General features: G+C 44.5%; 2 protein-coding genes across 2 annotated transcripts; both read left to right on the top strand.

Annotated features, from left to right (window-relative positions):
- The first annotated feature begins 1,245 nt into the window (after nucleotides 1–1,245).
- LOC119373795 (cleavage and polyadenylation specificity factor subunit 6) lies at nucleotides 1,246–15,997 on the top strand. Its single transcript, XM_037643852.1, has 5 exons — nucleotides 1,246–1,323; nucleotides 5,756–5,968; nucleotides 7,713–7,895; nucleotides 11,145–11,324; nucleotides 14,687–15,997. The coding sequence occupies exons 1-5, from the start codon at nucleotides 1,272–1,274 to the stop codon at nucleotides 15,361–15,363; spliced, it is 1,305 nt and encodes a 434-aa protein (XP_037499780.1). The 5' UTR covers nucleotides 1,246–1,271; the 3' UTR covers nucleotides 15,364–15,997.
- Nucleotides 15,998–35,072: 19,075 nt separating this feature from the next.
- On the top strand, nucleotides 35,073–51,073 carry LOC119375073 (papilin-like). The gene is made up of 5 exons (XM_049411149.1): nucleotides 35,073–35,160; nucleotides 35,955–36,167; nucleotides 42,302–42,493; nucleotides 45,924–46,103; nucleotides 50,547–51,073. Exons 1-5 carry the CDS (start codon nucleotides 35,094–35,096, stop codon nucleotides 51,071–51,073), a joined length of 1,179 nt encoding a protein of 392 aa, XP_049267106.1. The 5' UTR covers nucleotides 35,073–35,093.
- Nucleotides 51,074–72,089: the final 21,016 nt, after the last annotated feature.

The following is a 72,089-nucleotide window of genomic DNA, read 5'->3' as shown; positions in this document are numbered from 1 at the left end:
GTTCTTCAGAGGCCACTACACCATCTTTGATTTACCTAAATAGCTGCTACTGAAAAATTCTAATTGATAAAGCGCGAGCGACGCGAGTTGATCGCTCGAAAACAATTTATTCATTGTATGCTACTGCCGTCTGCGCTATGCGCAACACATGTCTGTCCACCTGTGCAGACTTCTGTGTTGTTCTCTTAGCTGCATCCATGTGCTTTCAGTTGTCGATTGTATAGTTGTAGTGCTGCATGTTATTAGCCTACTGGTCAGTTGAACTAGTAGAGCATCCGTCCCAGAAAGGCTATCTTGTTCGAACGCCAAGTCAGGAAGAATTTTTCGGCAACTAGGAATCTTTTTTTTTTTTTTTGAGAAATCTGTATGAAGTTTATTTTAGTGATGTGTTACAGACAGGTGTATCATCTTCTAGCAAACTGCGCAGCAGACGGGACAAAGAAGGAACGAAAGGGACAGACGAGTGCAGACTGACAACTGATTTTAATTTAAACGTTGTCTACCTAAATAGTGTGCCTGTTAGAAATTCTTTTGTGTGGATGTTTTGGTGTGGGTGTTGCGGTACGCTGATAAACTGACTGTGACACGCTGTCTTTTGCTGGACGTTATTTAGGTCGACTACGTTTACAATAAAATCAGTTGTGAGTCTGCACTCTTCTGTCCCTTTCGTTCCTTCTTTGTGTTGCGTCTGCTGCGCAGTTCGCTAGAAGATGAGACCTTACCAACTCGCCCAGCTTTCAACGCCTGTGAGACAGGTGTATGTCAATTTTTCCTTCGTCACCTTTGAGAGATTCCGCAGAACTGATTTCTCATAAGCGAGCAGATATGAAAATTATCCGACTCACCTTTCAATCTTTCAGAAATGTCCTGATGCAAATTTAGTCATGACATTGCAAGGGCAAACGCGTTCTTTTTATAGTTAGAACAGAGCACTTGGAACAGAGCGACTTCTACAATGAAGCGGCAAATAAGATGACATTCCAAGGTTGTTAAAGTACAAAAGAAGACTGCTTTTGAATGGCGCTTTCGAAAATATCTGCTTGCCGCTGCACCACCACCCTTATCAATAATGTCGCGACAGTACCTTTTTCAAACTGCATGCGTCATTGTTTCCTCACGTAAACACTCTTTTTAAGCGGAAGCAACGCTGGGAGGTCATCATGCACAACAATATTCACAAAGCGCTGTCATTTTGAATGCTACAAACAATATTAAAATACTTTAGAAACGACTGAGCTCCCGGGCACAGTCAGACCCGTTCACGGATAGCAATGACGCCCCTCTACAGCTTTGTTCTCATCGTCCTGATCTCCTTTGTCAATGGTAGGTCATCGCTCTTGTAATAATAAGATACTGGCCTTAACTACCATCTTATTGCGCCATTTATTTTTTAAGAAAGTGCTTTTTTACAATCTAAACCAATTTACTTTATTTCTAACAAAATTACTCGATTTCTACGCCTTGAACGAATGTGCCTGGAAGGCATATCGCATTTGACATAGTGGTGGTGTCGGATGATTTCTCGGAACTGGGGAACAATTTGAAAGCTCCCAAGTGTGCACGTGCACAATGAGAGGTAAAGAAATGCGCCTACTTTAAAACGCCGACCAAGGTTGCTACTAAACCTACTGGAGGCTGTCGGAATAACAACGGAGTTGGTGAAGAATGTCGCTGCGAGTAACAAAAACTTGGAGGACGCTTTATATTCGCCTTCAAGAGTAGAACGCGATAGCGTAATCGAACCCCGTGCACATCACCTTCTCAAATGCCAGCTTAGCTTCGGTTCGCGGTGCATGCCTCCACCGTGCCGTAAGGAAACCAACGACTATGCTCGTAACATTGGCCGTTTAAAACTATCCTAGAATGCCTACCGTAAGTACAATTGTTAAGTGCCCACTACGCGATAATTCGTCATTTTGCGAATTAGCGAAGGGCCCACTACGCGTCTGTGAAGCAACACGCGAAGATACGCAGCTACTCAGTTTCTGAATGCTTTTGCAGCTGATGATGCTTAAATATGTCTGAGCGCTGGTGCTTTGTAATGGATGGGCCTTTAAAACACCCACTCTTATCGCAATTCACATGTTTTGATGCCTGACGCGATTCTACGCTTCTACCACGCAATATTACACTCGTTAAGGAGACTCCTTTCACTATATGATAATAATAATATAGTTTTTTTTTCTCCAAGCGGTTTCAGGCTACAGCGTAGCTCTGTGGTAGAACACCTGCTTGCCACGCAGACGACCTGGGTTTGATCGTCACTGGAAACGAATATTTTTATTTATTATATTTGCATTTTATCTACGGGACATTCAGAGTGTTTTTTTTTAGCAGTTTCAAGCAATGGCGTGCTCGGTGGTAGAACACGTGCTTGCCACGCAGACGGCCTGCGTTCAATTCTCGCTAGGATAAAAGATTTTTTATTATTTATTTTATTTGCATGTTTCTCGATTTTTGGTCATGGAAAAGACAGTGATTTTTCGCTCACAAGCAACGACGGCGAAAGCGACGCCTACACCGGCAGTGCTGCGAAACGAGCTCTTTAACGCTGTCGCGTTAAAATGATGAGCGAAGGCGGAACGCGCGTTCAGGAAGTAATTTTCTAATGAAGGCAATGGAATGGTCTTTCTGCTCCTCGGAAGCGATGGTGTCGAGGCTTATGGAAGAAACAGCAAGCTGGGATATCAATAATATCTGGGATTTTAAGGGCCATAACCACGATTTCATTATGAGGCACGCCGTAGTGGAGGACTTCGGACATTTCGTCCACCGGTGTTTCATCAAAGTAAGCTGTAATAGAGAGCATACATTGTCTTTAGTCAAGGGGTGGTGGTTTGTGGAGAAGAGGAGAGGTCATCAGCTCCAGAATCTAATGTTCGCGTGCGCCGCGGTACAGCAGACGGATATCGCAGACGGCAAGTTGCCCAGAGAGATCTTTCAAAAATTAAAGCCAACGGAATGGATAGTAGTCCGTGACAACAAACTAGTGGCAATAGAAATAACGCCCGAATTGACTAAATATCCAGACATTAGCCACGTTGTTTGTTGTTTGAGTCATGGTGCAATTGGTCCCATAATTCGTAAGCGCGTAACTTGCATAAACCATGATATGATCTAGAAGCATTTGCGCTGCGTAATCAGTGTGCCGAGCCCAACACAGCTGGCACTCATGCGCACTTGTTTAGAGGCTGTCGGGTCGACATGGCGGAAAATTAGAGTGTACGTCTTCAACTACATAGATTCATAAACACCTGGTTGCATTCGGAAGACTACCACAGCCTTCGCAGCCAAGCAGCATCGCGCGGAAAGATATGGGGGTTGCTTAATTAGGAATGAAGCGTGCAATTAAGAACGCATATCAATAAAACTATGTAGTTCATTGATGTTGCTTTAGAGAATTTAGCGAATTGGCCCATAGATAATTCAACACCAAACAACCTCCTTGATCTATCTAGGCCCTCCGCCTCATTCTGCCACTGACCAGTCATCGTAGCACACAGAAATTGTTGAGGATTGTGGTATGAAATACTTTACTCCCGGTTCAGCCGATGTCAAATTGAGGCCACGTTGGCCACTTCGAAGATGGGAGGAAGTTGGCGTAAGCATCATTTTCCTACTCTGCCTTTCTCATTGGTGTATAACTATCACAATCATCCCTAATCTTCGCGCGTGTGTCTGCACAGTACCTGCGCAATAAACGGTTCCGCTAGTATTGTCTGTTCTAGCCGACAAATAGTTTTCCTCTAAAGTCGCACCAAATTAGCGATCAAAACGGCAAAGATAAGCGAAGAATGGGCCAAGAGCATTCCGTTAGGGCTAGCCTCACGCATACAGGTGGTTTTATTTTATTGCGATATCAATGTATGGACACTCAGCGGATTTTTGCCGTAGCCATTGCCGTCATGTCCCGGATATGTATATGCATGTACATATATGAAAAAGGGAAAAAGAAAAATAAAGCAGAAGAAAAAAACCACAGCTTATCCACGGAGTGAATGATGATCAGTGGGCGAAGCTGCGGAGGTTCATCGGTAAACCGTGAATCTTCCGTGAATTCTGCCCAGTACATCGTCACCGACGTGAGATCGGGCGCGTTTATACTACAGGTTCGATGAGTTATGACGACTTGCAGCTCACTTTAATTTTACATGTACGCTGTGAATTTTCATTGTTTAGAAAACCATTGCTTTAGAAAAATCTGGCGTCTTTCTTAAGCAGCTGGCGTCTTTTCGTTTTGCTTTAGAAACATCTGGCGTTCTTTCGTTTTGCTTTTACAAAACATCTGGCGTCTTTCTTTGGTTATTTCATCAATCAACGGCGTTTGAACAAAATTTTTATTGTTTAATCACGCACAGGAGAAATCTCACCAGGCACTACCTTGGAGGTAAACAATGGCTGCTAATGGGAATGAGAGACAGAAGAAGTCGGCTTTTAGCTAACACTTACACTTCTACTTCTACTAACGTTTCCTACTGGAACATGCCAATGGCTGCTAATGGGGAATGAGAGACAGAAGAATTCGGCTTTTTAGTTAACGCGCACGCTGCGAATTTTTTATTGTTCAACAACGCACAGGAAAAATCTCCCACCGGCACCACCTTGGAGATCAAAGCGTAAGACTTGTTACGGACTACGACTACTACGACGACGACGACGACTACGAGGGACGAACGGGTGCCGCCTTAAGGAGCTTCGCCCCTAAAAAATCTGTAGTACCCAACCGGGGACTCGAAGCAGCGACTCCTCGCACCCCATAGCGCTGCGTTACACAACTCAATCACGCGCCATGCATGCGCCTGCGTAATAACGGTGACCTATTTATACACATCATTTACTGGCGGTACGCTGTTGGTACGCAGATCTCGGAGGAGCTTGGGCGTGTTTTCTGTCACGCAACGCTCCTACATATTCTTTCAATTTGAAGACTTCTCTCGAGACGCGCACGAAAAAGTGGCCTCTTTCTGTACCCACTCGTTATGTGGAACGACAAGAAAAAGAACACCGGGCGTACCTTGCGCAGACGCCCCCTTGTGGCAGGAGACGCAGAGGGGTCACCCCACGCGCGGCAGTTTAAAGGAAGAAAAAATATCTAAGAGCCTATGATTCTCTATTGTCGACACTTGCGGCGCGTTGCTCAAGCACAAAGACGTAACAACTGTGGCAGTTGTTCACGCTTGTCCTGTGTATACCAATGCGTTCTTATCGGGCGTCTTTTTTGTGATTCAGCGGCGCGCTGCAAGTATCGAGCTGCTTGTCGCTCTTTGTGCGACATTCCAATGTCTTGCTATCGCATTAATTGCTTTCCCGTTTCGGCGAAACTGACTTTTTTGTTGTCAGGTAACTAGCGCATATAATAAATAAATATTTATTTGGTTGCATATATGGAGGATCTCGGGGGTCTACAACATCGCATTTTCTACGCATAAATTTGTGGCGCGAAAGAACCAGAAATCTGCGAAGCGAGCGTGCACTGCTTTTGTGCGCGCGAAATCTCGTAACATCCTCGGCTACATTCGAGAGGCTTCATGCAACCCAATCCGCGGCTTCTTCTGCTGCGCGATAACATGTAGAAGTTTTAACTGGTAAGACCTCGAAAATAAGGAAGAAAATCGTTGGGATTAGACGTGTTAGCAAATTTAACGAAACACTCAAGGTCTTTTCATGTTTTGAAATATATTTCAATGTACTCAGAAGCTTTGAAATAGTGTGTCATCTTGTACTATACATGTATCTATGTATTGACTGTTCACAGGTTTTCCGAAATGGGGTATATCATCAAAAAAGCCGCCACCTTATCGACCTTCGTTCTGCGTGACCCCACCATTCAGTCCAACTTGTATACCACTAACATCACATTGGTACTACGACTCCACAGTCAAAGCCTGCATGCCGATGGGTGCTGGATACTGCACCAACAACTTCAACACATTCGTTTCCCAAAAAAAGTGCTTGGAAATGTGTGATCGTGAGTTCTTATGTAATCCGTCCTTTTATTAATCCAACATCGTTCTACTAAAAATTTGATGTTTATACAGATTTTGCAACAATAGACAGTAAACAATATCACAACAGCAAATCTTTACTAACAGCAAGATTTTGCAACGCCATAGCATTCCTCTCACATGCTGAAAATACCAAGCAACGCATTTTTGAATCCGTCGTGGTTTTCTTCATACCTGCAATATTTTCGAGAGCATCACCAAGATTATGACATGAATACTACACCATTCTTTAAATCAATAAACTGCAGTTATGAATTATCTCGTTTCGTATTCCAAACGAGAATGTTTACATCAAGAAACGACCGATGTGTTTTCGTGAACATTCAACATCAGGTCCAACGCAGATTAGGTACCGTGCCACAATATTTGAATTCTACTCTGACTTTTGCCGCCCCTAATACTTGCCCTATTCAGCAGAAGAAAGCTGCCCTAGACATCATTATGTAGTACCTAGTATCTGTATTTACGCTGCCTCTTAACAACCGTGCGCAAAAGATTTCGTTTCGGACAAGAATATCAATTGAAATGTACCGATTTAGATGTGAAAGTTTCTTTTCAATTAGGGACGGAATATCTTATTCGACAGCAATGTTGTCTGATAGTTCTCATTATTGTTGTGTCGACAGCAATATGCAAGAAAATAAATGGCCCTATGCCAACCACGTTCCTCCAGGCAAGGTCTCTTTCTATGCGCTTGCGCCACGTCATAAGTTACGTTGTCGCCGCTACATCATGCATGCTATTTAAGGAATTCTTTTGGAAGGTCGTCTATGCAAAAAAATGACACTCATCCACTAAATAGAAAATCCCGCTCAGTGCTGGCCTATTCTCGGTGTCGCCGTTATTATATTCAGCATTGCTCACTTAAACTCAAGATTACATAGTTCTCATGATGATGATGGTGATGATGATGATGACAATAACAATAGCGATGTGGCATACAATGATGTAAAAGCAGGGAACGGCTATAATGCACCAAGTGAGATGTGCGTCTGGACCTGCACATGCCTGAATGTGTCTGCTCATGAACCTCGTGAGTATTATATATGCGAAGGATTGCAAAGAAATAAACAGCCGAGATGTTTCTTTTTTTGTACAAGTGATGTGACATAGAGAGAGGTGTTCAAGCGGGGACGTACTGCTGTGAGACATGTTTTCCAATGTGGTCAGCAAAAGATGGCACTCCCACCACGTTTCCCTTCTGAGAAGAATGCCGAATAAAATTTCTATGTCCTTGGTTTTTACCCCTGAAGGCAAAAAATTTATAACAACAGTGCATTTCGTTTTATTGTTTTACGTGCCAAAACTAGGATATTATCATAAGGAACGCCGTAGGGGTGGAATATGGATTGTTTCAACAGTTTTGGGTCTTTAACGTGCACCTCTAGCCTAACTACACGAAAGGAGAGAAATTTCTGCATGAAAATCTCTTATATACAAGGAACTTCCCCTTAGAAGGACGAGAGGCATCATGGTGCATGTCTTCTTTATTCTACGAGGGAAAGAGAGAACAAGGCAAAGGAATTCACTAGAAGAAATCTCGAGGAATATCATGCATTTTTACAACACCTCCAAACATCAATCCCTGCTTCCGCTGTCTTTAACACCCAACTTAGCGCTGTAATATTATTCAGTGGCGTATATTCCAATCATCATTACGCATTTTATACGCGAGAATGATAGTAATAAGCATTTGCATATTTGCAGCACGCGCGAAGGTCATGTTGCAGCAGTGCCTGAAACCACCCACCATCACTCCCTGTGGTGCTCCACAATATGCCTGGTACTATGATGATAGCACAAAATCCTGTAAAATGTTCACTCACCAGTCGTGCAAGAGCAACGGCAATTATTTTGCGAGTGAACTGAAGTGCCAGTCGGTGTGCCTACGTGAGTACAAATCTAACGATAATTTTACGTAACAAAAAATGTTTTTGAAAGATTTCTTATTTCTAGTGTACGCCGGACCACTTATCTCCTTTAAAAAACTTTCAATTTAGCAAAATGGGTCATATTGTAGCGCATTACGCGCTATAAAAAACGGCGTCCGAACATATCGTCACGAAGAAAACGTACTCCTCGGGATTGCTTATAATGGCTCAAAAATAATTTCAATATTGAAATTTTTATGAAATGTGCATCATCACTGAATCTTTAGCTATTGTCAAATTGAACATCATTAAACTTGAGATATCCTTTTAGGCGTAATCATTTTATTTTCATCGCGATGGTTCTACAAGCCAAATGGAATTGCACGTAGCAGTTTTACGTTTGGTATAAATTGAAAGGCAAGGGCAGATATTACACCGCCAACACGTTCTATCAGTTGTTCTAGGCTACAGTATTTTGTATGCAAGGAAAGGACATGATGGATGAACTGGCAATAGAAAATGCCTGATGTTATAGAAATGCCGAAATTTTAAAAACGTTGGCAAATATTTATGGTTGCTAAAAATGCAAGAATAATCAAGTTATCGCGTGAAACGCGGGTGCAAGTAAAATGAGCAGCAGGAGGCAAACAAGGTGGAACAAATGAAGAGTCCCACAGTAGCACAACCTGTACCTCCGCTTACTCTACAAAAGGCAGAGCCAAACCGTGAGTCATGAATACGTGGTGGTACTTGTTTAAATACCTGTTTTTTACGCTTCATTTTTTTCTAGCTATTTAAGCGCCGACAAATGGAAGTGGCACTGCTACAAATATAATATGGCACGTTCAAATCATGAGACACAATTTTGAATTACACACCGCGATCTTAGGTGTGAATGAAAATTCGAAGGTGGTTGTAACGCTTGATCATTGTAACCATGGGAGATACTCGACAAAAATTGGAATATGTTCCCATAAAGTAATGATAATGCAGTGGTTAATAGCCGACATTACTAACCAATGTGCTGGAAAATAAAGAAAGAAAAAAATTTAATGTTTGCATTGAGTCACGCAAACCTCCAAACACCAAAGCACGGGCCCGTCACCGCTCTTACTCCTGGACACGTCTACCTTCAAGATACGCGGCTTCATTGACGGGAGTACGCACTTTCTTAGAACGCCTTATGAATGCCTGGACACAATCAGGCGCCTCCTTAAGAATTTTGTAGCGTGAGCTACACTTGCCTAGCAGGAGCCGATTTCGCGTGGAGGGTCACAAGCCGTGCTGCACATGCGCGAGGATCAATGATGTCACACAGCTGGCTGACCGGAGCCGGCATCTCACGCGCTCTCCGCCACCGCCGCGCGCGACTCGCCGCTGCTGGTTTGCGCATTCGAGAGGAGTGACGTCCTAGCTATTCGCCTTCGCTGTGCAGTCGCCGTCTGACACTGCGCTGGAGCCGCTTGATAGGGCCTCTGACTGGCGTTTGCAGGTGGGTAACGCCATGGAGAAGGAGAGCGCAAATGCTGCTCAACTGCGCAGAAGAGCCGAGAAGCTTATCTCATTGGATCCCGAAGTAGCTGCCCAGCAATTAGCGGTTCAGCGTACGAAAAATGTACAGAAGAAGGCTAATAATCCTAGACAATCTGTAAAGCTGAGAATAATCAGCTGAACCTTGGCTAACGCTACGTATATCCTGGCATAGCCGAGCTAAGCCACTGCAAATTTTTTTTCGTCAAGGAGTTATCTCTTTATCTTTGCTTCTATATTTTCTCTCTCTCTCTACTTCTTTCTCTCTCTTTCCGTGATGTTTTCTGTCTGCCTTTCTTTTTCATGCTGCATTTATTTCTCTCTTTCTCCTTCTTTCTGTGCTACGCTTTACACTCTCCCCTCCTGCTTTCCCTCCTCCTCACCATCGTATCTCTCCTCCTCACTTCTCTTTCCCACCCCAGTGCTACGCTATAATATACTCGGCTATGCTATGCTCTGCTAGCGTGTCTGGATAGCCGAGTGGTTTGCACGCTCGCCTTCGGATCAAGGGTACGCGGGATCGAATCCCGCCTCGTGAAGAATTTTTTTTGGCAAACGTTTTTCTTGCTGTTTTTCTATCTTTCTTTCCGTTTCTCTGTTTGTTTCTCTCTCTCTTTCTCTATCTCCTTACTCGTTTTCTCACCCATCAGGCTTCTTACAGACCACGCCATAGCGGTGAGTAATAGGAATTGCCCAAATTCTGTGGCTCATACCGATCCTCGTTGATGATAGTTTTGCGGCAGGCCCAACATTTCACGGCCGGCTCTAATAGCTGCGTTGTTAAAAACGGCCTATGAGAATTTGAAACGCGCTCCATGCTGGAAAAAAAATGGCATTATAATGTCACAAAAAATGCACTAGAAACTTGCGAAAGACAACAACACAAACCCAAGATTATTTCATTGTCATTTTGTAGTGTGATTAGGCCACGTTTCAGGCGACCTAGAAAAACGTACTTCGAATGAGACGGCAGTGACAGGGAACGCTTTTAAGCTTTACTTTTCAGCAGTCAAGGCACGAACTTTAAAACTTCTCTTAGCAGTCTTCCGCAACAACTATGTCCGAGCAAATTCCAGTGAGTCCTGTTGTTGGACCTGCTAATAATCAAACCAACCGGCCGATACCAATGAGCCCTAAAGAAACAGAAGCCCAAAGAATTCGGCATCCACGACACCCTGACTGCAACACTCAGGAAAAAAAAACGTCTTCGCGCGGAGAGGTGTTATGGTTACAGATCACCAAATATCGGCTACATTTTCGGTCTATATCGTTAAGAGAGGTACAAGAGGTATGCACGTACTGTAAAACTGAAAAAAAGTAATTAATGAAAGGGCAGGAAGATGCACCGTTAATGAAAACACTCAAATGTGCGCGTCTCGTATTGCTGGCGCCCAAACTTCAATGGCATCTGCGAACCACAAATTTTCTGATGCAAAAGTATGTGAATGCGCTGTTTCGAGAGAGCAATATACGGACATGCCCTTCACACAAGCTTTCCCTTTAAAATCCGAGCCTTCGACACCTTAGCTCAGGACCGAGGTATTCAACTTCGGATTTTTGTAAATTAAGTTTGACATGCATTCCAAAAATTTGTTGTCTGGCGCAATTTCACGCATACTCGTAGTGCGACGTGTCTCACATTTTTCAGTAAATTGACATCTGCTCAGCACGTATTAAACCTTCCAGCATTCAAGGTGTGTGGTCTCAGTGTATAACCCCAAATTTTTATTATTTGCAGCGAAAATGACTCCGAAACCTCTCTGCAGCGCGGATCCCATTCGAGATATGTGTCTTGTCAAAAGGAAACATTTTTATTTTAATTTCAAACTTAACAAATGTATGGCGTTCTTGAAGAACGGCTGCGGGAAAGGAGTGAACAGTTTCGCCTTCTTGACTCTGTGCATGGACACATGTAGTTGTAAGTGTTTATGCTTTCTGAATATACATTATACATCACTAGCTAGGTACGCAACACGATACTACGTATACGGCGCGTCCACATTGTTGTTGTGATCCATATAAAACGGGACGCAGAAGTTGAGGGGAATACGTAGGCTTCAAGTAATACAAAGTCAACAAACAAAGAATGTTGCTGGAGCTAACGTTGAAAACAGGCTAGTCTCAGTTAGAGTAGCCGCTGCGAGTCCGCTATTTTCGTTAAGCGATTTCTCATCACTTTGTTGTCGTGGTAGCTCGACAACCACATCGTGCTTATGGCCAAAGTGTTCTCATAATAATATAATAATAATAATAATATAATATATAATAATATAATAATAATAATAATAATAAGTAATAACAATAATAATAATAATAATAATAATATAATAATAATAATAATACTAATAAAATAATAATAATATCTGGGGTTAACGTCCCAAAACCACGATATGATTATGAGAGAGACGCGTAGTGGAGGGCTCCGGAAATTTTCACCACCTGGGTTCTTTAAACGTGCCACCTAAATCTAAGTACCGACCTCAAACATTTTCGCCTCCATCGAAGAAGACCAAAATATTCTGCTAACTATTGCTAATGCAGTTACATTATCGAATAAATTTGCAGATTAACCTATTGTTTGTTTTACATTGCTGCAACAAACTTTCTTACTTCCTAAACTCTGCTATTCGACAGGAACCCAATAGTTTGAAGTGGGGAGACATTACACGTGGTTGGGTAATATGAGCAGCGTCTGCAAAGGGCGCCATCACAATCGCAGCTGCTCTCTCAGTTCCACCAATTATTTAGTGCACAATGATAATACCATTTATACTCAACAAAAATTTTGCGAATGCTATTATGACCATGAAACCGACCCTGCTTGTGTATATATATATATATATATATATATATATATATGTGTATATATATCGTTTATGTGACCAAAGACTGTCACCTGGCACTTGCAGTTACTAAGTAATTTATGACAAACTATAGCAGCAAAAAGTTGACTTCTCATTGTGTCTGACAAACATAGCCTTTTTTATATGAAATATTACTGCAGGTAAAAGTTTATATTTTATCTACAGTACCTAGGTCTGGGACCTCATTGTCTTGGTGTCTCCACACCCAGAACCATTGGTTTCGCTATATGATTCAATCAACTCAATCCCACGCAACTAAGTTTCTGAACTGCTAAAAAAAATTGCAGTTGCAGAAAGCAGTGGTGCACTACTGGTGTTCACATAGAGCATCGGGGTGCACTGTAATCTCTATTATACATGAATATATCATGAACGCTCGAATGTCGAAGCTGTTCTATGCAGCCAAATAATAAAAAGTAACATTACGAATTATATGTGCTTGCCAAAGTCACTCAAAGACAAATCAAAAGCTTTTATAAACATTGCTTCTTTCTGTCGATTAAATTTTGGCGTTTCTTTCGCATATCCCTATTGGAAAACCCAGTGGCACTGTCCCAGTGCCATAAATGATTATTGGACTAGTGTGGTGCTGGGTACTAGGAAGCTGGAACGCTGCACGAGGCACGCTTGACACTGGCGCGCTGCACACTGGGACAACCGTTACGGGCCGAAATCGGGTTTTAAATTGTTTTTAAAAATTGTGGTTATGCCCAGATCGTAATTAGGGCTGAAACACGAGCACTGAGACAAAACAAACACCTAAAAAACTGAGCGAGCGGAAGTCGAACCCACCACCTTGACGCACCGTGCATCCTGAGTCTGACACGTTACCGCTACGCCACACCTGGAAGACGAGAGTCAGGCTCTTTTTCCTTCATGCTTTAGCTACTTCCGGCAGCCAGTATTTTCATTTTTCTCGTTTAGAAACGAGAAACAGTTAAGTTGTTTGTTATGTGCTGCCTAGAATCAGAACGTCTATCTGGCACGTTTTGCCGTAAAAAATATTAGCGTAACCGCAGATGTGTTGCGGCGATCGCACTGACTCACTAAGCGGTTAGTCATACCTATGTAGAAAACAATGTTTATCTGAACTGCACACTGAACACTTTAGTTTTCGTCACCCATTTGAACATACTTTCCGTTCTGTTTGTTTACGTTCCGCGTAATATAAAGCCGCAGTAGTTCACCCTAGCCGAACCGACCGTTAGTCTTAGAGCTGTACTCCGTGCGCCGCGATTGCTGTGAAGAACGTGGATACTCAATTACGAAGAATTGAATAATCGTTAAAATGTAGTTTTGATCATACCTGACTGAAGCGAGACCATATTTGCACCTTCGACAACAGAAATAAGAAGCTAAAAACGCCGAGATTGAGAGTGACATTGGCTCACTGTTGCCGGTGACGTGCGGCCATGGTGCGGCTTTCAGCGGAACGAGCCCATATGGAAGGACTGATTGCTAGAGCATGTTGATGTTATTATCAGACTAATACTAATGTCATATTGTGTTGCGAATGATAAGTTCTTTCGATGCAGTTACATGAACTACATTCACGATGCTCGATCATACACTTCGGAGAAAGCGCGCGCGCTTGACAGATGATTGCTTTAGCGTATACGTACGTCTGTCGCTTAACTAAAGCTAAAGATAGATATGTGTAGGACACAGAATATAATAGTATTTTGAAAACATTCGATAAGTTTTTCTTTCGACTTCTCGCGACCCAATACCAAATTTTATATGAATTTCACCCAGCGCGCCCAGTTTTTTTCTTTCCATTGTGCTGCCAGTGTTCCCAGTGCGCGGGCAGGCACTGTACAGCGTGGTCAGTGCCTCCCAGTGCGCTGTAATACACTGGGCCACACTGTTCAGTATTCCCAGCATCTGTCAGCGCACTGGGCGGCACTGGCCACGCTGTACAGTCTGTCCCAGTGCCTCCCAGTGCCTCCCAGTGCACTGTAGTACACTGGGACACACTGTACAGCGTTTCCTGTGCCACCCAGTGCGCTGAAAGGCACTGGGAAGCACTGGAAACCCCGTTTTTTCCCATAGGGATTACATGTTCAAACTATTTTATATGGAGAGGAAAACAATTAAAGACGTTTCAACAAATTAAAAAGCGAATGTGGCTCGATGGGATGTCCAGTGAAGTAGAACTGTTTTGTAACAGTTTAATAGTATTTTGAATGTCTATTGTTACAAGAGAGCAATGCTGCATGATGCAGAAGACTATGAAGTAACTTCCGGAATTTAAGATGATTATACATAATATTCTGGAAGGTAATTTAAAAATTAACTGATGATTTTACTGTTATGTGGCTTGTTTTATATTGTGTACAAATGTATTAGCCCAGTAACTAATCACCACTATTATCCTCTTGCTTATAATATAAGTATTATGTACTTTCGTTTTCAGACAACAAGTCTACGGTGGCCTGTCCTAACTGTGCACAGAAGCATCCAAATGAGCTGCCTCCTCAGGGAAAGCCCACAGTGCCAAACGTCGTAGGACCGATCAGTCCTCTCAGTCCATTAGGCCCGTCCACAATGCTGAACCCACCAGTCAACCAGGGCACAACAGGACCAGCTATACCAGCTGGTAAACCAGCCCTGCCTAGTACACCGACACTACAGGGGAAGCCGAGCTCAGCTAACCCTAGTAGTCCAGTGCTACCCACCTTGCCCATGCAACCAATCCAACCTGGAAAACCACTCGTACCTAGTACACCTACCTCACAGGCCAAACCCAGCTCATCTATCCCTGGTACTGCTAGTACGGTAATACCAAACCAGTCCATGCACCCCAGCCAACCATTTCCACCTGGAAAACCAGTCCCATCGAGTACACCTACCCAACAGGGCAGACCCAGCTCAACTTTCTCTGGTATTCCAGCACCACCAACTCCCATGCTACCCAACAAACCTGTCGGACCTACCTCGCCTTTGCATCCTGGAAATAATCCAATCAGCCCAGCTGCTCCACCACTCCTGCCTACTACACCCACGCCAACTGGCCCAGCTCTTCCCGCCGGCAGAGCCAATCAACCAAAAAGAGCAGCCTTACCGTTAAGGGCAGGTTTTCACAGAAAATAATATTACAAACTGGGCTATACGACATGCCTTGTTCATCTAAATCACGCTGCACTCACAGAAATAAGGACTAAAGAACAGCAGCAACAAGATGTAGTTAGCGTTATTCCTATTCGTTCCTTTTCCTTAATCGTCGTTTCTGCCAGGACAACACGATTTCCAAGATGGATAAATGAGGGCGTTGCCTCATCCTGCTTTGCCTACCAAGGTCGGTATACAAAGCCCACCCAGCTTGACACAACCACGCACAACCGGCTTCTCGTAATATTCCCATTGCAGACGCCAATGTCATACAGAACACTGTACGCCGCAACCCCTACAACATTAACCAATCTCTCTATGCTGGCAAGCATCACACAGCCGACCTTGCCTAACAAAATTGTTGAACATCTCCCAGCGCCCCTGCGCCATTCACTGCACGAGCCAAACATGGGAATTTTCGCCTGGTTCGACGTTAGCGCACTGAAGAACATGCTATACTTCCACTTAAAAAAAAAACAATATTTGCGAGAAATACTGCAAAATTTATTCCCCGCTTCTCCTGTAAATGGTTTTGACAAACATAAATGATTTGTGCATGCCCTCCTGTACTACAGCGGCTTTGTCAGAAAATAAACTGCCGCATTGTGTTATTTGACTTTCATTCGAATATTTTCTTTGTGTACGTCTGCGTTGCACTAAACTAAACCCAGCCTAGATGTGCAATCAAGAAAAGCTTAAATTAATGAAGAGTAGCAGTGCACCATATTCCTTCATGGTTTATTAATGTTCATAACAAGCACGATTTGCAACAGACGATTAAGCCTACATGATCGATTCATATTTAGGCACTTGACGAAGCCCACGATATTTTCAACCTTGACTGCGAAGCACGTTCAGATACAGGGTGTTTCAAGAAATGTGTCCAACCTTCTCAAAAAATCAGGAAAATGCGATATCTGCTCGGGGCTTTGAGAATTGCTTTTTATGCAGTGGCAGGAATCTTAAGGTAGTTAAATACCTCATTTAGGACAGTAATTAAGAAAATTGCATTAATTAACTTTTTTAATTAATTGAGTTAGGTGATTGTGTCAAATGGGAGAATTGAAGTTCTTCATGCGAGGAACCCATGCGAGCTTGAGATTTCGAAAAAGCGTCCTCTGGTAATTGATGTTGCGTAATGAAATTCAACGAAATGCAACGGCTTTCAACAGCGAAAGCCATCGAATTCGGTTGAATTTCATTACTTCATAATTATTACTGGAGACGGTTTTTAGAAATCTCAAGGTTGGGATGAGTTTCTGGCACAAAGAACTCCAATTCCCCAATTTGGCACAGTCACCTAACTCCACTAATTAAAAAGTTAATTTAACTTTCTTAATTACTGTCTCAAGTGATGTCTCTAACCACCTTAAGATAGCTAGCGCTACAGAAAAAGCCATTCACTCATTTTGGACGTCTCAGAAGAATATGGCAGTTGCGTTCTTCCATGTTTAGGTTTCGCCATTGAATTTGGTTGAATTTCATTACTTCGTAATTATTACTAGATGCCCCTTTTTCGAAATCTCAGAGTTGTGTTGGGTTTCTGGCATGAAGAACTTCAATTCTCCCATTCGACACAACCACCTAACTCCACTAATTAAAAAGTTAATTATATTAAATTTTTTAATTACAGTCCCATATAATTTCTTTAACCGTCTTAAAATCCCTGCCACTAAAGAAAAACCAATTGTGAAGGCACCAATTAAATATCGCATTTTCCTGATTTTTTGAGAAGGTTGGACACATTTCTTGAAACACCCTGTATATACATTGTTAGTATGTGATTGTGAGCATCGTAAACTTTCCAAATATCAAGAAAGCGCTACTTATATGCGCCTCTTACTAAGGATGATATTAAATTAAGTGTAAATTGTTTCCAGATATGTATAAAAAAGCACAAAAGACGGCTTCAATAATTCAGCCTCAAAAAAACAGTTTTCAACCTCAGGTGGCTTCTTATGAACAACGAGTAATACGGTATCACATTTCAGTTTGAGAAAAATTCGGCAGATCACACGCACTGTGAGTCTATGTCATGCGAAGCAGCCAGCAAAGAGCTGGCTGCTTGATTGTCTTTGAGGCAAAAGAAGTCATTCATGTCATGACATCTAGTTCACAACATATCGCATATGTCTCATGCATGCATGTACAATCTGGCATATATCACGCTAACGAAACGTATATTCTGGTATGTACAACGCATGACCTGTCATTTACGTTCGTCATGCACTCATGACATGCCATACCAATTTTGGTAGATATCCAGTCAACAAAACGGCCGAAAGCGCACCAAGGCATTGTCATGTAAAGCGTATTGCACATGACATGCATATTATGATTTTCATGTTAGGACCTGCCATTTACGTTAATAATACAGTCGCGTCGCGCAACACCAATTTTGGTGCATATGAAGCTAGCGAAACGGCTGCGACCACACCATGAGCGTGACATGTATGTTATTCCATACATGACATGCTTATCATTATTTTAATGTTCCCACCTGTCATTTATGTTTGTCATACAGAAATGTCTCGTCATACCAACTTTGGTATATATTCATTCCATTAAACGGCCGCGAGCGCCCAGAGACCATGTTATGTAAATCATGCTGTGCATGACATGCGTGTCACGATTTGCAAGTTAGGACGTGCCATTTATGTACGTCATGCAGTCTTTTCACGCCATAACAATGTCGGTATATATCGAGTTGACGAAACGGCAGGAAGAGCACCAAGACCGTAGCATGTAAATCATACCGTTCATGACATGCGTGTGATGATTTTATTCTTATGACCTGGCCTTCATGTTCGTCATACCGTCATGTTATGCCAAACTAATTTCGCTATACACCACATTAACTAAACGGTCAGGAGAGCGCAAAGTCGTAGGCGGATAGATAGATAGATAGATAGATAGATAGATAGATAGATAGATAGATAGATAGATAGATAGATAGATAGATAGATAGATAGATAGATAGATAGATAGATAGATAGATAGATAGATAGATAGATAGATAGATAGATAGATAGATAGATAGATAGATAGATAGATAGATAGATAGATAGATAGATAGATAGATAGATAGATAGATAGATAGATAGAAACGCCCAAAGTGCTTGAGGTTCGCTAAGAAATTCTTCTCATTTAAAAACGCCTGCTAGACAATTCGGCGCTGCGCTGTAGGCGTGGTATAAGACAACTCCTCAGAGCTGTACTAGGCGTGCATGAGCCAAACCACCCGGTGTGCCAATGATGGAAACGTGAGTGATGCATTCTTCAGTAGTGAGATGGGCCATTCTTCAAGTTTGCCATTTCACTGTGGCCCGTGTGGCTGTGTGCCGCAATTTGAGCGCGTAAGCATTCTGCGAAGAAGTCGTTACACGATAGCACGAGAGTTCATTGAAGCGCTTTCTATAAGAATCAAGGGTGACCTGTGCATCAGTGTGCCTTCCGTTTCTCCTTACAAGAGTGAGCTGCCACTGTTCGAGCTGGTAATACCTATTGTATGATGGGCGACTTATTGGGTTTTAACAGCGAACTGCTTAATAGCCGTAATTTGTGCGGCCTATCAGAAAACTATCACTATCATGAACGTCTTAGTCTTACAGAAATTAGGCAAGTCCCACTACTGACTACTGCTTCAATACGAAAGAGAGAGGGAGAGAGAAAGCTATACAAAGGAAGAGAGAGAAAAATTGAGAGAAATAATAGAAATTGTAGCGAAGCCTGGGAACTTAGTAATGCGTTGCGCTCCCCAGCGCCTTCCAATGGGTCGTCCTTTTTGGTTTATTCTGAAAGCAGAAACCAAAGAGGACGCTTACTCCGAAAGGTGACGACGCCACTTTCTGGGATGTCTCTCCGTACCGCCAGCTCCCAGAGTATTCCTCCTACAGCAGTATGCACTGCTCGTGTCGTCATTCAGTACGTTCTATACGACGTCGACTTCATCACAATTGCTGCATGGCCTCATGACGTAATCCTGGGTTGGGATTTTCTCTCCCGCCACGACGCCGTAGTTCATTGCGCACCAGCCGAACTCAAACTCTCACCGTTCTCACATTTGACCCCGGCCGACAGTCCATCGGCATTGAGCAAGATCCTCGCCAAAGACGATAGCAAAGTGCCTCCAAACTCGTCAACGGCTGTGCCAGTCTACTGCGCCAGTCTCTCCAACACCATTGTACTCCTTTCGCCATCTGACCGCGTTTGCACTAGGAAAAGGTTGCTGGTACCTTTTGCGAACGTGCAAGTCACTGAGGGCAGCACCGCTACTTCTGTTACCAACCCAGCCCCAAATATTCTTACATTGGTTCGAGGGGAATGTCTCTGCAGAGTGGAACCCCTCGAAGACGCACAAGTTCTTGACGCACCCGATGACTCGCGCTGTACCAGTTCCCGTACTATCAGTGCTGTTTCCATGCCTCATTCATCACCCACTGATGTATTCGGTCCCTCCATTGCTGACAACCTTACGTCGTTAAGCGTTCCCAGATTCTGTGCCTATTCGAAGAAGTTCGTCCTTCTTTCGATGTCAGGCAAACTGACCTCGGCCGCACCTCCACTGTTATGCATCGCATCGATACTGGCGCCCAACTACCCCTGCGGCAACGTCCATAATGCGTGTCTCCCGCAAAACGTCGGGTATTTAATGAGCAAGTCGAGGATGTGCTTCGACGCGATGTTATTTGGCCTTCGGACAGCCCATGTGCGTCTCCTGTTGTGCTCGTTGCAGAAAACGACGCTTCTGTGCGGTTCTGTGTGGACTACCGAAGGCTCAACAAGATCACTCGCAAGGATGTTTATCCATTGCCGCGAATCGACGACGCGATTAAGAGCCTCCAAGGAACAGAATTCTATTCATGTCTCGTTTGCCGCTCGGGGTTTTGGAAAGTACCCATGGCAGATGACGCTCGACCGAAGACAGCCTTTGTCACGTCCGGCGGCTTGCACGAGTTCAACGTCATGCTGTTTGATCTGTGTAATGCGCCCGTGACCTTCGAGTGCATGATGGACCCCATTCTGCGCAACTTGAAATTGCACACGTGCTTGTGCTACCTCGACGACGTCGTCGTTTTCGCCCCGGACTTCTCCACGCATCTCTAACGTCTGCGGCATGTTTTGAAGCGCTTGAGCAACGCCGGCATCCAACGGAATCGTAAGAAGTGCCGATTTGCAGCACGGCAGCTGACAATCCTAGGCTACGTCGTGCCCAAGGACAGAATCCTTCCCGATCCGGCCAAGATCGGGGCGTGGCCAAATTTCTGAATCCTACGTCCGTCAAAGAACTGCGCAGTTTCGTACGGCTGTGTTCATATTTTCGACACCTCAAACGAAACTTTGCCACCATTATATCGCCGCTGACGAAGCTTCTTGGAAGTAACGGGCCCCTATGTTCGTGGTCGTCCGAATGCGACGACGCGTTCGCAAAGCCCCGCCGTTTGTTGACGTCTCCTGCCATGCTACGCCACTACGACCCCACGGCCCCAACGGAGGTACACACGGACGCCAGTGGAAGGCACCCGTCGGAAGGCACCCGTCGCACACCCTCGGCATGATACTTCCATACAAGCCGGATCCATCTGACTGTGCGCCTATTTCTGACACAGCTAGGCTTGCTGAAGAGTGTCGCGAGCTTGCCAAGACCTTTAGAACACATGAACAAGAGCGGCACAAGAGCAAAAGAGCGGCAGTAGAACTGGGGGCACCACTAGTTCTGAACCCACGTTCCTCCCCGGAGCGCTCGTATGGCTATCGGTCCCTACCACTGCAACTGGCCAATCTTCAAAACTATTGCCGAAATACGAAGGCCCCCCACCATGTCGTCGAGCACACATCCCCGGTCAACTAGATGATCGAAACCATCGAACCATCATCGGACAACACCGTCGAGGGCGCAACATGACCCGTTCATAGTGACAAGCTGTTGTTGCTGGGCGACTCCCTTTTTCTACCCAGGGTAATTGTAGAGAAGCCTTGGATTTTAGTAATGGGTTGCGCTCTCCAGTGCCTTATAGTGGGTCTTCCTCTTTGGTTTCTTCTGACAGGAAGCTGCTCGCGCTCAGAGTCCCTGTTTTGCCGTGACTGTCGCCATTGCGTATTGTCGCTGAGTGCCGTCAAAGAAACACCTTAAAAGAAATAAAGTCATAAAAAGATGGAAAGCTAGAGAAAGATTTAGAAAGAGAAAGACAGAGAAACACAGAAAGAGAGAGAAAGAAGCAGAGAGAGAAAGAGATAGAAAAAATAGAAAGATCAAGAGAGAAATAAAGAGAAAGGAGAGAGAAAAAAAAATCTGCGATAAAGAAAGGGAACGAAGAGAGTTGAAGATAAAAAGAGCGACATAGAGAAATAAATAGAAAGAAAAAGGATACAAAATAGAGATGCAGGAAACAAAGAGAAAAAATGAGAATAAAGAAAAAGATATTGAGAAAAAAGGAAGGTGGTAGCTGCGCTCTTCCTTCTTGCTTGGAACGAGTAGTGCGAAGCTGCGAGAAGAGCTCGAAGCGATGGAAGCCCTACGCCAACGACGACGTGCCCGTAGATCTATTAGAGGGGCGAATGCTTGGTACTGGAGTTTCGGCATCCGTGTCGTTACTAACCTAGCCAGAGGCTAGCAACAACCTGGAAGCAACCAGATTAGAATTCACAATCGTCCAGATTGGCTGTTTGAAGCTTCTACAATTTCTTTTTTATTCATATTCATAAGTCAGGGAATGTATACATAATTTTTGGCATGGTGATTGAAGAATCGGAAGTCCCAAAGTAAGAACTGTCAGGGGGACCTCCTAACAAAAAATAAGCAGTGGATCAGTTCATCGGTCAGCAAACAGTGGCGAATCAGCAGTAAAATAAGCGAAAAATGTGCATAAAAATTAAGGCAACGTAAGAAATATTGACAGGTTGGTTGCAACAGAGAATTAAAAAGAACACATCAGAGTGACAAATCATTTAACAAATGAATTTAATACGACTACAAAATGAGTGAATTGTACGTCGTTTTAAATCAAAAGGTAGCATGTTCCAAAGCGCTATGCACAAAAATGTTCCCGTCATTCGGTCATATAACCGTGGAACAAAAACTCTATATTTCAATCCGCGTCCACATTTCGCTCGTTGTGTACATCGGTATCGATGTTTCTCGAATCCTGACTCCAAATACCCTTCAGAAATGACCTATATAGGAGATATGGGAAAGGCTTCCTTTCAAATGCCAACGTCATTTTATTCAAACTCTCTCTGACCCCACCATCTTCACTGTCGCGGCCCTTGGAGCTAAATTTCGCGACTGCGGGCCGCTGGCTATAAGCTGAGTTTGAGAACCCTGGTGTATACATAGATGACGTAAAACTGCAATGAATTTCCATGTTCTATATACTGCTGGCGTAAGGGATTCTTAGTTGATATGCTCACTAACGTGCAATCTTTTAGCAATTTTTCTTCAACGAGAGAGCATGTGCAACACAGAAATGTCTCAGACGTATTGTATAGTTGCACAAAGCGTCGCAGGACACCGCCGCGATGGGCGCTATTGCCGCTTTTAGCTCACATTACGTAGCGATTAGTAATACGAAAAATATTTAAGAAGGCCTAAAAGAGGAAAACAAATATAATTTAAATAGAGAGGTGGTTGTGTATCAAACATTCACACTGAATGAGCACAGAAACACGATACAGCCGGCGCCCTTAGTAGCTATGAGCATGAAGTATCGTCAACTTACCTGTTGAGACAATAGAAAATTCAGTGCCTATGGAGAATTGCCTGAAATGGCTCATTGGGACGCTCATGAGTAAAACGGAGCATTCAGTAAAACAATGTTTCTCGAATACCCTTCCTAACATCTTTAAGATGGCTCCTAATGATTTTCATTATTATAATTCAAACTCAATTTCGCTATTTTCATACGCGGTAAGCAGAATGTTTTGTACTGTATACTCAAGGCACGCCCACAAAATAATATATTTGTTTTCAAAATCGCCTTGGCAACGCGTAAATGTGGAAACAGTTGAAATAAAGCAGACAGTTAGAAGAATAAAGCAGCAATCTTATTTTGGGAGTGCGTTACAAACGACATACTGCAGTGACCAGACCGGAAAAACAGTGCAGAGACCTAGGTTATGTATGTGATGCAAAATGACAGCTAAGAAAGCACTTGAGCAAATAATGAAATTATGGCTTCATAAATTCTTTGAATAAATGTAGATGGAAGTGAAAAATACGGTAAGCCAAGATATTTTCTGTTGGGTAAACGCTTGCTCTATTAGATCTAGCATCAGGCAGTGGTACAAAAGTTGTTAGAATCTTCTTTGCATATAAGTTATTTCATTGCATGCAGGTCAAACTTACATCCACGAGACCCTTCAAATCTCTGATATGTAAACTCCACGCGACGCAAAGCAACCCCATTCTTGCACGCATCACATTTCGTTACGGAGCAAGACGCAAGAGAATCTTCAATAACGACACTACTGTAACAACATCGGAATTTGGGCGACAGACGCCGCACGCAGTGGAGTACGCGGCGCAGGACAGTGGCTAAGAGCAAGTGTCCCTGCATTGGCGCAACTAAACAGAAAAGAAATCGAGAAAACAAAAGGTACGTGGGCCGGGCGTAGACGTCCGCGTGCTTGTCTTCCTGGTGTTCTACCGTCACTGGATGACTCTGGCGTAAAAATAAAATAACGTCACTGCCCTTAGACGTATTCAGATGGCTTAGTGGCATCAATACCAGCTTGAGAAGCGGAGCTTGGCCAACGATTATTGTTTCGCGCGGTTGTGTTGCGATAGAAGCATCTTGTATCTTAAGATACACGATACATTATCGAATGTATCGGAAATACAGATACTCGTATTTCAAGACGTATCGCGATACAGATACAAGATACCCATAGAGTATCTAAGATACTATCTAAGATACATGTATCTTCGATACTGCCCAGCACTGGTTGTAGGAATATGCCAGGGCAAATCGAGGCCTAGTCTGAAAGCAAATTTTGAAGCGATTTCTCAGAAAAGAAGTGCTTTCATTCGTGCATATCCAGTGCCTATTGCGAAACGGAGCTCCCGCCTTCTTTTACGTGAAGATTTGTTTTCGTTGCGAATTCATTTAAAACGAAACACTCATGTCAGATGTGTGTACAGTAACGGTGTGTCGAACAAAGGGTGATTTTAATACAAATATACAGTGTGTGTGTGGGGGGGGGGGGGGGGGGGGGGTTGGTTATTCCCTGAATCCTGGAGATCGCTTCTCCGCCTCTTCACTCCAGCTGACAGCGACACTCGTGGCAAGGAAGGTGCCGCTATGGTCTGGCGCCTCACCACTCGTGATGGAAAAATCAACAGCGGCATACGCCCTGTCAACGAGGCAGTCGAGCGTCACAGCTCTCGTCGACACCGGAGCAGATCACACTGTCATAAGTGGACCGTTCGCGACAAGGTTGAAGAAAATCGCGATCGAAACTAGTCGAGCTGCACACATTTTCAAACTTCTTCATCTCAGAATTTATGAGCCTTTCCACTCTATGCACACAGATGACCAGGAAAGCTTTGTGATACGCGGCACAGAGGTGACACAGAATTTCAGTGAAACGTACAAAAAAGCACATAATTTTCGACAAAGACATACAAGGTCCTTTTTGCAGTTACCGTGTGCTTGTGAGAGCATCGTGCGTCTTTTTGCCGCAACATTCGTTGTCGTTTGTGGCTTGTCGCATGCACTTGGCGTTTCGTGCACAATAATCAGGAGCCATTGAGCAGCGTAGGTCTTTTTGCCGCATTCTCCATTTCCCGACAATTTCGTGAACCAGAGTTGAGTAGTGGTGTTCGCCCAATTTCTGTAGCACACGCCTGCCCCAGGGGCTTTCTGTTCTCAGAGGTGCTGCTCGGGGAGTTACGGCAGGAGTTACGGCAGGCCTAGATATGTGGACCTTCGCTGTAAAACAAATTTTGCCACTGGTGTTCTAAATATCCGCATGCCCACACACCAAGAGCTATTCTTGGGACTATAATTGGCGAAGCATGCACTAAGCCGGGCAAGCCTTGAAGCAGCGAAACTGGACGATTCTGAAGACTAATCTGGTTGCTTCTAGGTTGTTTCTAGGCTTTAGCTAGGACATGAGGATTTTTTCTAGGCTGCTTCTAGGTCGTTGCTAGGCTTTAGCTTGGTGATGCTAGGTATTTTTTACGTTGCTTCTCAGTGCAGAGAAGTTGCCCCGCACTTCAGGAGGCTATCCTAAGGTGGGCTGAAGTGGTAGAGGAGGCCTACCGCGAGTAGAATCCCTCACTTTCTCGCAGCCCCATTCCCTTAAGCTCGGATATATAAAGTTATTTCTCTCTTGCTCTCGATTAAACCACACACAGTCACAGACAAGACCCGGGTGTCCAAACTCCACAGCCAGAATCTCGCACTGAAACCAAGCGTTCGCACCTAGGGCACGTCGTCGTTGGCGAAGGCCTTCCATCGCTTCGGGCTCTCCTTGCAGCCGCCGTTGCCCCCTTCCCGTTCCCTAGTGTTGGGCTAACTATTGCCTTCTTTTTTATTGAACTAGTGGTGAGTAGTGGGGTTTGCCCACTTTCCGTGGCACATATCAATTTATGATGATGATAGTTTTCTAATAGGCCGCACAAAATTCTGTGGCACATACCCGTTTGTTTCGCTAACTTTTGTATACTTCATTTTTAGGGGCGTAGCTCCCCTTAGTCTAACCTTGTCACGTCTCCGTTGTCCGGCGTATTTCCCGGCAGCCGGCAGTAAACGGCAGTATCTGCAAGGTCAATCTAAATAGGTCGCGAAAGTCGAAACGACAAGTGGTCGGAAACCTATTGCGACAAACATCAACACCCGCGTGACGATTAAAGCGCTACTAGGTGAGGGGGGGACAAATAATGAAAACAAAAAATTAATTAAACGTTTATTTTCATTAGTTTTAATTTTATTTGTCACGAATTAAATTAGTAGATTACTTTAATCAAACTTTAGTATTGGGTATGTGGTTGTGTGGCCAATTTGTTTCATTTATTTTCAGAAACAGCGGGCACATGCAGGCAGTCTGGTAACATGGGCCAACGGTTTTGCACATTTTCAGATGCAAATGGCGTCGCTCGTTTTTGCGCAGTAGGTTTGTGCCTGTCGTCCGTAGGTGATTTCCTCGCAGCGTTGTTTTCGAAGCGTTTCGAAGCGTTGTTTTCTAGTCGTGGTACTTGGCAGAAGGTAATATAGCCCATCGCAGCCATCGGGAACCGTTTCAGTGACTGTGTTTTGCCAGCGCACGGCCGGCGTGCTGTCGCCCTTCGGGACGATGAGTCCGCCACGCTACGCGAAGAAACGCTGCGCTGTCTACGGATGCAAGAGCAACACGTGTGCAAGGTTTGTGTGCACGTTGAATTGTTATGCTACTTCTGATTTCTGTGTTATATATTTTGGGGTAATATCCTGTTCAACTGCAATATTTCGCCAATCAAATATACCTTATCTATCAAATCTGTCTTTTTCGTCTTCCCGTTATCTTGCAGGCTTCCATTATGGAGCCGTCATAGTGATAAGAAAAAGAACGTGCAGCTATAAAAAAAAAGTAAGAAGCGGCGCCCTGTCATAAAATTTCATAATTTCGCGCCCATCGCGTTAAAACGTGACGTCATTTCCGCTTCCGGCTGTGACGTGATCTTTTTCTTTCTTTTTAATTCTGTTTGTCCCCTCCTCACATAGATGGCGACTGTTGCAACAACTAGCTACCAGCTTGACACGTGGGCTTCTACGGAAGTTACGCTACCAGTTTACATATACCTTGGTATCTGTCCGGTGGTGGTGGTGGTGGTGTGCGGCGTGACCATCCTTACTGCGCATGCGCATACCCTCTCCACACACCGCCTCTCCACTCCCCCTCACCATTCCACCATGTCCTCTACCCCTCTCCCCTTTCCCTCTCCACTCACCATCTCCCCTTTCCCTCTGCCATACCCCTCTCCACTTCCCCTCTCCCATAACCAGTCTTAAAAACGGAAGGGGCGTGCACACATGAAGGCTCCCTAAAGACAATGCGCTGCGACAGTACGTGATATGTATCGCCCTCTCCTCTCCTACGCTTCCCCCTCTTTCTCCTCTCCTACGGTCCCCCCCCCCCCCTATCTTGCCTCGCGGCGCAGCGGCGCCGACGCAGGCAGCGTCGTGAGGCAGCGTCGCGGCAGCGTCTTGATTGAAAAAACCGAGTGCTCGCGCTGCACAACTGTTCACTGACCACCCCGTATATATAGGCACTGGATCTTGACCTACAAGGTAGTGCGTGTGTGCGATTTCTCCTGTGCGGGATTAAACAATGAAAATTCACAGCGTACATGTAAAATTAAAGTGAGCTGCAAGTCGTACGTCATAACTCCAATCGAACCTTTAGTATAAACGCGACCGATCTCACGTCGGTGATGATGTACTGGGCAGAATTCACGGAAGATTCGCGGTTTACCGATGAGCCTCCGCAGCTTTGTCCACTAATCATCATTCACTCCGTGGATATGCTGTGATTTTTTTTGTGAACCAGTGGTGAGTTGTGAGAATTACCCAATTTTTATGGCACATACGTTTTTAGTTTTCGAGATAGGGTCGGACGCAATACGGCTAGAAGTAACAGCTTCGCTGTTTAACAAATTAGATGACACTTGAGCTTCGCCGTTTAGATCTCGATAGCGCAATCGCGCTCCGTGCACGTCACCTTAAACCATGCCGCAAGGAAGCGGACGTTTGTGAGCGTAACATTGGCCGCTTCAAACGATCCCAGAATGTCTACTTGACGTAGAGTTGCCAAGTCCCCATTATGCCCTAATTATTAAAGACGATAGTCTTTCTTGGGGAACTTAAACGCAGAAAGTTTGGTCTGTCTTTCTGTCTGTCTGTCTTTCTGTTTGTCGGCACGTCCCTCGATTCAGCCACTCGGCCAAAGTTGAACCACTTGCCCAAGGGCCAGCTGTCTTGAACTGGTACGGCTGTTCATACTTGTGAACGTTGTCGATCAAAAAGTAAATATCATGCATATCTGAGGTGCAACATCACTAGTTAAGTATTAGGTGCCGTGTTCCTTTAATAGAAAATGCATACATACGTAATTTTAAGGACCCTAGTTTCTTAAGCTGCGCTGAAAATGCATAAGAATGGAAGCTTGAGCGAGTTGGTATGCGTTCATCTTTGTTGAAACAGCGCTCACTAGACAACGACGAAGTAAAAGAAGGCACAGGACAGGCGCTGCCTGTCCTGTGCCTTCTTTTACTTTGTCGTCGTCTAGTGAGCGCTGTTTCAACAAAGCTGAAAATGCGACTGCGCTGAAATTTGCCTTCCCCCGTGCCCTTCGCACGAGCTCATTGTTGTGTTTCGGTTTCGGTTCTGTATTGCACTGTACGAATGTCATGGGTTGGTGTTGAAAAACTTTAGTTTTGAGAAGGCCAAGAAGGTGAAAAAAATATTTAAAAAATGAAAAAGCAGCGTTGTGGGCGGCCTTCAGGCTGCCGGTTGTGGGCGCGGCTCTGGCGTTCCTGTTTTACCCAGGCGACGTGTAAATAAAAGAGTGTGTGGAGAGTACTCGTTGAGTGCGGACGTTTCTCTGCTTCAGCGCTTCGCGCCAAACCGCGTTTTCGGGCTGGCTGGCGTCCCCGCCGGTCGCGTTGGTCACCGCCGGTCTTCGCCTGCTGCTGCGCCGGGACTACCAGCACGCAACACAGCACTCATGTTTCCCGACGTATTGCCAGATGGCGTCCATATCTCACGCAGCGCCTCTTCTATCGTCTTTAGACGACATTTGCAGCGAAGCACGCAGATACGCGGCCAATTTTTTCTTTTGAAAATGGGTGATGTAACCACTACACGCCCCTAAGGTGCCATGCCCACCTGCGGAACTGCATACTTTGTTGGATGGGCAGCTTTAAACCATACACTCCTTGCACAACTCAGTTGTTTCGATGCCTGTAGCGATTCTACGATGCTGGCATGCAATATTACATTTGTAAAAGAAACTGCGTCCACTACATGCCATCCCTATAGCTTTTCTTTCTTTTTCTCTTGTTTTTTTGCGAAGTACTTTCAAGCACTGGCATGGTTCTGTGGTAGAACAACTGCTTGCCACGGAGAAGGCATGGGTTCGGTGCTTACTCGGGTCGAAGATTTTTCATTTATTTACTTGCATCTGTCTCCAATTTTCGCTGACGGAAACCGCTGATTATTCGCTCGCAACCAACGATGCCGACGCCGACATCGGAATTTCTGCGAAACGGGCTTTTTATCGCAATAGCGTTGAAAGCGTTTTGAAGAAATATCAAGTATTTATGCAAAGGAAGGACCGCAACGAATCGGGCCGTACGTGTTTGCCATAGAATACACTGGTTAAAAAAATGCGAGGTGACCTTTGGAACGAAAAGAGAAGCAGAGAACAAAAATACTGCGCTACAATATTGTGTTAGATGATGGTTTGTTTTTTTTTTGTTAATATTTTGAGAAACTCACGTAACAATTCAACAACGACAGCCTGGACATTCTTGCACCATTTAAACTCTATTCTTCCTGCGTTCATGAACGCCCGTGGAACTTCTTGTAATGATACTGCCCTTCCGTTTTATTTGTTTGTTTAAAACTGTTCTGCCACGTTCTAGCGATAATTTCGTATGGTCTGGCCTGGTGGTCGAGTCGTGGGAGTGGCCCGCTGCGTGCTAGGACGCGTCGCGCAGGACCTCAATAAAGTTTTTTCAGTCAATCAACCCCAGTTCATTTTTATCGCGGCATCGTTGCTAACTATAATCACTACATAATGACAAGAGGAAACAATGAAAATGGTATCTTCAGGTGGCAAAACGTTTGCTTGAGTATTCTTTTCGCTGGATGAGCACTTCAATGCAATAAAAAAACAAAAGAAAAGATCAAAACAAGAAATCACTCGAAGAAAGTAATCTAAATAAAAGCCGAAATATCTTACAATATTTTCTAAAAGCGATTGCCGTTTAGCCTTACCTCGGCTGTTGTCGTTCACCGTTGGCAGGTTCCGGATGTAGGGCAAACCGTTACAGAATATGGCGTTGAGAGAGTGGCCCACGAAGCAATACAGAATGCGTACATTTTATTTACTGTCATTAAACTGCGTTCAGTCTTCATGGCTCCTGCAGTTGTTTTGCTCAAACTTGCCATTGACCTAATTTAAATAAAATTTTCAAATTAACCCAACACGTACAAGCATATCAGCAAACTCAGCTGACCTGCAAGGCTAGGCCTTGTCACTACTCAATTAAAACTGGTTGAACTGCTTGATCGTGCGTATTTCATTCTGTCCTCAGGAGGATATGTTCTATCTGACTTTTCATAGCGCTTTGGTTTATTCACTGTGGATAACCTCGTTGTTCGAATGTTCTCTGGCTTTCAAGCATTGCAGTGATGCAACCGGCCTCGGCGAGCGAGCTACTAAAATTGGCGACGCCTGTACAACCGCTGGCTTTCTAAGAAAAAGGTGATGTGAGGCTGTCGCGCCACGGGAAAATTTGCCGGCATGTTCGAGCCCAATCAATTTGGTGCCCGTTGGAAGGCGACAAAAACTTGGAGGACGCTTGAGCTTCGCCTTCAAGAGTAGAACACGATAGCGTAATCGAGCCCCGTGCGCATCGCAGTGTCAATCGTTAGCCTAGCTTTGGTTCTCGGTGTTGCCTCAACCATGTCGTAAGGAAACGGACGACTGTGCGTGTAACATTGGCCGTTTCAAATGATCCTGGAATGCACACTGCAAGTACAGTTGTTAATAGCCCACTACGCTGTAATTGTTCCTGTTGCAAATAAGCGAAGGGCCGACTATATACGCGTCCGTGAGGCAACACGCGAACCTTCACCGCTACTTACTTTGTTGATGCTTTTGCTGATGATGATGATTAAATATGTCTGAGCGCTTTGTAATGGGTGAGCCCTTAAAACACCCGCTCATTGCGCAATTTACATGTTTTGACGTCTGTCGTTATTCTACGCTTCTGCCGTGCAATATTACGTGTGTGTGAAGGTGACAACTCCAACTACATGAGATTTATGTTGTGTTTTTTCCGAAGCAGTTTCAATAAATAGCGTGCCTATGTGGTAGAACAGCTGCTTGCCACGCAGAGGGCCTGCGTGCGATTCTCACTCGAACCCGAAGACTTCTATTATTTATTAGGTACGCAGCACTTTAGGTGGCCGGGCTGTCGTATGCTGTCATCGTATGCTATCGTAGCTTTGTGTAACGCACGCAAAACCACGAATATCACAGCCATCTGTAGCATGTTGGGCGCGCGCTCGCACCAAGCAGAAGTCTTCTTCCTCTTGTTCTTCGAGCGCCCTGATGATGATTGGTGTGGAGCACTTTAGGGGCCCGGCAAAAACTACGCATAAAATTACAAATAAAGAGCAAGCAAGCGAGAAATAGAAATGGAGAAAATGAAAGGGAAAAGATAGGAAGGAATATAGAAAGAGCATGAAAGAGAAATAAATAGATAAAGACAGAGGAAGAAATAAATAGAAACAGAGAAAAAAGGACAGAAAAAACGGAAAAAGAGAAAAAGAAAAAGAGGAGGAAAGAAAGAGAAAACCGTAACGAAACAAAGAAGGATGCTCAGCTCTGCACTTCTTTCAGACTTGGCACCCCTAGTACGAAGCTGCCCTATTTTTTTTTTTAATTACGTCTTTCTTCATTATTCATAAGTTTATATTTTTCACGCAATTTCAAGAAATAGTGTGGCTCTGTGGTAGAACGCTTGCTTGCCACGCAGGCGGCCTGGGTTCGATTCTTACATGCACCCGAAGATTTTTATTATTTGCAATCTTTCTCGATTTTTTGGTCATGTACAAGATGATTTATCGCTCGCAACCAACGACACCGACGCCGACACCGGAATTTCTGCAAAACGAGCTCTTTAACGCTATCGCGTTAGTATCTAGTGGCGTTGCGGAGGACCGATCCTTGCGTCACGTGTGAACGACCTGCAATAGGTGGATAGCAAAACGGCGCGTCGTCTGCTACAGCACTTCCGGTTCACGGAACCTTCAAGGCCCAGCCCTTCGCTGCTTCAAGTTGTGTGCGGTTCAGTGTAATCGAGGAGGAGGCAAGATAACTGGTAACAACCGCGTCGCAGAAAGTACGTGTTTTCTCCCCGATTACACTGAACGGCACGCACCTTGTAACAGCGAAGAGCTGGGCATCGAACCGGAAGACGTCATTTTGCTATCCACCAATGGACGCTCTGGACTGACGAGAAAGAAGCGGCTAACGAGCTCAATGTCCCGGAGGCGACCCTGCTCTTTGACTTACACTGTTAAAAAATAGCCGTAACCTTACGATAAAACAACCAGTTAACTCTTGATGCAAGGATGTTTCCTATTACGGCATAAGACATTACTGAAACCGTAGTTACTTACAAACATTACCGATGCCGTACCTCAGGGAAATACTTTTGAAACCGTAGTGTTTCTTAACATTACGAATCGCGTACAGCAAAAGAATAGCTATGAAGTCGCACTTGTTTATCCATATGAGCGACGCCGTACTCTCGCGTCGGCGTTCGTGTTCTCTGGTGTGTTTCGCGTACTTCCGAAAAGGATCTCAAAGGCCACGCGCAATGAAGCGTGTGGTTTAGATCTGCTCCGCCAGGGTAAGTTTCACTAATTGCCCTAACAGTTAGTCGGACTTTATCATAAGTGAAGTCATGCTCCGGTATCATGTGCGTCGAATAAAAAGCCACGGTTTAGCCGCACGGGCGAAGCAATGAAAGCGATAGCGAGAAATTGGAATGGCGCATGTACAACGACAAACATCTGGAAATTCGCTGCTCGGCGGTCAAGCATAAAGGACGCACCAGAGGAGACAGATAGGACGGGTGCGAACTAAGAACTGTCACAGCTCGACACTTGCCGCGCGCTGCTCAAACATAAAGAAGGACGCTGGAAAAGAAAGCACAGTTATACACAGATGAAACGCGAACTAAAAACGGTCACAGTTGTTACTTTGTGTTTGACCAGCGGGCTGATTCTTTGAAAACTGCATTCGACATATTGTGTGCTCGTTCCACATCGCGAATGGGTACAGAAAGGCGCTACTTTTACTTGTTCGTGCGGATCTCAAGGGCCGTTTTCAAAGTGAAAGGAAATCTAGGAGCGTTGCTTAAAGGGACACTAAAGAGCAAAACGATTTTTCTCGCATTAGTAAAGTAGTCTTCCACGATACCAAAGACACCACGCTTTCTGCGAGAAGACGCTTCATAAGCGAGAAAACGCGCAAAAAGAAAATACAGGTCGACGCCACCTTGGAATTCCCGCACCCTTTGACGTGACGTCACATTTTTGACGGCGCCTTCTTGGGCCTACGTAGTTTCTAATCGGTTAAATCGAAGTACATTGTCCTCTGAGGGGGCCAGAGACTTGACATGACGAGTTTGTGGAAATGTCGTTGAGCCAGTGGCGCCAAAATACGTTAAATGCTCTTTGAAATCATTTACGTCACGAATTACGAAGTTCGGCGCGAAATTTAAAAATGAAACTTTGAACTCGGTTGTCTCCTCTAATAATAAAGCTATGGTGGCGAAATAAACTACACAAGAGTTCTCCCAGCACACTTTATCAACCTAAACCAATTCATTGTTTCTCTTTAGTGGCCCTTTAAAGCGCGACCTTCGCACCATCTGGCGGGTGACAGAACACGCTGAAGAACCTCCTGATCTGCTGCGAGAATACCGTTCTGTTGTGTTAAGTCAGAGTAAGTCTTTAAAATCATGAACTCACCCGGCTTTTCAAACATTTTTGCATCTGCGTACCGCCGACGATAAATGGTATATATAAATAGCTCGCCGGTAGTATGGCGGCAGGCGCATGACACCTGGTAGAGTTGGCTAGCGTGGCAAGCTGCGGAGCGAGAGGTCATCGGTTCGAATCCGCGGTCGGGAGCTTCGGATACTTTTTCTTCATGTTTCTTTTATATATATGCATACATACACGGGACATGACAGCGATGGCAAAAACCCGCTGAGAGTGTCCATGTAATTGCTACCGCCATAAAACTCTTAAACACAACCATCGATTTCTGTTTTTTGAAGAATTTTTAATAATATTCTTATAACCGGAAGTATGTACTCGACCGTATATCCTTGGGAGAAAAACAAGATGCTCGTGCCACTAAAAAAAAGAGTCACGCTCAAACAGAAAACAGCTGTAGCCGTTCTTCGGCAAAACTTCGGCCACATGAACAATGCAGCCCCGTTCGAAGGCCCTCCAATATACACCACTTGAGAAATAACATACATTTTTATCCCATGTGTTTTTTTTTTCGAAATTCATTTGTTTACCTACAACCATGCCCTATCACTTTATTTCTCGTGACTCTTCCTTCTCACACGTTGTATGACTAAATACTTACGTATTTTTGCGTCGCATATGAGCGCTCGCCTGAGGTCGCCAGCATGAAAAAAACATTATTTGTTTTGCATTTGCATGTATCGGAGTTTGAAAAAATTCGGGAAGGTCATGCTGTATTCTAATGCGTCCCGTCAGTCATATGTGCGTAAACAAAGTACCCCATCTTTTGAAAGGCCATCACTCTTTCTGCAAGCTCACAATTGCGTGTTTCGTTTCCTTACGATCCTCCTTACCTGAAAACGTCAACAGCATAAATGTTGAGCACAGTATTGTGCTACGTTTATCGAAAACAACTTTATGCTTGAAAACGTTTTCAGGAATCTACAAGCGATGAGGACGCTAGGCGGCTTTCTTGCTCTTCTTGTCTCTGCTACATGTATTCATGGCACGTTTTCTAGTAAGTGAATATGACATCAACGTGTCTCCGTGGTTCTAATTTCTTTTATTTCGCCGATCGTGCGTTCAGCGAATTATTGTTCTTTTTTTTGTGAAGAAATCGGTTTGGCTCGTACACGTTTTCTGTTTCTGTCGATCACATCAAGCTACGCAAGTTGCAGATGGTGGATGACTGCGGCCCAAATACAGTAAAATAGCTGAGAGATCCAGTGTTTGTTCACACGGCTGACAATTTCTGCGTAAAATACTTTTCGAATCTGTTGTATATATAAGAAAACGCTGCATACCAAGCGCAAACGCAGAAATGCGCAAATTTCTTCTTTCTGACATATCGTTCGGCGCAAAGCATTCTTCACAGCGCACAGTTTTTAGCCGCTTCCTTTTCCGTCAGTAAGTCTGCCTCACCCATGCTATTTTTGAAGGTATTAGCAAACATTTCTAACTTCTTGGTAAAGACACATGTGCACATTAGTGAAAAGAATATAAAAGTTTCTTTGCCATATACGTTGTAGCAGTGGTTGTCCATTTCACAGGGCGGTTGAAAGGATCAATGTCCCCATGTAATCCACCTTTGTGTACATACTAAAGTCACCTGAGACGTAACTAATAAGTGCTATGAAACAAGAGACTATGTACACTCTGAAGTAAACAGACAGGACGCAGCACCGCGTATTGTCTGTTTGTTTGACCTTATTATTTGTCTTTCATCGCGCTTAATTTTTATGTCTCAAGTCGATTCACACCAACTAGCCCAACTGCAATCTCTAATAATCTGACCTTTTGTCGTTATTTCAGTCTTGGGCATGAAGAAACCAGAACTGAAACTACCAGACTACTGCAGCAAGCCACCATTTTTCGGTGGCTGCCAACCGATAACAAAAGAGTGGTACTTCGACACAACCGAAAAGATTTGTAGACCGACAGGTGCTGGTTTGTGCTGCGCTGGCCACAACCGCTTCGTCACAAGAGACAAGTGTCGCGAAATGTGCGATCGTCGACAAAAGCTCTGTACGTATATAATTGTGTAGAAAAATATCTTTTTTTATTTATGGTTTCGTTTGACGAAAGCGTAAATAGTTATATTGAGAGTGGCTGTCCCTCTGGAATGCGCTTCTCCCATAGCAAAATGTTATGCCAAAGAAGGCCATTAACCAAGCAGATAAGTAATAGCGAATAGCCGGTGGCGAAGGGATCTTACACACCATAGGAAGTGAGGGAAAGAGAGGGTGTTGGATGGCACGACTGTTACGCTGTGAATTTGATTTCTGCAACTGAAGCACAGCGGGAATTCGCAAAACTCTTGTGTGAAGAAAAACTCTCTCTTCGTACAGGAGGAAAAGGAAGAAAGGAAGAGAGTTCAGCCAGACGCACGTCCGTTTTCCTACCCTTTACACTGAGAGGCAATATATCAAGAGACTAAAAGAAAGAAAAAAGACATAAGGAGGTGCTATCGGGTACATGTGCCTGTCCATTACACGCCTAAAAGCGATCGCTTAACCCGGTCATTTTAAGAAACGCCAGGCCTGCACGCAACCAGCCGCCTGGTCACAGCGAAAGCTAGCGGAGCGCCCTTTCTAGAGCCCGCTGTAAACTCTCTTTGTTTAACTACTAACCAAGAGGGGGCCCTCGGCGTGGCAGCCGAGTATTGTACCACAGAGCCACGCTGTTGCTTGAAACTGCTTTGAAAAAAAAATCCTACACAGGCGTCATCTCTGGCAAGGAATTGCGCTAACATATGTAATGTAAAATATGTAACATATGTAACTAACACACTTACATATGCTAACTTACGCTAACATATGTAAGGGTAGAATAACAGCTAGGCCTCACACTATGCGAATTGCATAACGAGTGTGTGCTTTCAATCTTCCCACCCACTTGAAAGGGCTCAGCCATAATTGTGCATCGTCATCAGTCGCATACAGCAGCATCCAAGTGAACTTAATGCGCCACAGATGTGTAGCAGGTACCTCGCTCATCCGCAGAAAGACGAAGAGTGACATAGTGGGTGCTTCCCCACTTCTAAAAAATTATGCTTTATGGCGTAGTGGATACCTTGCAAGTGTACTTTTATTAGTTGCCCCAAAAGAGTTTGGAACGGGCCCTATTGGAAGGCCGCTCTTCCAGCTTTCGCTGTGACTGCGCTGCGCGTTGCGCGCAGACCTGCCGTTCTTTTACAGCGAAAGCTGTTATGAGATCACAACAACAGTCGTTTTTGGCGCAGTAGTTGCCCAGCGATGCCGCCGGTGTCCGTAACCGCTATTATGCAAAATAAGAAAAAAGCGAAATAACATTTCGCTTTTTTTTTTCAACCCTGGATTTCACAATCCAGGATTCAATGGGGTTTGAACCTGGGTCCACTGCGTAAGAGCCCAGTATTCTACAATAGAGCGATGCCGGTGCTTGAAACTTCGCAGCAGGAAGACCCTACACAGGCTTCATGTCAGAAAAGAACCATATTAGCATATGTAATATAACGTGGTAGAACAGCAAAATAACAACCAAGCGTCACACAACGCCATTTCTGTAACAAGGCGTCACACAATGCGAATTGCGCAACGAGTGTGTCGTTTAATGCTTCCAATCTATTACAAAGGGCCTAGCGATAATTCATTGTCATGGGGCACAGCACCAACAAAGTTCACATAATGCCTTACAGATGTGTAGCGGGTACCCAAGAGAGCCCATAAGCCCCCATGATCTATTTCCTCAGGGGCCCACCAAAGTTCTTTCCCCCATTCTCTGTCTTTGTGACGTTAACATATGCTACATAGCGTGGTAGGAAAGTGAAAGAACGACCGGGCGTCATACAATAGGAATTACGTAACTAGTGGGTCGTTTAAAGCTTCCAACCCATTGCAAGGGACTCAGCCATATATCTTCATCGTCATCAACCACCGCATCAACAAAGTGCACATAATGGCTTACAGATATGTATCAGGTACTTCGCTTCTGCGCGAAATGACGAACAGTGGCATGGTCGGTGCTTCCCAACTTCACAAAAAATATGATTTATGGAGTTGTGGGTACCTTGCATCTGCACTTGTATTAGTAGCCCCAAGAAAGCTTACAATGGGCTCTAGAAATGCCGCTCTTACAGCATTTTCCTGTGACTGCGCAGAGCTTTCCGCGCAGGCCTGGCGTTTTTTGGCACCGTAGTGGTCCGCCGAAGCCGCCGCCGCCGGTGTCCGCAACCACTATCGCGCAATATAGAAAATTTTGGAATAAACAAAAAAAGCAGGATCGGATGCGATTTAAACCAGGGCCCTCTGTGTGGCACTCGAGTATCCAACCACACAGCCACCCTGGTGACTTAAACTCCTTGGCAGAAAGACCGTACACAGGTGTCACGTCAGGTAAGAAATCACGTTAACATATGTAACATAGCGTTGTAGAAGAGTAAATAACAGCCAGACGTCGTAACGAGTGGGTTGTTTAATGCTTCGAACCTATTACAGAGGGCTCAGCCATAATTCTTCATCATCATCAACCAAAGCATCTACAAAGTCCACATAATGCTTTACAGAGGTGTGGCGGGTACCCTTCTCCACAGAATGAAGAATATTGGCATAGCGGGTGTTTTCTTATATACATCGCAAAAGTTATGATGATTTGTTGCTTAGAGGCAAACTTTCAAGTGTACTTGCATTAGTTGCCTCAACAGAGTTTACAATCGGCTCTAGAAAGGCCACTCTTGCAGCTTTCGCTGTGACTGCGCAGCGTGTTCTGCGCAGGTCTGGATTCTATTGCGATAGCATATATATAGACAGTCTCCGCTGGTTTTTGCCGTATATATATATATATATATATATATATATATATATATATATATATATATATTTATATAAAAGCCCCAAAGAAAAATAATTCGGACAAATGCTTCCAAATCGCGGAATCGAACCAGCGACCACTCGCTCCGCAGCGCGTGGCGCTAACCACTACGCCACAAAACGCAGACGCTTCAGGTAGCTAACGGCGAGCGTTATATACAAACCCTTTACCGCTGGCAGGACTCAGAGACGGCAGGCGCTTATAAGCGTTTCTTCATTGCCAGCGAGATGGCGCGAGGAGCGCAACGGGCGCAAGTAAAAGTCGTCGGCCAGCTCGCTCCTTTTATTTGCGCAGCGAGAACCTTGCCCTTCCGCTGTCTGCTCGCGCGGTAGTTAATAACACGCTATGTTAATCGTGTCTGTAGAACAAAATCATTACTTCCTTTTTGCAGTGTTTATACACAAATTACGCTTCATTTATGTGGCATCCTTAATGAATTTTCAGAGTAGCTGTCCTATATTTCCAGTGGGTATATATTTCCAGTGTCCTATATTTCTGTCGTTCCATAACTGTTTCCATACATTAATGTCCCTTTAGACAGAGGAGAAACCAGCTTCTTGTCCATAGTGCGCTATTTCTGATGTTCCAAGTGCATTATAACGAAATATTGACCTCTATGTTACCGCATGGACAGCAGTGTTCCAGCAAGACACACAAGTATCTAACGCGAGCCTGGAACGAAAGCAGCAAGAAAACAAGCATACGAGGCCGCCCTTTAAAAAGATCTGTCGAGCCATATGCCAAAAGAAAACGCCACACCTGCGCCGGACACCCAGCGCAGTCACAGCGAAGGCTGTAAGAGCGGCGTTTCTAGAGCTCGTTGTAAACTCTGTCGGGGCAACTGATACAATAACACTTGCAACGTAACCACTGCGCCATAAGTCATCACAAGTTTTGTGAAGTATATAGGAAAGCACCTACTATGCCATCAATCATCATTCTGCGGAAAATCGTGGTTCCCGCTACACATCTGTAAGGCATTATGCTAAATTTGTTCGTCCTGTGGCTGATGACGATGAAGAATTATGGCGGCCCCGCCACGGTGGTCTAGTGGTTATGGCGCTCGACTGCTGACCCGAACGTCGCGGGATCGAATGCCGGCCGCGGCGGCTGCATTTTCGATGGAGGCGAAAATGTCTGAGGCCCGTGTACTTAGCTTTAGGTGCACGTTAAAGAACCCCAGGTGGTCGAAATTTCCGAAGCCCTCCACTACGGCGTCTCCCATAATCATATCGTGGTTTTGGGACGTTAAACCCCAGATATTATTATTATAAGAATTATGGCTGACCCCTTTGTAATGGGTTGGAAGCATTAGAGGACCCACTCGTTACGCAATTCACATTGCGTGATGCCTGCTCGTTATTTTACTCTTTTATCACGGTACATTACATGTGCTAACAAGATTTCTTGTCCGACATGACGCCTGTATAGGGCCTTTTGAGAAGGAGTCTGAAGCACCGGCGGTGCTCTTCGGTATAATACTCGGCTGCCACGCAGAGGGCAGGAATTCAAATCGCATCCGACCCTGGATATTTTTTTCTGATTTCGTTTTTACTTATTTCTCGCGATACCGGTTACGGACATCGGCGGCGGCGGACAACTACGGCACTGTAAACAGCTGTTGTTGTGATCTCATAACAGCTTTCATTGTAAAATGATCACCTCGTCCTGATCCCATCGACAGCACAATGACACAGCGTTAAAAGCTGCAGCTAATGAAAGGGAGAAACCAGCAAACAGGCACTGTCCTCTTTGCCTTGCAATTTGTTATTCGACTTCACTCATGCGAAAAGCTGTGGAAGGTCTGTGGCCAAGTCAAAACGTGGCCTTGCACATTGCCTTGCTCGTTCTATTCGAGTTTTCCGTGGGAACCAGTGAGTTATGAGGGACAGTACAGTTTTAAAAAGTCTTAAGAAAATGAGACTCTCGTATTCCTAAGCAAGCCTCTACTCAGAGTTTGTCCTTTATTCGACCGAGTAGAGCGCCGCCGCTCGACTGAAAATGCTGTAACGCTTCTCAAGAGTTGGACCTGATGATTGCTAATAAGTAGTGAGAATATCAGTGTACTTTAAGAAGCAACAGGTAGTCGAAATTATCCGGGAACCTCCACTATGGCGTGTCTCCAAATGATATCCTGGTTTTGGCTCGTAAAAGCACACAAATTATTAAAATTTACGTTTCAAAGATAGCTGCTTGAAAGATATATACCTTACATCTTTCAAGAGAGTCCTTTATGCATCGTCGCAAAATGAAATCTCAAAGCACGTATTCGTGTAACGAGCAAATGTGTCCAAGGTGAAGCAAGTTATGCAACGTAGAGACACAATATTTGTGGTGCAGTACCTGAAACATATCATGACCACCTTAAATAGGTGGTCACCTGCCAGCAAAAATTAGGGGACGCTTAAGCTTCGCCTTTAAGAGTTGAACGCGATAGCGATATCCTGCCCCTAGTGCGCACTTCGAACACTACGAGTGTTTAACAGAATGCGCGCACTAAGGTGTGTGCCTTATGTAATGCACCCACTACGTGGTCTTAAGGGAATACGCGCAGTAATGTGTGTACCTTTTGTAATGGGTGGCTGTCTTTAAACAACCAAGTCGTTATGATATTGACGTGGTGTGACGCCCGATGGCAGTGTACGCTTGTACCACGCAATATTATTGCGATGTTACATCTCGTGCTGTGACACCTGTATACAGGACGCGTATTTTTGGGAAGCATGAAAGTTACTTTCAGTGCGGCTCCAAGCAGAGGCGTGGCTGTGGTAGAACACCTGCTTGCCACACAGACGGCCTGGGTTGGATTCTCACTCGGACCCAACATTTCTATTATTTATTTTATTTGCAGCTTTTCGATTTTTCGGCCACGGACAAGATGATGATTTTTCGCTCACAACCAATGGCGCCGACGCCGACGGCGGAACTTCTGCGATACGAGCTCTTTAACGCTATCGCGTTAACATATTGTTACAGAGACGAAGTGTAGGAAGACGAAGAGATGGTGAAGCTGACTGGCACGGGACTGTGGTGATCGGCCGCCCTGACTCTTGCTAAAATTATTCTCTGTAAATACGTATTGTATATGCTCAAACAAGCACGTATCAATGTCAAGGCAATTTTGCTGAGCTGCAGCACGCAAACCAGCCGTGATACGTTACCGATAAGCAGATTTGGTTTGGACCACTTACAATTTAACATGTTTGCGGCACCTTTTTCTAGTGGTGAGCTGATGACGCTCTCAATTTGAAATGAGTAATTGTCACAGCCTACAAAAAGGGCGTACTAATATCTTTTTTCCATCTTTCCAGTATCCGGTAAGGTAACACACCCCAACGTGTGCGTGACAACACCGAAATTTGTTTCGTGTGGCCAGAGGCAAAGTGCCTGGTATTTTGATTCTGCCACCAGAAAATGCAAAATGTTCAGCTTCAACGCTAACACTTGCGGAGTTAGCGGCAACATATTTTTATCAGAGCTGAAGTGCCAGTATGCGTGCATGCGTAAGTATGGAAATATTTTTTACCGTAATAAAATGCCAAAAGTGTCAGTGTTGATACGATATACGAAAACATGTGTTTATTTAGAAATGTCGCACCTCCTGGGCTATCTACTCGTAATAAGAGCGAACTATCTACGAGAAGTGGCGCAAGACGACGGAGACGGAAGTGGGATATTTTAGGGCCAGCATTTTATGCGAGTTCTTTTCTACCAAAAGTAGTAGATAGGATTAATAGCTTTAATAAATGAGGAATCTAGAGCATTATAAACGAATTACGGTGAAAATTATTCAATGCAGCACGTGTATGCGCTGACATTTTAGACCCTGTCGATCTCGCCATATGTCCAACTTTACGGTCATGCAACAGCATCTTTCTCAACAATCATCATGAAGGCCACACACAAACAATGTATATATTGTGGCGCACATTTAAAAAAAGATCAAGGACGAATACGATACTTCATAATGCGAATTCTGTACGCAGCTTCATGTTGGGGCAATGCCAACTATGTTTAAAGCTTTGGCTATCCGAAGTTGTAGCAATATAATATTTATTACATATATTGGCACAGAAACTGCCAGTGCTCGAGTGCTACGCACATCACTCTGTGCATTGCAGACGTCGCGAACAAAGAGAAACGGCGACAGCTATCGAGTGCTACGCACACCACTCTATGCAACGCAGGCGTCGCGAGCCAAGCGAAACGCTGCCAACCTCGTTACGACAAGCGAAGCCAGCCGCAGTGCACGTAGCAGCCGTGTATGCGCACGAGCTCCAACCGAGGGGCCAGCGCGCGTGACGGAGGAAGAAAGCTAGCTTAGAGGCCAGTGGCTCGTGATATCGACAGACGCCGCGTTCGCTCTCTTTCGTCCTCGTTCGCTCTATCGGTTACGCCGCCGACACCAACGGCGACGCCGCTCAACGCAGGAACAGGCGCCTAAGAGCTGCGCTTTAAAACCCGCTTTAATGAACGGAAGTAGGTTGGGCGAACTTGTGCCCGAGAAGGAAACAGGAAACAACTAAAACGAAAGTCTCCTAGCAGCTGTAGAGAACAGTTTTATTTCTCCTCAAAATCTACACCTCCTCTTCTCTTCCTCTCCTTGTGTTCCGCGTGGTGCGCGCGCAGTTGTTACGACCTTGGTCGTGCAGGCACATGTACTCCGCCACACTTCATCTTTGTTTCGCACGTATGCTGCAAACAATTGGAAGGTCATGGAAATCGACCAGCGTACGTGGTGTAAAACCATGTTGTGCTGCGTATATATATTGCTTGCTTTAAATAATATACTCATCCTCACCACTTAGGCGCAGCTGCCCTGTTGCAGTATTACAGCTGCGTTGTCTTGCTAAAAGAAGCAAGTGCCCACTCAGAGTTTCCACTTCGCACTCGTTCGACTGCAGTCGGTGTTTCACATTTGAACATTTTGAAAATGCAGTTTGTTGACGAATGCGCTAGCTGTTAGCAATGTTTCAATCGTATTCAGAAAACTGCTCCATGCAGCGCGTAGTCGAGACCAAATGACGTAAATGCGTGCACCATTGCAAAGAATGGCCTTGTCAACGCCCTCGGTATAATTTTGTTGAAACTGAGCGGCTTCGTTGAAATGAAGTTTTTTAATGGCATGTCAAGTGAGCTACGCCATTTTGATGCGGTGACGTTTAAAAGTTGGCGGGCGGCAATAGTCCTAAACTTTTAGACATATATAAATAAATATTATTAGCCAGAATATTTCTGTCTGAGCGAATATTAAAATGATGTCACATCAAGTGGCGGAAGTTTGGATTATCTGGTTTGCATACCACATAATAGTAGGGATATAACATTCGGAGAAATACTGCTGCTGCCGATATTGTGAAAAAAAGAGTAACGAAAAGACGAATACGCTATTGTTTGTTAGTGCACATTCGAGTTCTTTTGCGTAACTGAAATGACGTCATATAGGCGGGAATTGACCAAAGACCACTGCTTCGATTCCTTTATTGAGGCAACACCAACGACCGAACAATTTCTTAGCACTATGCAGTCTCAAGGAAAATACACCCAACATGATAAAATAATCAAAGGTACCAGAAAGCGACAGATCAACGGCACCAGCGCCTGCACACCTTTAAGCTCATGGCGCTTTGCGAGCTAGCGTTTAGTATTATCGGTGCCAAATTTAGGGAACACCTTCAATAAACCGGTTTCTTGCACACATGATTAGCGGCAGTGCGGTAGTTGTCCGCCGCCACCTCCGCCGGTGTCGTTAACGACTATTGCGTGAAAAACGGAAAAAAATGAAATTAAATAAGATACATCCAGGATCGGATGGGATTTGAATCCGGGCCTTTTGCGTGGCGGTCGAGTATTCTACCACTGAGCCACGCTGGCGTTTTCTTTTTTTACAGATAGTTTTCAATTTCATATCACAAGCATACATATTCAACACAAAAAATACAAACAACACACACACAATGATGGTGCTATTTAGAAAGATCGATCTGTCGAAAAGTTAAAACCTCTTCAATGAAACCAGGTCATCTAACAAGACATCCATATTGGTGGTTCTACCTAAACTCCATAGAATTCTCTTAAATATATTGCATTTTCGATGAAATAATCTGTAGCGGAACGACCTTCTAGATCAGCATTTTGCACCGCCATTCTCGTTTTCCATATGCTGTGCACGCCTACCAGCATAACAATGTCATAGGGGAAGCCTGTTGTATCTGTGGGAAGAAAGCGAATACCATAGGGAGTAACCAGTCATTCTTTCTTTGAACTGCGTTGAAAAATGTCCCATACAAATACTGCGTCCCAGCAATCCAAAAATATGTTTTCTGTCGTTTCTGGTTTGGTGCTTGAAACTCTTTTGCAAAAGGCCCTATGCAGGCGTTATATCGGGAAGGAATCGCGTGAACATGTGTAATATAGCGTGGCAGAAGAAATTAACAAGCAGGCGTCACACAATACTCATTTCGCAAAGAGTGTGTGGTATAAAGCTGCCCACCTGTGGGGCTCAACCATAATCCTTCATCGTCATCAGCCACATTCAGCATCAACAATGTGTAGCAGGTACCTCGCTTATCCGCAGAGAGACGAATAATGGCATAGGGAGAGCTTGCCTACATCATAAAAATTATGGTTTCTGGCGTAGTGGATAGCTTGCATGTGCACTAGTATTAGCTTCCCCAAGAGAGTTTAGAACGGGCTCTTAAAATACCGCTCTTCCAGCTTTCGCTGTGACTGTGCTTCGCGCTCCGCCCAGGTGTGGCGTTTTTTGCACGCACCATTTTTTACACACCCGAAAGTTCTTACGGCCGGTTTAAACGGCTGCGCTGTTAAAATAACTATCCATCGGCACAATTGTCTGCTTTGCTTCTCGCTTCTTAGTATGCTGGTAATTTACTTCTAATTCATAACAGTTGAACAACTACCTCTTTATTGCAGCAAAGATGACACCCACACCCATATGCAGCGCAAATCCCGCGATGGAAGGGTGTTTCATCAGGAGGAAGCATTGGTACTTTAATTTTACAACGAACGATTGCATGCGCTTTCCAAATAATCATTGTGGAAAAGGGGCTAACAGCTTTTCCAGCGTTGAGAAGTGCATGCTATCATGCAGCTGTAAGTATTTGCACTTTTGCTTGTATCCATTGTAAACGATGTTATCGGCTATTTTTAAACAAGGCTTGTTTTGCGACAGCACTCACTATTTGTCACTGAGATGACTGATACACAACGGCCACATTACTGTTGTATTATGAAGACGGCAGGGGCGATGTTTTCGCTGATTGTAAATTACTCTGGCAATTAGCACCAGACTCTTTAGAAGGGAAAACATTCCGTGAATTACTTAATAATGTAATGCCCACTGTATCATATTTGATACATTAAATATAATGCCTCAAAAGAGGTAAAAAACCCGTCAAAGCTTCATTGAAAAGCCGTTATTGGATATTTAACATGTTATAATTAAGTTACACTGAGTTACCCATTTAATCAAATTAATTAATTAATTTTAATTAAGAGTAATCAAGTTATGTTCGAAATAAAATTTCACCCTTTTTTTCCTAAAATGAACTCTACAAGAAGAGTATATACGGTGAGTGTTTTCTCACAACTTTTCTCAAGGCAGAACGCCTTTTGGACATTACAGGGTTAATAGAACCGCAACACAGAAACAACATGGGTAACAAAGCAAGTACATTCCTGGGTTGTGGCCCTATAGTGAGTGTTAAGGTAATGATGATTCGGCCACATCATTCTCTTCAATCGTAGTATTGTTGTTTAATTATCGACCATATGCCTTTACCTAGAGAATAATTCCCGATGCGGTTAAAAGAAGTTAGACAACGTACCTTCGCATGTCACATTTTATTTTGCTATATTCACGAGAGGCGCATTCAATTACCATCTACTGTTAGTTGTCAAATAGCGTAGAGCATTCGTTAGAGCTCCATATTGAGCATATATACTTGGTGTCTTATTTGGTGTTTCAGTTAAAAGATCATAGAAAGCAGTAGGGGGGATAGTTTACTACAAAGGTACATGCATGAAACAAACAATAACGATACAATAAATCAATAAATAAAATGTGCTATAAAAAAGTATACTCTGAAACACTGTTTGCAACAATTGTAATTTAAGTAATATACAACTCAATAATTAGTGAATGGTTAAGTGACGCTGTGTGAAAAAAAATAACAGCGTCTTAGGTAATACAACTTCCATTTTCAAGGTTATTCGAATCGATAACAGTTGTAGGGCAAGAAAGGAATACTTGTGGCACTTAATCCGTGAAGTTGGAAGAGTTATTAGTCAGAGGAGAAAATGCCTGGGCACTTATTTTCTACTGACACCTCGAGGAATTCCAGAGGCTCAAAATTGAGCCGGAAGCTCATACATAAAAAAAAAGTCACAGTTTCGCCGCAAGGGCGAAGCAATGAATGCGATAGCAAGGAACTAATGCTATACGAAGTGAGGCTCGCCAATGGATACTCTCGGTTTGAACAGCGCTTCTGTTGCAAGGCGGCCGAAGGCGGCCGAAGCAGCGAAGGAAACTAGCGTGCTTCAAGTGTCGAGCTGTGACACTTGATAGTTCGCGCTCATCTTCTGTTTGTTCGTTTAGCGGCGTCCCTGAGCTCGAGTGACATTCATACGCGCCGTAACATGAGCGCGGACATCACGGTGAAAGCGTGAAACATTCCTCTACCCCTCGCCACGAGAAAACCGCGCGAGCAGACAGCGGAAGGGCAAGCTTCTCCCATGCGCAAATATAAGAAGAAGCGAGCGAGCTCGCCGACGAATTTTAAATGCGCCCGTCGGGCTCCTAGCGCCACCTCGCTGGTATTGAAGAAACGCTTATTATCGCCTGCTGTCTCTGAGTCCGTCCAGCGCTAAATGGTGTGTATATAACGCTCGCCGTTAGCTACGTGGAGGATCTGCGTTCCGTGGCGTAGTGGATAGCGCCGCTCGCTGCGGAGCAAGGGGTCCCTGGTTCGATTCCGCGCTTCGGAAGCATTTTTCTGAGTTATTTTTCTGTGGGGACTTTATAGATATATACATACTTATACATATACGGTGCATGACGGCGGCGACGGCGACGGCAAAATCCAGCCGAGACTGTCCATATAATTGCTATCGCAATAAAATTTCCCGCTCTTCTTAATGTAGACTGCGGGCAATTCATACAGGCCACTGGCATAAAAAGTGGTTACTTTTAAAATAAGCTATGGTAAGGCTTTTTGTTTTTTCTATACTCTAGGTCTTTACTTCCTCTCGCACAATAGCGCATGTGCATAGTTTACTGATTTTACTTACTACATATACATATTTCAGTAGCATTGGTTATGGGAAAGACGTTAGTCTGAAAAATTGGTGGGTGGAGTGTACCTTAAGAAAACATTTCATGCTATTAATTTCTAACGCACCATTCAGTGTATGCTGTTTTCCTCGTGAGAACAGTGTAACACGGCAGCACTAACGAGCTCGTTTCGCAGAAATACTGCTGTCGTGGTATGGCGTTGTGTGCGAAAAATTGGCGTTATCAGTGGGCGAAATATTGAGACAGATGCAAAATAAATAACAAAAGTCGTCGGTCCCAGTGGGAATCGAACCCACGCCTTCTGTGTGGGAAGCAGGTGCTCTGCCACAGAACTATACGCCTGGGCTTGAAAGTTTTTCGGAAAAACACCCGGTATACAAATGTCATGCAATATTGTAACCCATGTAAAATTGCGTGGAAGAAGCGTAGAATTTCACCAGGCGTCAAGACATCGGAATTGCGCAACAAGTGCGTGACTTAAGGGCCCACTCATTACGAAGTACTCATGCATAATTAATCATAATTATCACCAACAGCATCAACAAAGTGTGAAGCTGGGCAGGTGCGCGTGTTGCGTTACGGATGCGTAGCGTGTATTTCGCCAATTCACAAAAGGAAGAATTATGGCGTAGTGGCCACTTCAAAATAGAACTTGGAGTATGCATTCTACGATAGTTTGAAACAGGCAATCTTACGCGCAGAGACATTCTTGTCCCTGTGGCACTGTTGAGGTGGTCACCGAGAAGCGAAACCTGTCTAGCGATTGAGAAGGAGATGCGAACGGTGCCCTATTATGCCATCACGTTCTACTCTTGAAGACGAAGCGCAAGCGTCTTCCAACTCTGTTTTTAACACGAAAGTGTTTTGTGCCGCGGTCCACCAAGATTTTAGTGGCGCAATTTCGTCACGGATATGACGTTGATAAAATGGACACTAACGGATGAGAAGCAAAAAACTGTATGAAAAAGTTACGCACCGGAAATCGAACCTACGACCTCTTGGGCCACGAAGATAAGCACCCGGCGATCTACCGGCTAAGGTGACAAGGAATTTGCGCGATATTCCACAAACGCGGCTTATATCTCTGACACATTCTCCCTCACACGGTGCTCTCTGTTGGCGGGCCTAGACGGGGCGGGGCGGTGCCGCCGTCTGTGGCCAGTGCAGTGAAGTAATGCGGCATGACACTTACCAACGCCGATAGAGAATAAAATGGCGACGACGCAGTTAAAGCATGGCCTCTGGGATTGAGTGCCGGCGCGCATTTTTGGAAGCCATGGTTAAAGCCTCTCGATACCAGCGAAAAACGCTGGCCGCGCCAGCATCGGGGTGTCGCCCTAGGCGTAGTTACGTTCTTTGCCTTTCGCTTCGTCCTTGCGTGTGACGGCTTGTTGTCAGAGCAGTGTAGCTTCTGCATCTACCAACGGATTGCGCCGCCGCCGAGACAGAGGCCAGAGGGACGTGGACCGCCTGCGCGCGTTCGCACTTCGTACGAACGTCTGCCTCCCGTGTTGCTGAAGCGCAGTGTGGTGATGTATGCAGAAGCACAGGTATAGGTTACCCTATTACTCGGGAGCGCACACCATGCCGTTTCCCTCCTTAATTGACAACACTTTGAAGAAGTTCATATCGATTACCCGTGTTTATTATGCACTTGCTGATGTCACCTTTGCGCGGCATTTACGATATGCTGTGCCCAGGTATATGTTAAAAACTGCAGCTACAACAACGGTCAAATCGTGATCACGGGCGTTAGTCGTCGCGATGGAGATATGCTATTAGGCGTCAACGTCGGTGCATCCAAGTCAAACATTGCGATAGCTGCCAAACACCAACAGACATTGTACACTGTCTCATAATCATTACACAATAAGCATTACTTCTTTTAAGGCATGGTTCACTTTCGTGTCATGCCGATTCCTGTGACGGAGGGATCAGCCATGTTTTTTTTTTTCATAGTACTCGAGTACAGAACCTTTTTTTCCTGGTAGTTAAGGTACAGAGTTTGAGATTATGTGATTTTCAAACGCCAGGAAGTGTGAATGTACTTGCCACATAGCCCTTGTTGTACTGTGCGCTGCGAAAGCAAGAAGAGGAGACTCAGGCGTTCAAGGTTTTTGCAATATTGTTCCTCGCAATGTAATAATGAATGTGCCACGTTGCGTTAGATATTTTAGTATGCATTGATACATAAATTTACATGGTCTTACGAAATGACTTATGCAGAGCCGTCTTTTCTACAGATAACCGATTAAAGGTGCCCCACTCAAAAGGCAACGGGACAAGTCAAAATGAGCTGCCCGGCAGCCCCACAGCACCTTTCCCAAATTATCGACCACACCCGCCACTCATCCCAACTGGCCCGTCCACACCACATGCCCTTCCTATACAGCCCACTCCTCCAGGACACCCGAATGAAATCGGCTTACCTGGCGCTCCTGGGCTAAACGGTGGGCCTGGTCCGGCCCTTCCTCCCAACATGCCTGGGCGTCCAGGAATGCCAGGAGTACCGAGCAGCGTCAGGCCCGCTTCACCCGGTATTGCGCCCATTCCCGGCTTACCCGGACAGCCAAGTCATCCTGGCGCGACTCCTCCAAGTGGACTACCCATGGGTCCTGGCCTACACAGCCCGCCTCCCTTTCAAACGGAAGGGAGACCCACTCCACCAAGCTTTCTAGCTGCTGGATCGGCTGGATCCAGAGTGTCGGGCCCGCCCATTCCACATATGCCGCCTCTTCAACCTGGTCTTTCTCAAGGACGGCCAAAATAGCATGTGGCGGAATAAATAAAACTGCTTTTCTCACTGTTTTATGAGTCAGTTAGAGCCTATACTATAAAACATAACGTGAAATATTCTTTCCATAGATGGTCTGTTCGCTTCGCATAGCATTCGTATAAGTAATTCTCAAAATAACACGTAGCCTGCTCAATCAACATTCGTGCGCGGAGCAGCCTTTGATAATTCGTTCAACTTACATTTCAGGGCGCTAAAAGCGCCGCGCATTAGGCGAAAGTCACGGGGTATTTTTAAAAATTCGCGCGCTTTAAGGAAAGGCCGGAAAAAAATTAAGAAGGGGAGTTATCTTAGCATCGATAAAATATTCGATGTTTATGAACAAGCGCTACAACTTTTGTATTGAAAATTTTTCTCTAGAGTTACTATTTAAAAAGTTCATTAAGCAATCTCTTAATTATCGAGCTTGGCGGATTAGAAAAATATTCTGACGTGCTCTATATGGCTCAGAACAATACTGCGCTAATTCGAGAAGCGTAGCACCTGTGTTTACTTGGTGCTTTTTTAACTGAAACACCCTGTATAGCGAAATACAGTAAATCAGTGACATAGGAAGTATGTAGGGGCTCGCACCCTCAATTTACGAACGTGTATGGTATAGAACGCACGAACTCTAAGGCCTATAAGTACTCTAACTTCAAATCTTCCCATTGGGGAGGTTATCGAACCACCGACTTCCAATGCCTAAAGGGCCTCATAACCCGAACTAGGGTATCTAAGCTATGGCAAGCACTGTCTAGGCAAACATCAAGCTGTGCTGAAGCAGTAATCAGGCCACGGTGTGTATAGCACGTGGAGATGATCTATCTATCTATCTATCTATCTATCTATCTATCTATCTATCTATCTATCTATCTATCTATCTATCTATCTATCTATCTATCTATCTATCTATCTATCTATCTATCTATCTATCTATCTATCTATCTATCTATCTATCTATCTATCTATCTATCTATCTATCTATCTATCTATCTATCTATCTATCTATCGACGACTGTGTGCTCTCGTGCCCTTTTCATGAACTCAATATATGCCAAAATTTCTATCGTATGGCATCAGCGTACGACGAACATAAGTGACAGGTCATCACTTATAGCATGACCTTTACGACGAACATGACATGACACTGATGACATACATGTCATGTAAGTCATCATATACATGACGCAGACTTGGTGCCCTTGCGGCAGTTTCGTCAGTTTGATGTACACAAAACTTGGCATGTCATGACAAAATTGTATAAAACATAAACGACATCTCATAACATGAAAATCATGTCCTGCATGTTAGTACGCCATGAGTTACATGACACGATTTGAGTGCTGTCGAGGTTTCTTCCGTAACTTCATACATACCATCATCACCATCAGCTGGTACTTGATGGTTGTTGATGCGCCGAAAGCCTTTCCTGGACAGGGGAGATGACCACTAAGTTAACACTTGAATATTGCACGAATAAACATGTTTACTCTTTCTCTCCTCTCGTTTCTTTTTTTTTCATTTCTTTCTGCATGCGCTGTAATACGTCAATATCTTGTAACGCAAGCCCGAAAAGCCACACTGCACATTTCCGTGTATCAACAAAGGAACCTAAGCTTTCTATACTTATGCAGGATTTTGCAGGTCTAGCGTATGTCTTTCTCGCAGCACAAGTTAACCGAGTGTGGCGGCAATACTCTAATAAAGCTTAGCGACATACCGTATGTACTCAAATCTAGGCCGACCCCCGATATTTGCAAGGCCAGAAAAGAACAAAAATCGATTCATTGTACTCGAATCTACGCCGACACCCCCCCCCCCCCCTTCCCACACACACACACTTTCGCACATCGTTCTTTCGAAAAAAAACATCGGCTTAGATTCGAGTAAATACGGTAGCGTGAACACAACTACGTAAAAAATCATTGTCAAACAAATTGACCATGGAGACCTCAACAAATGGCGTCACCACTTGTAATAGTCAAACTTACTCTCCTTCCCACCATAAAACGCAACTATCAGTACATTTCGGAAACGTGCTTTATCGAGCAAAGAGCACAATGCTGCTTTCTTACACCTAAACTCATGCCTTCACGGCGTACACCCTGAAAACGAAGCAATATGACATAAGATGTGCTGAAAAAAAATAATAATAGCCTTTGGCGACGAGAATGCACAAAGGCGCAAATTCCTGGAAGAAAGATTTCTTTTTTTCTAAGAATATCTGTATCTACAACGTCACACATGAGAGTAGTTGTTTTTTCAATAGCCGAGTGCGAGACTGCGTAAAGCGTATCTCACATCTTAACGTCCTGTTGCGATGAAACATCTTAGCAGCCTTGTTCTTTTTGTCATGACCGTGACCTGCGTCGACGGTAAGTTATCACATGCTACGTTTTGATGAATATACAATAAGTAAAGAAAATTCAGATTCTTGATATTCTTATTATTTGTAGAAAAATCAAAAATGTGTTTTTATTCAAGGCATGCTTACTAAATTCACCGGTCGGTGCAAACTAATTGTTTTTCGTCGACGTTTTCATTCTCGCCAGATATACACAAGTTTGGAAGTTATCCATGATTATTTCTGTGCAGTTAAGATATATTTCGTGATGTTTTATTCCTCGCAGGATTCATGCAATTTAAAACAAAGAAACTTCAAAGCGGTATGTTACCTCATCTATTTCAATCACCCCTTCCGTAAAGAACCGACGTATGAAACAAAAAAAAAAGACGTATTGTTTCAGCGGCTGAGTTTAACGCGTGTGCCTTTACTATATTTAGAACACTTAAGAGAAGACAGTCAAATGTGCGAAAGAGTTCTAGTTTTCAAACGAGCTCAGTCCACAGATGACGGCAGTCATACCCCGACTGCCGTTTAAGGTGAGATGAAGATAAAACTACATATTCTGAATGAGCGATTTGGCTAACGCCTCAATAACATTGCGTGAAGTACAGTGCATTGTTAGAACTTATGAAAATAAATATAAGAAAAAAGTTTATAGAAGAAAGTTGGTTGTGGTACATTTCACAAATACGTGAATGCAAATCTGCTTCAGAAATCCTCAGCGATAAGCCTGTCGACGAATATTATCTCAGTTAACCTGAGTAATCTAAAAAACAGCAGGAAGGAGAAGACGGAAGCTTACGATGAAAAAAATCCGCAAACAGGGTGTGGGTGAAATCAGTTCCAGCCTTGAAGAAGACAAGTTCACTTGCCGAAACGTCGGCTCGAGCGCCCACCCCCTGTTTACGGACTTTTTTTAACCCACGTAAATGTTTTGCAGAGGTACGGTACTGAAATATGGACGCATATCTGTAGTGAGAAGAACAAAATGGCGGCCGTAATCAAACTAGTCTGCTTTTCTTAGTGCATCAAGGTAATGAAAAGACTCGGTGCTTCCACAGGTAAAAAATCGACGGTTGGCGATCGGTACTCGAGAGAATGCAGCGATGAATGGCGTCGGGATTTACACGTATTTTGCTCCGGAAGTCCGGATCTTTTCAATTCACATTGCAGCCAATGTGATCTTATGAGCTGTTGAGCAAGGAAACAGCTCTAATTTGTGAAGATGAAAACAATCCCGTCCTGGCAGTTCTGTATGATTAGAACAAGAAATGAGACCTTATGAGAGTAAAGGACTGGCTCCATGCGTAGGCTTTCTTGCCACGCAAGCTCATTCGATATGCGTTTGCATTAGCGTAGAACGGTACATTTGTATGTGTGTATGTGCTTACTGCGGGATCCATTTGTCATTCAAACTAGATATAGGTGGCTTTGACGGACATTGCGATAATCTCGGCGCAATTTTATATTTGATGATTGTTCTTGTTTTTTCAGTCGCCAAGATCTTCAAGAAAGGAAAGAACCCGAACGGTATGACGCTTCAGTCAGCTTTAGTTACATTAATAAAAATAAAGGCCTCCAGCAAATATTGCTTGACTTAAAAAACCTATGTAGACTATGTCATGGTGAAAAATATAGCAAAATTATAATTATGAAGTTATCACGCTTGCTGTAGCTTGTTCGATATATATCAACAAGACATATTTCATACTATACTATATGAGGCACCACAACTCGGGAATAAATAAAATAGGTGTCAACAGGAGCATTCTGAATTGCACTTTTCATATAAACAGGCAGCTCCAATATTTCCAATAAGGCAACTAGGAGACATTCTTCAACGCACTATACGTTCAAGATATAATGAATCTACTGATTTTTTGTTTATATATGGAAAACATGGGAGGTAGGTTACGTTAGATCCGGGCATCCCATCAACATAATCTTAGCACTGAAGAAACAGAAAAAAGGAAAACTAGAAAGAATAAAAGAATAAGCAAAGAAGGAAATAATCAGAAACGCTATCTACGTATATGATCTCTGGCGTATAGAGAATGGACAGAGTCTAAGGGTAGAGTCCAATACATTCAGCGGCGTAACACTGATTACTGCATATAGCGTCCCAACAGATAGTTTCCTATGCACTTGCATACAACATGCCTATCGGAAGTGTGCATTAACAACTCAATACAATGGAAGAAAGCAATAACGGCAATTATAAATAGCTCATTAAACTTTAAAAAGCTATTAAAATTACGAAGGGTGCTCACTGCGCGTCTTTGGTTGTCAGCATGTGGCCATTGTACAACCACTCTCAGAATTCTGAGTGATCGTCTATCAATGTTTTTCAACCGGTCGCTCCGTTGAATGCGCTGCCTTGATACTTCGGGTATTCTATAGTGATATGCTGCACTGGCGCATCGAGAATATCGCAGTGGTCGCAGTGTGGAGACGTTCTTCTTTTGATGTGGCACAATAAGTGTGGCGTCTATGCAAAGTCTAATCGTACAAAATTCAGGCTATCCTATCAACATACTAAATAATCGAAAGTGGTCACAGATCAGTGAGACACCATAGTTCACACACCAAAGCTCACTGCTTCAAGCGATGACGCTAAAAATGGGAATTTCTTTCCGATTAGATTACGTACATATATCCACAACTACTAAAATTTGTAGCTTGAATATTATATTGTCACGTGGTTGTAACCGTGAAGAAGAAAGCAGTCAAATCAGTAAACGCAGAAATATTTATCGGGTAAACTTTTTCCGAGCAAAATGGCTAATCAACATACAAACGGCTGACACTCGAAGTACAACGACAGCGGTGAGTACAATAGTCTGTCGTCGAGAATCTGGTCACCGGCAAAAGACGTAGCAAATATTTCTGTCTCATATATGGCAACACTGCGCTCCACGTTCTCCACTTAGGGCCTAGTGATCATAAGTATAGAGCATAAAATTGCATAAAGCAAAAGCACAGAAATGACAACAAATTTACTATACTTTTATCGTGACTGCCTGTCTGTTTCATGGCCACGCGAGCCTTTAGGAAAATATCAGGGGAAGTGCAAATTCAGCCTTTAAATTATATTATTACTACGAGTAGATAAGCTGGCTGAATGAGTGCCCGATACTGTCGGAACAGTATGACTATGATATCGTTTTTATGTCAGCATATAACCGACTCGTAACATGTTATTGACGTCAGTTGTACCGGGGAGGCATTTTATTCATTATGGTAATTAAAGAAGGTGAACAACTTAGTTTTCATCTTCGGACGGCATAGTGAAATAATTATAGCGCATGAGACTGCATAAGGCAAGAGCGCTGAAATGACAAAATTTACTATACCTTTATCGTGACTGGCGGTCTGTTTCATGGCTACGTAAGCCGACCGCTTCCCCTTAACGTCGATTTTGACGCAGTGTTCGATATCCCAGATTGCTGGACTCGTGAAGCTATCTTTCCCCGAAGAAATACTTACAAGACCTCCTGGGCGTCACACTCGAAATGCAGCGTTAGCCAGGAGTACGGTCGCCTCTCGTCGATTATCTGGTCACCAGCGAACGACGTAGCAAACATTTATTTCTCATATATGGCAACACTGCGCTCCACGTTGTCCGATTAGGGCTTATTGATCATAATTATGAGCGTAAGATTGCATGATGTAAAAGCACTCAAATGACGAAAATTTGATATATTTATCGTGACTACCGGTCTCTTTCATGGCCACGGAATCTTCACCTGGAACACAGCCGTAAAAGCTGATAATATGATAGCTTAGTTTTTCGTCATTAAAATATCAAAATTGGTACTTAACCTTCCATGGCAGCCGTTTTTTTTTTTGTAAAATATTGTGATTCCGTCACAAGAATAAATTAAATATCTCAGATTATACTTCTCTTGAAATTATGTACGAGGGTGCCCTAAGCGAGATTATAATGTTAAAAATATTGGAAACGAATTATTTTGCAGGTGGACTTAGCCCGACCCCAGAATTATGCAAACACCCACCGGATCTTGCAAGCTGTGGTCACCGAATTGAGGCTTGGTATTTTAACACTACAACAAGAACCTGCAGGTTGTTTCCTGCCTCTGCTTGCGTTGGAGGAGGCAATTATTTTGCTACGCACCTGCAATGCCAAAATATGTGCCAGCGTGAGTAAAAATTCTGTATTGAACTCAAACACCACCAGAGATATCTACGTGCAATGAAAATTCTATTAAAGCTATAATATTGGCTAGTACCGAAACGAATCTTTTAAATCATGTACGTTTACTGCCATAATAACGGTGATTTTCTTTTCTTCCATCAGAATTTACGATTTTATGCGTAAAAGAGCAGCCAACACTAAAACCGAACATATATTGTTTGCACCTTCATTATTCAACAAAGCTCGCGTTTCTGCAGGCTCATTTTCTGGCCCGTAATGTTTCTGAAGCAATTGACGACATTGTAGAAAGACGTCAATAAGAAAATGGCATGAACATATGGAACAATCCCAATCACTTTCCTCCTATGCGATACTGCCGTGCGATAAAATGTCGTTGCTAGCATAACGCAAGGGACCTATTCACTACTACCTTGAGTACAGCAAGAAAACTTGAACTTTCTTCTTAATAAAGCCACCTCTTTTAATGCGAGATAGTAAGGCTATATAACATGATCTTAATTAATTATACAGTAACCAAGAGGAAAATATATTTGGTTCGCGCGCATACACAGTAACATATAGTTAAGCAAACATGTGAGGATCGTAGGCATAAAGTTTCTGTAAAGGCCTCTAATTTCGACACAGGTTTGTCAGAAATATTTCAAGAACATCCAGAAGCTCTATTTCGTAAAAAAATCAGAGAATGATAGTTACAATTGCGGAAATCTGAAGCTAATATTACAATAACAATTGCATGAACACGGCACGTTATTCTCTCGGCGTCGACGCTGCTGCGATGGTGCGTATAAGGTCCAAATCTATTATATGGCCCCGCGCGTGGTATGCCTTATGTGCGAGTGAAGGGTGCGAGCGCAGGCGACGAACTCTCACCTAGCGGAGAGGACACGCGCCGGCCGACATTCGCCACGTGAAAAGCCCATCGGGTGGACGGGCGGCTACCTGGCTCCGCACTTTGATCGAATACTTTATTTACGACTAAGGTCGCAAATAAAGTATTCGAGCATCCAAGGCGGGTCACTTCGTTCCCTTATTTTGGGTCTTTTAACATCCCGGATATCTCAAGTATTTAGCGTCACGGAGAGGAGAGATCTGTGCTTGGTGCTGAGTCTTCTGATGAGCTCTTTTCCAGTGAAGGACTCACTTAGTCGTAGAAGATGGGTCAGTAGAGTTACGGAGGCCATAAGACTTAGTGGTAGAGACTCGACCTTGTGTAAGACTTTCTTGTTTAAGGCTGCCTGCGGAAGCAGTGCAGCGAGCGTCCTATAAGGCAGAAGGCAAAACAATGATTGGAGGGCGTGTGGTCGGGGACGCTGCGGGGAGGCTAGTAGGCACGAATTTATCGTTTTTATCCTCTTCTAAACTGTCATCCGTGGGAGAGATTAAACTACCATGGTAACCTTTTAAGCACCAAGTACTCTAGAAACAAGAAAACATGACCCGTCACTGCCACTTTTGTTGAATTTTTGCTCAGTTCAGTTTATTACATTAAAGGCCCCCTTTTTGCGGGGGCATTGCATACCGGCCTAATTAAACAAAGTATTCGTGAATGCATTACATATGCGCTAATTAAACAACTCAACAGAACCTTAGTGCTATCGACTATACTTTTATTTTTAGTTGCTCGTATGCAAGCAGTAAAAATACAATAATGACGTTTTTTTTTTCAATGATGGTAGCGTACCGGGTTCGGAAGTGTTTGTCGTTACCTGAACTCTTACGGAGTTTTCTTTTTTTTTACACAGCGACCAAGGGAAGGATATCACCTATTTGCCTGATACCCCCCAAAATGGACACCTGTACAGGCCATAGTTATATGTGGGTTTTCGACAGAAGCGACGGATTTTGCAAGGTGCTCAATCACTCTGCTCGGTGCTCAGGACACAATTTATTTACTTCAGAAACCGTTTGTCAGAAGACGTGTCTTTGTGAGTAATTGTTTTCGATTACGGACACCAAATATTTCGGCATTGAAATGTGTCAGTGTTGTTTCCGCGGTGAGTCAAAGATAAATATGTGAGCATTAGGTTGACAAATTGCGCATTGCTGCTGGTCTGAGGAAGGGGAGAGAAGGGGGCTCACCAGTAGGGTAGGCCAATACCGGACTAAAAGAATGAACAACAGCGCCGCCAGTGGAGGATCATACTGCATAACGCTATGATGTGTGCACGAGCAGTTCAGACCATATCCCCAACGGCAGCGTTATTTCCACACGCTACGCGTAGCAACGCACTGGCTTGCTGGCCGAACATTGTTCCCGGTTTTCTATTCGGCTTATGAGGCATCGGCTTGGGGAGTACAAATATTTCAAGCATTGAGTTTTGTTTAGGAGGGCTAGAATTCAAATGCAGCCGTCAACCCATATGTATTAGAGCTCTTGTTTATTTTTGTGCTTAGCCATGTTCCTTTAGTGCCGCTGCTATTTCCGCTCAGCTTCTACTTGCAGCTGCTCGCAAGTGATTCCTCGCTAGGTATTACAATGAAATGGTATTGCATGCCACGTTGCCTTTGAAATACCTCGCACGGCGGTGCCTACGCGCAGATGCGAATAGAGGATGAACGGGTCCGCTGCCTTGCCAGTGTCATACTTCATGGTTGCCCCTTAGCGCTTAAGTAAAAGTTATACCCCTGTCACACGGCCACCATCGAACTCCGTTTGTCTCCGTTCCGCATTGAACTCCTTAATGGAGCTTAACCAGAATGAAGTTGTGGCCGTGCTGCTCTGTTCGGTGCAAGCTTTCGACGGTTGCTGCATGGGGCAGAAACGGCACTGCTGCGCTCGTCGAAACGTCCAATTTTTTGCCTGTGCAGTCGCCTCTAAAGCAACAAAAACGTGTTTTTGTGTGTTGATGAAGTGCTTGGAATCACCATTGCTGTCACAGTGCTTGTGCGTGCGCCTCACACATGCAGAAGCAAATATGGCGCGACGCTTCACAGCGGCGGCTTGGCGAGGCGTTGGTGTGGAGAGTACAAGCGCTGATGTCCGAGAAAATACAACTTTACACTACGTGGCGTGAAATACTACGCAAAAAAGAGCAAAATTATAATTGAGCTCACTAGGACAATTTTGCTAGTGCGGTTTTCAGCGTAGCAGTAGCTGGCTGGGAGCGAGAGTACCCCATCGAGACGAAATGTTCATTACCGAACTCCCTCCACCAAAAGCTCCGTTTAACTTCCTCAGCGAAATGGTGACCGTGTGACATGAACCCCATCTCCCTCGAGGAAGAGACGAGGGAGTTAAACGGAGTTCACGCGTGCCCGTGTGACAGTAGTATTAGTTTGCCTGCTTACGTTTTTGCAATGAAAGGCCCTGCTCATTTGAAGACCACTCCGATGTAGTGCGTTTTTTAGAAGCAAAGTGTCTTCTCTCTGAAAGCAAGCATATGCAAAACGTGTTTTCATCTGCACGCTAACTATACTGTTCACTTAGCATGATTATTTTCATCTCAATAGACACAGGAACTTTATCAATGAACACTTCATTTAACAATGAAGTGCTATTTTAGCTCTCAAGCGAAGCTATTTTAGCTAATGAAATTTCAAACACAAGGTTTTTTCAGAGAATTTGGATCTGTGCGTTCAAGTTCTTTGAATAGCATGTATGATCATTATCTCGGACGTACCAACAAGGGCAACAGTAATAATAATAATAATAATAATAATAATAATAATAATAATAATAATAATAATAATAATAATAATAATAATAATAATAATAATAATAATAATTTTTAATATTATTATTATTATTAGTGACGGAAAGACCTAGAAACTATCGAAGAATCCATTTGGCTAGAAACCAACCTTGAGCCCAGTGAAAAATTGTTGATTGGATGTTTCTATTTACCGCCCAGCATGTCCCCTGCCTCGTTTCATGATGTCATGTCTTCCATTGAACTTATGGTATCTTCTCATAGTGGGCACAGAATTATTGTTCTTGGGGATTTCAATGCACCTGGAATTGACTGGAGCACGCTTACTTTTTCTCATTACAATCATTTCATAGAGAAAAAGTGCAGCCTGCTCTTGGACTTTCTGGCGTTTAATTCCCTACTGCAACATAACTCAGTCGTAAATTCCAGTGGCAACGTCTTAGACCTGTGTGTGTCAAACGATCAACCCCTTGAAGTTTCCCGCTCCGACATCTCTCTTGTACGTCCGGACAAATTCCACCCACCACTTAACGTAAGATTATCCGCCTCAGCCGAAACAACGAGCTTCAGCAGTTACGTAAACAAATCTCCGAGATTTGCCTTCAAGCGAGGTGATTACACGGGCCTCTATCATCACTTGTCTACCGTTGAGTGGTAACAGGTTACTCACAAACCAAATGTTGATGAGCAGGTTGATCGGTTTACGGAGCTTGTACTGAGCAGCATGCGTAATTTTATTCCCCAATATACACCTAAACAACGTAAATATCCCCACTGGTTCTCATCTGAACTTATCAGTGCACTGAAGCATAAAGATCACGCACACAGGAAATCTAAATGTTCTCCATCCAGCGAGTGGAAGGAAGAGTTCAGCTTCCTTCGAACTCTCTCTAAACGCCTATATAAACGGGATCATAGTTCGTATATTGAATTCTTAGAAAAAAGCGCCTCTGACAGGCCGGCTGAGTTTTGGAAGTATGTACGTAAACGGTCCAGCAAAAGCGGAGAGTCCTTCAGACTACTGGACTCAAATGGGGTAGAAGTGCATGCCGTCGCTGACTGTTTTGCCACGCATTTCTCATCCGTTTATAAGGCCTCAGACTCTAGCACAGATATCAGACAACAGCCCAAGGCGGTTAGCTCATCGAGTGCTTTGTCGCTGGATGAAAATCTTATCTGCGATTGCATTAAGCGCTTAAAACCATCCTTATCATGTGGTCCAGATGGCATCCCCTCCGCCATACTAAAAGCTTATGGTAGTATATTTGTCCCAGTACTAACTACGATATTTAATAACTGCCTGGACACTTCCACATTTACAAGCATGTGGAAACAGTATTTAAGTCGGGCTCTAAAACAGATGCTTCTAATTATCGCCCGATTTCTCTACTATGTGCCACATCAAAGATCTTCGAGCTGGCTCTTCACGACATATTGTCTTTTAGTGTGAAAAACTCATTGATTCCTAATCAACATGGTTTTCTCGCTGGCCGCTCAACTACCACAAATCTTGCTAGTTTCATGACGCAGATCTCCACACCTATTTCTCAGAGAGGACAGGTTGACGTAATTTACTGTGACCTGAGCAAGGCTTTTGACGTAGTCAGCCACACGCTGATTATGGTTAAACTTGCGCACTTTGATGTTGACTTGTCAGATGTGAATCTCCTGCAGAGCTATCTGCTCAATAGGTATCGTTATGTTGCCGTAAATGGCCAAACGTCTTCTTTGTATAAAGTGACTAGTGGGGTCCCTCAAGGGCCGGTATTAGGCCCACTCCTATTTTTAATTTACGTTAATGATGTTTCTTTTGCCATTCGTAATTCTTCTTTCCTCTTGTATGCCGATGACATCAAGATTTTTAAGGAAATTCATTCGGTTAACGACTGTCGCTTGCTGCAGTCAGACTTGCGCTCTTTTTCCGAATGGTGCGACGGTAATAACCTTTCTCTGAATACCTCGAAGACAAAATTCATGTCTATCACTCGCAAAACATCTAGCGTGTCATTTCAATACTCTGTCAATTCTGTGCCGTTATGCAAGGTTTATGAAATCAGTGATCTTGGTGTTGTTGACAGCGCGTTAAACTTTTCTTCTCACGTTAAGCGTGCTGCTATGCGGGGCCTTCGTTCTCTCGGATGTGTTTGTAGAATATCTCGAGAATTCAGGTCTCCCATGGCCCTACACAAATTGTACACGGCAATATGTCTTCCGCAACTTGAGTATGCGTCCGTGATATGGAATGGCATTGCTCAATCCAGCGGTAACACCATTGAACGAGTCCAGAAAAAATTCCTCAGCATATATAACCATCGCTTTGCTAAAAATGACTCTGGATCTCGTTCAAGTACTGCTGAATTATTATCACTGCCATCACTTCACTGCCGACGAAATCGCTCTGATCTCTTATTTCTTTACAAGCTAGTCCACGGTATCATATCCTGCCCTGTACTTTTCAATTGTGTAAATTTTCGAATTCCGCGTAAGTTAACCAGAGAGAACAGACCGTTTCATGTACCCGCCTGCTTCTTCCAACACTCTACCGTTCACAGAATACAAAGTCTCTATAATGTTAATTTTCTTGATCTTGACGTTTTTCATAGCCCACAATCATTGTTTTTATCCGAGCTTTGCACTGTTTTGACATAGTGTGGCACAATGTACAAAGTCTTCCCTTCTCAGTCTTTCCACATAGTTGTATATATGCAATCTAATTTTTTATGCCCCGTCAATATTTCTCGTGTTGTCTTATTTTACTCCTCCCCTTTTGTCTTCATTTCTCTTTGTCTACGTGTTTTTGCTCTTTTTATTTCTGAAAACTGTCTGTATTGTATTGTTTATTTTTATTGTTTTTTTTTTGCGTGCGCCAGCACAAAGACCTTACGGTTGTTCCTGGGCACGTTAAATAAATCATTGATTGATTGATTGATTATTATTATTATTATTATTATTATTATTATTATTATTATTATTATTATTATTATTATTACTACTACTACTACTACTACTACTCACAAAATTTAGAAAAGGGCTGGATGATTAGCTGTTTTCTTGACTGAGCGTGAATGTTAGTTTATGAACTCTGTCCCCATTCCTAGAAAAACATATTACTTTTTTTTTTTCAGTGAACAGAAAGTCCAAACCTTTCTGTAGCCAGGTCCTAGTGTCTGGTCGGTGCTGGATGAAGAAGACAAGATGGTATTTTTCCGAAAAGAAGATCACATGTTTGCAGTACGAAAGAAGTTACTGTGGGAAAGCGACAACAGCTTTCCAACGTACGAAAAATGCATGAGAAGATGCAGTTGTAAGTAATTATACTTTTCTGTGGAGTTTCAAAATACTTATGTCTAGCATGGTGCTGCGGATAAAAATTTAACATCGCTGCAGCAACCGCAGCAGCAGTTCTATACAGAAAATTGAGATATCCGATGCTACCGCTTAATGTTTAAAATATTAAGTATAGTGCAGCAAAGTCAATGTGTGTTCTCCAGTTCATTAAGCGATCACATGTTTACTGAAATCATGATGGCAATGAAGAAATAAAAACATGACTCACTTATTAGGATTTGCAATGACGCTGCTAATGAATTAGTTGAAATTGTTTAGCATATACATATATACATATGTATATATATATATATATATATATATATATATATATATATATATATATATATATATATATATATATATATATATATACCCCTTATTGAAACGCGTATGCCATTCCAATATTTCCATATGTTCCATAAGGAATCCATATATTTTCCGTATATTTTCCATATCTTTCCATAAGATTCTTACGGAAACACGGAATTATTGGAAGTGCCATACGGAACGTTTCAGTAGGAAAATATTTCACTCTAGCCGGAAACATGTTGTTGTCAGATATATTGGCCAGTGACACCGTGAAAACCTGAATCCATGTTTTTTTCTCTCTTCCTCAGATGGTAGCAACCGCCCGCATTCATCAAAACACACGAACCAGGTCACAAATGAGGTGCCAGGAGGTCATATGCGGAAGAAACCCCAAGTTTTCAGTTTTCACCCAAAATTATGAACAGCGCATAGCACGCGGTAAATCCGCATGTTGTCGCAGTTATTAAGCAGCAGCATATCACCTCACAAATAATATAAATGAGCGTATCTGGATTATGTTGGAAGCGGACGTATTTCCTAAGCGTACGAAAAAACTGCACTATATATTATCAGCATGCGGAAAAAGACGCATGTGTGCAACCTCTATTCACTGAAGGACAGAAAGTGGAAAGCCTTGACGGTAGGGGCCACGGTCGGAAAAAAAATTCGGCAGATCCCACGTACCGTAGGAATCGATGTTATGCGAAGCATGCGACGGGAGGGTGACGGTGGCGTAATTATTTACATTAAGCGGAACACTGCGAAACGACGCTAAAGATAAAGAAATGACGCAAATGGTATACGCACACACTTATGACGAAAAGTCGCACATTTGGTATATAACGAGTTGTTTACAGTTGCATAACGATGCCAACGGTAAGCTGTAAGCTGATATGCACTGCTAATACTTGTCCGTTTTGATGGAGATCGCACGCCCGTTTCACGAACACGTGTGCACTTGGGGTTCTCGAGAGTTCCCATGTAGATGGCGGGGAGCGCAATGTCTTTGTTATTGTGATTCATGTGCGCAACGCAGAGCTCGGCGACTGCGCTGCTTGTCTGTGTGTGTCCGGTGTCTGGCGGCCCGCGAAGTGAGGTGGGACCTACGCTGAAGTTGCGCATCACCGTATTCTTATATCTGCAACGCCGCCGCAACTGCAATGAAGCCACTTGCTGCGGACGACACAGTGGAGTCCCGTGATTGCCGTACACTCATCGCTCCAGGTTTCAGAAAGTGCTAACACGCCAGTTTTTGTGAGCAGAGCGTCTTTTTCAAAGTCGTGCACGTGCGTGTTCACAGATTGTACGTTGAGAGCGGCGAGCGTGAGCTAATATTAGTGGTTGTGGCACGGAATGAATGTGATAGCAAGGTCCAAGAGAATGTCTAGATGCCTGTTTGCTAGCCGGGTCATGCCGTCGACCGACTGCTTATCGATAGAGCCGGTGACATGTCGGAACCTGAATTCACATTTTGCGTTGGTGAGGTATATGCCATCGAGGCTGGTGGCCCTGGGAAGTGCTACGTTGACCAACTTCAGTGGATGGCGCTTATCATATCGCGTATCGCTTATCGTATGCAGTGTGCTCCTTTTCTGTGTCCGTGTTTTTTGCGCTGTATTTAATGATGTTATCGCATCTGCACACTACGTGGGCGTATGTGGCGATTTGTGACATTTATATGGTTACGTCGTTCGCTTCTGCAAGGAGAAACTGTGGCCTCCTACACGAAATATTGTTTTGCCGTATATCCTGGTCGCAGTGGTCCTCAGTCCTGTGGGCCCCCATTTCAACTATATTGAGGGGGGGACAGTAGTGATGTGCTTCGTCAAAGCGGCTCTCAATGAATGTCACGTCATCCTCGGTCAGCATGAGGCCATCGCCCATACTCATAAGAGATGCAGAAAACACTGCGTCAACCTGGCGGACATTGTGGACGAGTGGATGACAGTCGAGCGTCTTCCAGGAGAGCTCTTCCTTCAGCTCCCTCACTTGCCTTGCGTTTCAATGTGCATGTTCGGGCGTACTGTGTTGATTGAAACTCTGAATCACCTGTGGCACATACCCGCCTAACATGAACTGTGGTACGCGGGTATGTGCCACACGTGACTGAAGAAAAGGGTTTCATGACGCACGCGACAGGCGTTTTGCGTTATTCATGTCATGACCAGTGAATCGTGTTCGACATACACTGATTGCCTGCTGTGCCAATTTTGATATATTACAAGTTATGGAGGCGACCGCGAGAGCGCACAGGCGTAGGCGGCTATATGGATAGACAGATACGTAGATAGAAACGTCCAAAGTTCCTGAGGTTCGCTAAGAAATGCTTCACATTTAAAAAAATTCATTAACCATTCCACTCAGTCAAGGTGGCTGACCAGCGAATATGTGTAGGACGCGACACAGGTGAGACAGAATGTTGGTGTGAGCACAGATGCATTTCGTTGTCCTGAAAGGCGGCGGCGGTCATCGTGAGAAATAGCGCGCGCACACACACACACACAAATTTATTCTTGATCAATGGTCATTACTGGGTTTCCTCAGCACAATGCTCCACGGGCGGCGCAATATATGCGACGTACCCTATACAGAAAGCAATGAAACTCAATCTGGAGAAGGGCAGCATGTCTTTCTGTTGAAGCACTGCACAAACCGATAGAAAGACGAAATGAAGATGGATGAACAAGGCGCTGACGTCGCACGTAGGCGGCGTCCGCCATACATCCTCCGCTGGCGCAATCCTAATCCTGCCGAAGTTTCCTCCGGGCTGGAGCCTGAGGGTTGCCCCGTAAGCCCTCATTTCTCATTTTCTTCTATCTCCGTGTTTTTGCTCACAGACGCTACAAAACCACGGAAGCCATATACAGCTTCACTGCAACATGGCTTTTCTTTATAGAACTTCTCTCAAACATTTACCAAGTCCAACATTTGACCTGTTACTTTTTCGCAATAATCTCTGTCGTAAAGGCGACAATAATTCTAGCTCGTACAACAAGTGCATGACAAGATTGAGTGGTGAGTCGTCCGTTTATTTTCTGTGCACGTTCAGTTTGCAAATGCTTACACCTGCTAGCAAAATCCATGGTTTGCTAGCAGACCATGGGGTTTTGTTTGCAATTTCTAAGTTCCTTATATGGAAGTTCCAGTCTTATCACAATTGGACGGCTTCTCCAGCCGCACAAACAGTGGAAATGTATTTTACCCTTGACCAATGCAAGCTGACGCTCATCTTTGCTTCCTCTTTTGTAACCATCGCACTGAACTGTAATTGTCTTCCTGCAACTTCCATGCGTCTTGGCGATGCATTAGAATCAAAGGATGCTTCTAAGTGGCTTCATATTTACCGGCAGCGCAACCACACACACGGGCAGAGAAAATGGCTGTTTCGCAGAAATTGAAACCCACCGCTCATGCAAATCTCAACTGGAGCATTTAAGGATTATTAAAGGAAATGACAAGTGTAATCCTAAAGACAAAAAGAAAGCAGAGTGGGTCATTCAGGGAGAAAACATGTGTCGAAATCAGATGAGCATGGGCAGGGTATGCAGCGCGAAGGCAAGACACCTGCTCGTCATCAAGAACAGATTATAATAGAAGTGAAGGAAAGCGCTAAGCGGAGGCAAAAAGTTTGGTGGGCAAATTAAGCTTGCAGGGATAACGTGGTCGCAGTAAGCACAGCATCGACTTAATTGGAGAAACAAGGGAGAGTAAGTGAGCGAGTAACAACTTTATCAGTCGAAAGGGTGAGGGTAAGGGAGGCTAAGGACACGTAGGCTACCAGACTGTGTCTCTTGATGACGTCTTCAGCTCCTCTCAGGACCCGTATCTAGATGCATCTGCCTTTGCTCGGGGGGGGGGGGGGGGGTGAGCGAATGAGGTCGGCGGGCGGGGGATCGTCCGGGCAGCCGCCCCAGAGGAGGTGGTTCAGTGAGGCAACGCCGCCGCAGAGGCAGCAGCTCGGATTGATGACACCTGGGTGGATGTACGAAAGCATTAGGGTGCAATAAAAGGTGCGGGTCTGTAGGCGGCGCCAGGCTATCTCAGACCGCTTGGGAAGACTACCACGAGGGGGCGGATAGGCGTATTGCTCGAGGCAATAGTGCTTGGTGATGTTGTGGTAGGCGACCAGGTGCTCCGACATCGGGGTGTCCAACCCTGAGGGGCCCACCGCTTGGTCGACGAATCCTCGAGTGTGTTGGTGAGCTGTCTCAGTTGCCTGGGTGACCCGTGGGCGGGTACAAAGATCAGTTCAAAGTGGCGCTGGTCGTCTTGCAGCAGTAGCGGGCGGAGGAGTCGTAGGACAGCAGGCGAGACGGGACCTCGCGCGATATTGGAGATAGCTTGTCTGGAGTCATTGAGTATGACGCCGAGCGTCCGCCGAGGTCGCAGCCAAAGCGATGGCCGCCACCTCCTCCTCTACGGCTTAGGGTCTTCGAACGGTGCCGGCCGTGATGGCTGGTCCTGAAGCTGCTGAGGAGGGCGACATGGAAACGGCTACGGGACGGGAGCGGAGTTGGCGTGAACCGTGAAGGTGGGCTGAGGAGATTTATAGCGACGCCGGGAGGGAGGCCGCTTGAGAAGCACGGCGAATTTGGCCGCCGAGCAAGTGAGATCAGCCGCGTATGCGTGGGACGTGACAACGTCGGTTCGCGCGTTGCAGCGTCTGCTCGATGTGGCCGTCAGAGCCCGACGGGACTCAGAGACCGATGTCGTCCGCGTACAGAGTGTGTGACAACGGGGATACGGTCCAGCATGCCAGGAAGCGAGCGGAGGACAAGAATACGGCACCTTGAGGGGTGCCACGAGGGCCAAGCTTGTACGTGGGAGACGGGAGGTCTCCTATGATGATTTCGGCCGTACGGGCGGTGAGGAACACGCCAATGTAGTTGTAGGTACAAGTGCCGGGGTTGAGGGCATCAAGTTCAGCAAGGATAGCCAAATGCGAGACATGGTCAAGCGCCTTTTCAAGGCCGAGGCTAAGGAGAACCTCAGTGTCTGAGAATATGGGTGGATCGAGGAGGTCATGGTGGAGTTGCAAAGGGGCATCTTGGGTGGAAAGATGGGGGTGGAAGCCAAGCATAGTGTGGGAAAGGAGATGGTTAGCGGCTGTGTACATCTGCAAGTGAGCGACAACAACAGTGAGATGGGCCAAAGATTATCGATTGTGAGTTTCTTGCCCGGGTTGGGGATGAAAGCCACGCGAGCGTGTTTCCATGCCTGAGGGAGGTTGCGCGAGCGCCAGCACTCGCTCAGGAAGGAAGTGAGGGTAGCGACCGAAGGGGCATCGAGGTTTCGGAGGAGCTTGTTGGGGATGCGATCTGGACCGGGGGCGGAAGTGGTGCGTAGCTTAAGTAATGTTGCGTAGACTTCCGCTTCCATAATATCGGCGTCCAGTTCTGGGTTGGGGGTTGCGATGTGGGACGCTAGAGGGTGACAAGGTGTGCCAGGAGGCAGAAGCTGGAAGTATTTGGCCGCAACGTCTGCCATCAGTGACGAAGTGTCGCCGGGTAGGCCCGGATCACTCGTTCTAATTGTTGCCAAGCCTCTGACTTGGCGGATGCAGGGTTAAGGAGGTGGTGGAGGAAATGCCAGGTTTGCTTGGAGCCCAACTGACCGGAGAGCGCCGAGCAAAGCTGTTCCCATTGTTGGCAAGAGCACGGTGGTGTGTTGCTCGATCGTACGATCAAGATGCGCGATGCGGCGGCGTAAGCGACGGTTATGACGTTGCTTATGCCAACGGTTCGTTAGGACCATGCGAGCGGCCCACAGGTGGGCAAGGCGGGAGTCGATTACCGGATGGTCCTCCGAAGCTACTAGCGGACCTCCGGTGCGCTAGTAGCTTCGAGGTCCACATCGAAAGGTCCTCGATGTTCAAGGCGGCGGAGTGCAGCCGGCGTTGTCGGAAAGCGTCCCTATCCGTATGGTGGGCCATGTGTGGGCGGGGCTTGCACGGGAAGGTGCGGACTTGAATGGCGAGAACACAGTGGTCACTGCTGAGGACTGATGCGTGTTGGATGAGCGCGCGTCGCGCAGGCTGCGGCAGAAGCTGAGGTCTGGGGTGGTGTCGTGGCACACGCTGTTACCGATGAACGTTGGTTGCCTGGGGTCGGTGTGCAGGGAAAGGTTGAGGTCTTGAGCGAGCTGCCACAGCCTCGTTCGGGGCCCATCGGCCTTGAGGTAACCCCAGTCCGGATGCCAGTCTAGATGGGTATCCCCAGTCCGGAGTGGGGATCAGTTTAAGCACCAGCGTGGCTCTGTGGTAGAACACTCAACTGCGACGCCCGGGCCCGGGCCCGGGTTCAAATCCCATTCGATATTGGGTTTTCTTTTCCTATTTTTAGTTTTCATGTGTGTCGGTTACTCTTTCATGTCTATCGGTTACACCAACGACGGCGACGCCGCACAACGCAGTAACGGGCGCCTAGGAGCTGCGTTATGAAATGTTGAAATCTCGCTTGGCTTGCGTTTTACTTCAGCACTGGGTAGATGTTGATTACCTCTCTTCATCACCACCCAAAAAAAGAATCACGCCATATCCACGGAATGAATGATGATAAGTGGGCGAAGCTTGAGAGGGGGAGATCATCGGTAAAACCGTAACCCTCCCGTGAAAGTTCGCCCATTACATCATTAAGAAAGACGTGAGACTGTGTGCGTCGTATATACAAATCAACATTTATTATGTTCTTTTATTTTGTTCGTCTACTGTCTACAGCCACCTGCTCCATCCGGATGACTCGCTGCGAAAGAGGAAGCGAAAGAGCAGGCGAACACGCACGAGAGTCACTCGTCAACGTCGTCTTCTTCTGCTACTGCATACCAGAACTGCATACTAGCTCGTGAGAAGCGCGCGTTCTGGTATGCAGTAGAAGAAGATGACGTTGTCGAGTGGTTACAAACCGGTCACAGAGGAAGGACACACCCACGGCTTAAGGAGCTTCGCCCCTAAAATCTGCACGCATTGTGCTCACGTGAACACTTTCCCAACCTGAAATGGCTGACAGTTTGTTCATAACGGTAATTTCGAGGATGCAATATTTTGAGCATCATGTTCCCGCTAGCAGCAGTGTGAGGAATTATAAACGCGAATGCGGTTTGCTCTAGATCAAAGTTTAATACAGTTTCTTGTCGCATGTCACGTCATTCGACATGCCTTTATTTGACGAGTTTATTTTCTAGATGCTCATTGCAGTTCCT

Source organism: Rhipicephalus sanguineus, chromosome 11 (assembly GCF_013339695.2).
Source record: "Rhipicephalus sanguineus isolate Rsan-2018 chromosome 11, BIME_Rsan_1.4, whole genome shotgun sequence".
NCBI lineage: Eukaryota > Metazoa > Arthropoda > Arachnida > Ixodida > Ixodidae > Rhipicephalus > Rhipicephalus sanguineus.
Note: the sequence above shows the minus strand (reverse complement) of the source record. Positions and strands in the feature narration are given on the sequence as shown.

Excerpts from the sequence above, each read along its gene's own strand:
- LOC119373795 (XM_037643852.1), top strand. The coding sequence starts at position 1,272 with ATGACGCCCCTCTACAGCTTTGTTCTCATCGTCCTGATCTCCTTTGTC. Across the intron at positions 1,324-5,755 it reads CCTGATCTCCTTTGTCAATG|GTTTTCCGAAATGGGGTATA; the intron begins GTAGGTCATCGC and ends GACTGTTCACAG. Across the intron at positions 11,325-14,686 it reads GTGCATGGACACATGTAGTT|ACAACAAGTCTACGGTGGCC; the intron begins GTAAGTGTTTAT and ends TTTCGTTTTCAG.
- LOC119375073 (XM_049411149.1), top strand. The coding sequence starts at position 35,094 with ATGAGGACGCTAGGCGGCTTTCTTGCTCTTCTTGTCTCTGCTACATGT. Across the intron at positions 42,494-45,923 it reads GTGCCAGTATGCGTGCATGC|CAAAGATGACACCCACACCC; the intron begins GTAAGTATGGAA and ends TCTTTATTGCAG. Across the intron at positions 46,104-50,546 it reads GTGCATGCTATCATGCAGCT|ATAACCGATTAAAGGTGCCC; the intron begins GTAAGTATTTGC and ends TCTTTTCTACAG.